The 66400-nt window shown below is 47.6% G+C and overlaps 3 protein-coding genes across 3 annotated transcripts; 2 read left to right on the top strand and 1 right to left on the bottom strand.

Moving 5' to 3' along the window:
- Positions 1 to 7357: 7357 nt before the first annotated feature.
- On the top strand, positions 7358 to 8848 carry LOC136471046 (UDP-glycosyltransferase 72B1-like). The gene has a single exon (XM_066468787.1). The coding sequence runs from the start codon at positions 7358 to 7360 to the stop codon at positions 8846 to 8848; it is 1491 nt and encodes a 496-aa protein (XP_066324884.1).
- Positions 8849 to 32655: 23807 nt separating this feature from the next.
- On the top strand, positions 32656 to 33891 carry LOC136468518 (scarecrow-like protein 3). The gene has a single exon (XM_066467064.1). The coding sequence runs from the start codon at positions 32671 to 32673 to the stop codon at positions 33889 to 33891; it is 1221 nt and encodes a 406-aa protein (XP_066323161.1). The 5' UTR covers positions 32656 to 32670.
- Positions 33892 to 43745: 9854 nt separating this feature from the next.
- LOC136475630 (eukaryotic initiation factor 4A) lies at positions 43746 to 47164 on the bottom strand. The gene is made up of 5 exons (XM_066473161.1): positions 46980 to 47164; positions 45990 to 46062; positions 45784 to 45878; positions 45254 to 45684; positions 43746 to 44641 (listed from the first exon to the last, which is right to left on the bottom strand). The coding sequence occupies exons 2-5, from the start codon at positions 46058 to 46060 to the stop codon at positions 44006 to 44008; spliced, it is 1233 nt and encodes a 410-aa protein (XP_066329258.1). The 5' UTR covers positions 46061 to 46062; positions 46980 to 47164; the 3' UTR covers positions 43746 to 44005.
- Positions 47165 to 66400: the final 19236 nt, after the last annotated feature.

Raw genomic sequence — 66400 nt, 5'->3', positions numbered from 1 at the left:
CTTGGTCCAAGTCTCTCGAAAGCGGACTTCCTTTGATTTTGATCTTCTTGCACATGAGATGTTGATCTGGCAGGTAGTTTTGAATAGGTTCTTCTATCGTGCGTCCTTAGGGCTACTGACCGGAGATAGTCCCGGAGTTGTTCCTGCTTTTCACTGGGATGTGAGATTGCTCTGAGTTCTTCTAGTGCTTCTCGGATCCTGTCATAGGGTGTATTTGCCGTGCGTCTTTCTTCGACTTCTTGTTCTGATTTTCTTCTATCGTACTCAGCTAGATCTGACTCATATCTGATCCATGCTTCCTTGCGTTGTCTAGCACGGTGTTGGCGTCCTTGTTTCAATTTGTTTTTTCTTTCTCTGGCTTGCTTTTGATTTTCGGTCTCACCATCGTGCCTTTGGATAAAGGGTGATATGTTGGACTCAGATTCATCCGATGACCTAATGTCGGGTGCTTCTGGGGGGCCAATGGCGATCGAGGACGGCGAATCATGAATACTTCTCGTGCATGAGTTGTTTTGTCATCGGCGTTGGTTTTTGTACTATTAGAGTTGTTGATAACTTCAGTAGGGGCTTCAAGGTTGTAGATCGAGTCTCCTTCTTGGTAGGGTAGAGCTGTTGTCATCGTTGTGTCAACTAGCCGAGTACTGCTATCTTTAGGAGTAGAACCTGGCCAGTGGATGATGCAGTCTTGAGAGGTTACGGTTAGTACGAGACCTTCCTAAGCTCCTGTCAGTGGTATTCCAAGCACTGGATTAAGAGATCTTTTGAGCTATGCCTGATAAGACATTGCCATGTTGCTGAGACCAAACGGAAAAGGACCCGTCTTCTTTAAAGTACTCTAAGTGTACTCTGAGTTGTAGTCTTGATAGGTTGATTTCCTGTTCCGGAGCCTTGTCGGAAAAGAATTCGATTTTCCAAAAGAACTCAGATAAGACTCCGTCTCGAAAGCGGAGCCTGAGTTTGAATCGGATGCGCAAGGTCATGAAATCTGAGCTGGATCGGACATCATGAGCTGCGTGAATCTTCCGGCAAGTTGCTCTATCGTAGTTGCCGAAATAGAATGGTCTTCATGATGATCCGAATCTTCAAGGAGACGGCCTCAGAGCTTGCCATCATCGCCTGCCTCATAGATCCACGAACCGAAGATGAAGGTTGATCCCTTCGAAAAAAATCATGTTGTCGAGGTCCGTCGAGCTCTCGGATGCAAAGTCACCGAAAGCCCCTACCTGGCGCGCCAGCTATCGATGTTTAACCACCGATAGCCTACCACGAGGGTCCCTGGGGCAGTATGTTTGGGCTTCGGTGTATGCTGAACTCAACGGTAAACGCAAGAGACAATCGATTTATCCTAGTTCGGACCCTCGATCATAGATCGAGTAATAGCCCTACGTCCAGTCGGCCTTAGCCTTTTGCGTTGGATTGATCGTAAAGTGTTGTTCCAAGTCGTCGTGAAAAGTCCCGTCTCTAGGAACCCTGCCCTCCCTTATATAGTCAGGAGGTCAGAATCCTAGTCAGTTTACAATGAGAGTTTCTAGTAGGATTACAGAATAATACTGCTACTAAGATTACATGAAAAGAATCCTAGTTAGACTAGATCTTCTCCCTTCCTTGCGGGGTATCCCGTGGGTCCCGCACCAATAGATAGTTTCTACAGAACAATTTTTTATCCAACCACATACATTCTCTCTCCATTCTTTACCAATCACATCCCTTCATGCCTTGGTTCTCGTGTAGACATGTCCCAAGAATCTGATATGTGTCATGATTTCAGAATTACATGCTACTCCCAGGGCTGGATGATGAGCAGATGGTTTCTTTGTGCCCAAACTACTTGCACGGAGCAGTGAGATCCTGGGATCATGCAACGGGGAGGTTGTATAGTTTGGAGAGGGTGGTTTAGAAGCAGAGCTTGTTGAAATCGAGCATGGAATGATCTTACATGGTGTTGAAAACTTTAGACATTTAGAGGTTGGCTGGAACTAGATGGTGCTTGGGAGGTAGTAAAACTGACAGCCATCGCGCCTCAATGAAGAGTTGACGATTGACTTTGTGAAGCAAATTTAAAAACATTTGTGTTATAAGGGGGCAAAACTTGAATTTGTGGTTTATGAGCAGATAATTTCTCCTTGTGAAAGTGTTTCTAACTAATTCAGAGTGGACCAATGAATCTACGGAAAATTACTTTATCAATTCCAACTTATATGACGCTTTGGCTTTTCTAGATACATAACTTTTTTTATATGCTTAGATATACATAATTAAAACAATATATCTAGAAAAACCAAAATATCTTATAATTTTGAACTAAGAGAGAAAATTCCAATTATTATTTTATAGTGAACTAGCTTGTACCTAGACACAATGCATGAAAATGATATATTTTGAAGTTTACCTTGGACATCATCATCTTAAAAAACTAGAAAGAATCAAATGTAAAATTATGATAACCTCTAATTTACTTTTATTCGTCGCTTGCAATAATAATACCTATGATTTAACCATTTCTATATATTGCTGATGGTGAATCTTGCCATAGACACTCAAGTGGATACCTTATTCTACAGTATATGTCTGCGTGAAATAGTCCTAAAGCCACACATATTTATACGGTGAGTATAACATACTTAAGGTATTATAAGAGATTTTTCAAGACACACAGTATTACCCTTGTGACAGGAATTAATATTTATATATATTCGAACTTATGTACAGGATGGTATGAAGATGCGACAGAACTTATTCATGGATTTATTGGCGTATGAAAGAAATAGATATCGGAGATTTCTTTCTGCCGATATAAAACATTATCTTAGTCGCATCACGGAAAAGTCTATACAGTAGAGTTTGTGAGCTTGCGACGCCGCGCTCCGTGACTGTGTTAATTCCACGAACTTTGCCTTTTAGATTAAATATTACTTTAATGTCGGTATTTAATTTTATAGTATTGTTATCTTATCGTGCGGTCTATGTATTTTTAGTATAAAAGTTTAGCTGTCGCGTAGCAACGCATGGGCACGCTACCTTAATGCATATTTGTTAGTTTGGAAGGTTAACTTTCTTTGACATATTACCATTTGCAGGGCCTTGGAGCAGTAGCTATCAAACTCATACAGTTTGTTCAAACATACGGTGTATCCTGTGGCCATTTAAATAGACCATTTCGTCCAATACTGTTGATCAGCATGTTGTTTAATTTCAGACAAGCATGACCACTAGCGGCTCAGCAAAACTGCTTTAGTTTGTTTTAGTTCTTAAGACAATTTAATTTTCAATTCTGGATTTTTTATTATTATTTTCTAACTTGTTGGAGCTATGGACCTTGTGGATGTAATTTGTCTATTGCATATGAACCATGGTGGATGTAATTTGTAATCCATTTATTTAGGCATTGTTATGAGTAGGGGTGAAAACGGTACGGCTATTTTTCGACAGTATCCGAGACTGAATCCGTTTAGAGGGTTTAGATCTATCCATATCCGAGTCTAGATATTCAACATTGACAATTATTGGCGCACGAAAGAAATAGATATCGGGGATTTCTTCCGACCAATATAAAACATTATCTTAGCCACATCACGGAAAAGATCTATAAAGTAGAGTTTATGAGCCTACGACGCCGCGCTCTCCGTGACTTGTGTTAATTTCACACACTTTATTTTTTGGATTAAATGTCACTTTAACATTGATATTTAATTTTTATAGTATTGTTATCTTATCGTGCGATCTGTGTGTTTTTAGTATAAAATGTTAGCTATCCCGTAGCAACACACGGGCACGCTACCTAGTCAAATCTTAATGAAAAACAACGATAGGAATAATACATATCTATTCACTTTCTTAAAAAAATCAAACCTATAATTTATTTTACGATGAACGACATCTATGATATAAGTTAATGTTGGCAACCTTCAAAACTTGTTTCTCCTGTCGCAAAGCATGAAAATATTTAAATGTAAATATATAACAACTTTGATTTTCATACTATCCAATGTTTTATACTTAAATATCGAGTTCCCTTGCTTTCTTTAAGAACCCATAAAATATGTAATTCTAATCTAGATTAAAACCGACAAGAAGTGTCAGGTATCGATATTAGGGATACCCAAAGCAAGGGAGTTAGCGCTCACACTGACTTTCCCAGACAGAGCAAGACGTATTAACATGTCTCACCCGACACCTTGGGTACGGACTTCGTCTCGCCTGACCCCAAGGACGCAGTTTCCGTCTCGCCCGACCCCGAGGCCGTAGGCTCCGTCTTGCCCGACCCTTGGGTGCGTGCTCCGTCTCGTCCGACCCCCAAGGGTCATGGGCTCTATCTCTCCCGACCCCGAGGCCACGGGGGTCTCACCCAAGGCCGCGGGCTTCGTCTCGCCCGACCCTTGGGTGCATGCTCTGTCACGTCCGACCCCAACGGTTGCGGGCTCCGTCTCGCCCCACCCCGAGGCCGCGGGCTCCGTCTCGCCTAACCCTAAGCCATGGGCTCCATCTCGCCCGACCCTTGGGTGCGTGCTCCGTATCATCCAACCCCCAAGGGTCGCGGGCTCTGTCTCGCCCGACCCCGAGGCCGCGTGGGTCTCGCCCAAGGCCACAGGCTCCATCTCGCCCGACCCCGAGCCACGGGCTCTGTCTCGCCCGACCCTTGGGTGCGTGCTCCGTCTTGTTCGACCCCCAAGGGTCACGGGCTCCGTCTGGTCCGCCTCGAAGGGTCGCGGGCTCTGTCTCACCCGACGGGGACCCATATCGCCGCCAACCACTCCAAGTGCAGGCGTATGGGCCTAGGTCAAAACTCTGACACCAGGGAAGAGACGGGCATGACTCGATGTAACCCGAGGCTATGACGGGCCATACCTGAGGATTCACATCAAGAACAGCGTCGGGCGTACCGGTGCTGTTCTGCCTAACCCTCGTCCGAACGCTGACAGGCGCCTCGGTTCACCACGACGTCCGTCGGGACGGGATGGAACGCCATGACCGACAGATGACGCCTGCGCATGGCGCCAGTGACGGACAGGGCCGCAGCGTGGAGCCATCCCTATTGACATCTATAGAATCGGCAAGACCCGCATGAAGGAAAAAGAAGGACCCAGCGATCCTAGAAGCCTTCCTCTCTCTCATTCTTCTCATTTTCCTCCGCTGTAACCTGCGCTTTCCATTGGCCTATAAAAGGGAAAGCAGGACGCCCCATGAAGGAGATGGAGGTAGACCCGCACGAGATCGAACCACGAGATAAAAACATAAAGCATGACACGAACACACGGCTGAACATCGATCGAGCTCTAAGCACCCGTTCACCTTATCCACCAGAGACTTGGGGTCCTCTCCCTCTCTCGCCCGTTTGTAACCCCTACTATAAACCAAGTGCCGGTAACACGAGCAACAGCAAACTAGCCGTAGGGACGTTCCTCCCTAACCAGTATAAACCCTTGTGTCCTCCGAGCACACCATCCGAGCCAGACGCGCAAATACAAATTTACTCGTCGGTGGTCCGAAAACACCGACAATTAGTTGTTTACGTGTAAAGGATTGATTTGTTCGCCGATGATTATGACGAGAGACATCTCTCAATTTTTTACATAGCAACCCTCGTCCATAGTTATATAGATAGATTTATTTAGATTGGATTATTCAATAAACTTCTTAAAATTTTAATTCACGGTTTGAATAGTTTGAACATTATCTGATTTTAATAAGAATAAGTTTGTTTATAATCAAAACCATATCAATAAATTGATTGTAGAAATCATTATTTCTTAGAAAAAGATCAATAGCTCAAAGACCCATAATATCGTATTTATATTTATATTTTATTTTTATAAGGAAATAAAAACCACCGCCCTAAAGGAAAAGGACAGGAAAAACTGTGCTAAAAATAGAAAAAGAAAAACCACGTGGAGGTGGACATGGAAAAGGAGAACAAAAAAACCATTAAATGTTAGGGGCTACAGAAAAAAAGTGAGCGCAACAAAACGGAACAATAGAAAAAAAAACGAAACAAAAAGGATAGTGCACATGGAGGTGGACATGGAAAAGGAGAAAAAAAAACCAGAATCGTGGACAGGTAGGACAACGGATGCACCAAAATAGAAAGAAGCAGTAACACGGACACAAAGTCAAAACAAAAGGAAACGGACTGGAAGCCAGGGAAGGGAGAGGCAGAACAAAGGGAAACTGATACGGCTAGGAGAGACAAACAAAAAAAAAAATACATGGCAACGGATACGCCTAGGAGAGAGAGGCAGAAATTTTGCCTAGGTCTTTTTAGATCACCTCTAAATTTCAAGTTTTTTCACTCTCTTTTCATTACATCAATTTTTAGCCGCTTGTATGGAGTATTAAATGTAGGTAAAAAAAATAATTAATTACACAGTTTAGTTGGAAATCACGAGATGAATCTTTTGAGCCTAGTTGGTCCATGATTGGACAATATTTGTCAAATAAGACGAAAGTGGTACTATTCATCAAGTTCAAAAAACTTTCAATCTAAACCAGGCCCTAGTAGCGAACACAAAAGGAATATGTAGGTACACCTTCTATTTAATTAGGATTCCTAGTTATATTCTGATTCTTTCAAGATAATGTCATGTATATATAAGACTTGAGAGCTATACAGACAGACGTGAAGAGAGATATTTTTCATATTCACGAAATTAGTTAGGGGACGATGGACGGAAAAAATAACTTGAAATTTTATCTCTTTATTATTAAGTATATATATAGATATAGATTAGTTGAATAAGATACAGTCTGTTCGCTTGCTCGTATACGATCGTAGATTATAAGCTGGAACAATATTTTTCTCTCACACCAAACCAACCAGCAGTAAATAATCCACTATCGTTTACGGCCTGCCGAACAGGCTGATAATCTATTGTACTTAGGGGGTGTTTGTACCTAGTGACTAAAGTTTATGAGGTGTCACATAGGGGTATCGTATGGGGTGTTCGAATACTAATAAAAAACAAATTACATAATCCGTCAGTAATCCGCGAGACGAATTTATTAAGCCTGATTAATCTATCATTAGCACATGTTTATGGTAGCACCATATTGTCAAATCATAGACTAATTCGGCTTAAAAGATTCGTCTCGTAAATTAATCGTAAACTGTGCATTTAGTTTCGTAAATAGTCTATATTTAATACTCTATGTATGTGTTAAACATTCGATGGGAGCGACAAACACCCCCTAGGATAGTTGTGCATTATTACATTATGACTAGTTAGTTTTTTTTCCAGCTTGACGCGTTATATATAGGTGGCGCCAACGATCTCTCTTCCACCTCCAGACGCCTCCGATCCATCCCACTCCACGAAAACTAACCACCTGGTCACCTCATCTAGCTACTACTCCCTCTGCGGCGATGTGCGACGGCGGCGAGACCAACGCCGCGACGGCCGAGGCGCCGCCCCACGTGGCGCTGCTCTCGTCGCCGGGCATGGGCCACGTGGCGCCGCTGGCCGAGCTGGCGCGCCGGCTGCACGAGGCGCACGGCTTCACAGCCACCGTGCTCACCTACGCCAGCTCTGACTCCGCCGCGCAGCGCGCCCTCCTGGCGTCCCTGCCGCCGGCCATGGGCGCTGCGTCGCTCCCGACCGTTCCGCTCGACGACCTCCCCGCGGGCTCCGCCATCGAGACTCTCCTCTCCGTCGAGGCGCAGCGGTCCGTCCCGGCGCTCACGATGGTGCTTAAGGATCTCAAATCCCGGACGGGCAACCTCGTCGCGTTCGTCGCCGACCTCTTCAGCGCCGACACGCTGCGCGCGGCGCGCGACGCCGGGGTGCCGGGGTACCTCTTCTTCCCGTCCAACCTCCTCATGCTCTCGCTGATGCTCCACCTCCCGCGCCTCGACGCGGAACTCGCCGCCGTTGAAGGCGGAGGCGAGTTCCGCGACATGACGGAGCCCGTCAGGCTCCCCGGCTGCGTGTCGGTCCCTGGCGCCGACATCCTACAGCCGCTCCAGGACCGGGCCAGCGACGCGTGCCGGTGGATGGTGCACCACGGCGAGCGGTACCGCGACGCGGACGGCATACTGGTGAACACGTTCGACGCCGCCGAGCCCGGCGCCGCGGCCGTGCTCCGCCGGCCCGAGCCGTGGCGCCCGCCGGTGTACCCGGTCGGGCCCATCACACGGCGGGCGACGACCGCTGACGACGGCGACGACACCGGTTGCGTGGAGTGGCTGGACGCGCAGCCGGAGCGGTCGGTGCTGTTTGTGTCGTTCGGCAGCGGCAGCGCGCTGTCCGCGGCGCAGACACGCGAGCTGGCGCGCGGGCTGGAGCTGTCCGGGGCGCGGTTCCTGTGGGTGGTGAGGAGCCCCATCGACGCCGACGCCTACGCTGCCGGCGCCGGCGCTAACCCCGGGGAGAGCTACTACGACGGGTTGAAAAGCAGGGACGACCCGCTGAGCCACCTACCCGGCGGGTTCGTGGAGAGGACCAAGGCGACGGGCCTCGTGGTGCCGTCGTGGGCGCCGCAGGCGAGGGTCCTCGCGCATCGCGCCACCATGGCAATGCTGACGCACTGCGGCTGGAACTCGGTGCTGGAGAGCGTGGTGAGCGGGGTGCCCATGGTGGCATGGCCGCTGTACGCCGAGCAGAGGCAGAACGCCGTGCTGCTGTGCGAGGAGACCCGGGCGGCACTCAGGCCTCGGGCCCGCGGCGCCGACGGGATGATCCTCGCAGAAGACATCGCCGAGGTTGTCAAGGAGATGATGCACGGCGAGAAGGGAGCGGCGGCGCGCGCCAAGGTGGAGGAGCTCCGGGAGGCAGCGGCGAGCGTGCTCCGGCCCGGCGGCGTGTCCTACGCGACACTTGCTGAAGTCGTGAGCAAATGGAAGGGGGCTACCCACTGAAGCTCGTTTGAACTGAATATTTGTCGTCGTTAAAATTTAAAAACTGTGAAGTTTGATATGAAGTACAGTGTCTTGCATTCATACAAATCCCTTTGAATTACTCTTGAGAAAAAGATTGTGCAGCAAGTTGTACAGTGTTATTCATGTCTACTATGTGTACCCGTTGTGATTCCTGGTGATCTGTTTCCAGTTTTTTTTGTTTTATTTGTGAACTCAAAACACATTGGTCCTGTTCAGCTGATGGTTTCTGCGGCTGATAAGCTGGTTGATGTTGTTTTGATGTGAGAAAAATATCGTACCATGGCTGTGAACAAGGTCAATTACCAGATAAAATTTAGAAATGAGAAGCTAGTAGTGACTAGTGACATGGGCAATACAAATAAGACTCCTGATTCCCATCGATAATCCACAAGTCATATTGTTGAGTGAGTTTTATGTTACGGCTGCCGAGGTCAACAGAGGAAGGGTTTCCTTGGGGCATCACTTAGGCCCGGTTCGCTGGGAGGAATTTGGAGGAATCTGAAGGAATTTGTGAGAGTATAAACAGTGCTTTTCAGCCACAAACAATGAACTCCGGCTAAAAAACCAACCAGCCTAGTGTGAGGCCAATCCGACCATAGTTCCTTTGACACACTTTCGGGTGGCTCTGACTTTGGTTTCTCTGTGCACTACAATGAGAAGCTGTTTTTTTTTCACTTTTCAAATCGAAGTAGGAGTCAATGAAGCTAGCATTTTTTTTGCTTCGTTAGCTCCGGCTCCTCTGTGCACTGCAGCAAGTAGCTAGAGCCTCAAACTTGAGGAGATATGAGACTGAGAACAACCGCAATATGGGTTCCGTTCTGTCGGTGTTTCGGAGATATGAGACTGAGAACAACCGCAATATGGGTTCCGTTCTGTCGGTGTTTCGGACCAGGGGTCCTCAACCAACCAGTGAATTTATTCTGCGTGCTCCCGATTCCGGATGGTGATGCAAAGAGACACAAGGTTTATACTGGTTCAGGCAATCGAGGCCCTACGTCCAGTCTGAGAGATCGATCTTGTATTCCTTGCACCGGGGTGCTCGTAGTATGGGGTTACAAGCTAAAGGAGAGAGGGAGCTGGTCCCAGGTCTCGGCAGGGTGTCGTGCGAGCCGCTTGAGACGTTGCTCTCAGGCGGCAGGGATGTGCGTGTGTGTGTTACCAGGTGTTCTCCCCCCCTAAAACAGCCCAAGTCCTCTCCTTTTATAGCATGAAGGGAGGACCAGGACGGTACATGAGCTAACTATACGGCGTCGTGTGAACAGAGACGACGTGTCCGAGCCCTGTAGCCTGTTCCTGTGGCGGCGTAGTCGTCGGAGTGGTCCGTCCTTGGAGCACTGGGGCGGCGTGGCCGTCCCATCATATCCTGTGCGTCGTGGGAGCCCCGGGACTGCCTCGGAGTGGGTGTGGCGGTGGGCGTGCAAGCCACTGTGGACGGACTGTGCGCGAGGCCGAGACTTGGTCGGTGCCGAGGCTGCACCGTGGTGGAGGGGTCTCGGCAGGCACGAACCCCAAGATAGCCGAGACCTTGGTGTACAGTGCCGAGGCCTCGAGTGGGCGGCTGATCGTGGGTACAGTGTTAGGACACAGTGGCCAGTAATTCCCGCCGTACCCTGTCCCAGCCGGTATGGCGCCGATCGTGGACACAGCGTTAGGACACAGTGGCCGGTAATCCCCGCCGTACCCTGTCCCAGCCGGTATGGCGCTGATCGTGGACACAGCGTTAGGACACAGTGGCCGGTAATCCCCGCCGTGCCCTGTCCTGGCCGGTATGGCGCTGATGCGACCTCGGGTCGCGTCGGCCATTCTGTGGCGTTGAGCCATCGTCCGGCTGAGATTGCGGGAGTGGTTGAAGCATTAATGGGACGTGACACGTTGTCTGGAGGGTCGGTCGAGGCGGGGGGTGACGGGCTGCGGGTGACCCGGCCTCGAGCGACACGGAGACTGAGGCCTCGCGCGAGACGGAGATCGGGCTCCTTGCCGAGGCCTTGCGCGAGACGCCTCACGCGATACGGAGAATGTACCCCCTGCCGAGGCCTTCCCTGGAGAGCCTCGGGCAAGACGGAGATGGCGCCCCCTGCCGAGGCCTTCCCTGGGGAGCCTCGCCCGAGGTGGAGTTTGTTCCAGGATGCCGAGACCTCCTGCTCGAGGCTCGAGGCGAGGTGGAGGAGGACCCAGTGGGCTCGGTCGTGGCAGGTGAGGAGCCCACGGCTTACCTTCTAGCTTTATTTTTTAGATGGGCTTTTAGCGACCCATTTGATGTTTGCTTGGGGTACCCCGTTCTAAGGTACCCGACAGTAGCCCTCGAGCCTCGGGGTGAGTGCGTGCACTCTCCCTAAGGGTTTGTCGAGGCTGGGTTTATGCCTGCTCCGTAGGAATTGGTTTGTTTTTTTGAGGTTCCGGTGGGTGCGCGCGAGCGCACCCGTCGGGTGTAGCCCCCGAGCCCCTGGAGGAGTGAAGTTACTCCTCCAGGGGCTTTCTCCATTTTCGCGTTTGAGCGATTAGTTCTTATTGCATTTGCCGAGCCCGTAAGCGCAGGTTCGGGTTGCGGGGGTCTCGGTGAGGCTGCAGAAAACAAAGAAGCCCTCTAGCCTCCACACGGAGCGAGAGGTTCATCAGGGGTCCCCCTGACTTTAGGTATGTCCCTCACGCTTCCTTTCGCTCGGAAGGAGGGGTGGAATGTGCCAGGCTACCCTCGATGGGTGCGAGCGTGGACACTTTCGGTGAGCTGTTATCGGGTAGTCCGAGTGTAGGCCCGAGCCCCGTTCGCTAGGGGACGGCTAGCGGTCCAGAGACGCACTCCAAAAGTATCGGAGGATTTCTCTAGTGGGTGCCGAGGCCGTTCGCTGGGCCTCGGTGGCTCGGTGCCTCCCTACGGTGGGATCCCATTCGGATACTTTCCTGCCGGTCTCGGACACGACTTAGGACGCCTCGAGCGACTGTTCGCTCGGGCCTGGGCCATTCGTAGGCTCGCCCCAAAGTCGTCCCTGACTCTGTTGCCCTGGGGCAGCTGTCGAAACCTCTTGGAGGCCTAGCCTTCGAACCCCTGGACCGTAACGGGCTCGGTGCCCTTTATCGTGTTTTGTAATGAAACCTCTAGCATGGCTTTGAACCGTTTGTCTTGGTCTTTGGGTGCAAGAGGAGCCCCCGAGCCTCTGCCTAGAGCAAGAGGACGGTCGGGGGTCCCCTGACTTTTTCATTCGCCCCTCACATATCCTTTTCGTTCGGACGGAGGGTTTGTTTGCCGAGCCCATTCTGGTCTCGGCAAGGTTGCAGGAAGAGCCCCTAGCCTCTGCGTAGAGCGAGAAGGCCATCGAGAGTTCCCCTGACTTTTTATACGCCCCTCGCGCGTGAGGGTTTGTTTGCCGAGGCCCCTTTTGGGCATGGGCCCGAGTTGTGGGGTCTCGGCATATTTGCAGGAAGAGCCCCCTAGCCTCTACATAGGGTGAGAGGGCCGTCGGGGGTTCCCCTGACTTTTTGTGCGACCCTCGTGCTTCCTTTTCGCTCGGAAGGAGGGGTGGAATGTGCCTCGCTACCCTCGATGGGCACGAGCGGTGGCACTTCCGGTGAGCTGTTATCGGGTAGTCCGAGTGGAGGCCCATACCCCGTTCGCTAGGGGACGGCTAGCGATCCAGAGACACACTCCAAGAGTACCAGAGGATGTCTCTAGTGGGTGCCAAGGCCGTTCGCTAGGCCTCGGTGGCTCGGTGCCTCCCTATGGTGGGATCCCATTCAGAGACTTTCCTCCGGTCTCGGACACAACTTTGGGCGTCCCAAGCGTTTCGCTTGCTTGGGCCTCGGCCCCGTATGGGCTCGCCCGCGGTCGTCCCTGACTCTGTTATCCTGGGGTGGCTATCGAAACCCTTTGGGGCCTAGCCTTCGAACCCCTAGATCATAATAGGTTCAGAGCCCGGTTCCTTCATACGAAAGGAATAGGCCACAGGGAATATCTTCCCTATTGGCTCGGTACGGGCGGCGCGCCTTTTGAGGTAGTTTCATTGGGAGTCGAAACGACACCTGCTGCCGTAGTGGCCGAGCATGGCGTGGTGGATGGGACGTAACTGTCCTCGCATTTAATGCGGGAGACGTGGGCGCGTGGGCCGGCGAAATCGGCTCATGGTTAACCGCGCCGGATTGGGGGGAAACTTCCCCGATTTCATCGCCCTCTCATTTCGCCTCCTCCCTGCATAAATACCTGGGGAGTCTCGCCCCTCCTCGTCTTACCTTGCCTGCATTAGCGCTACCTTCGTCGAGCCGTCGCTAGAGCAGTGGGTGCCAGGAAGAAGAGGAGAGAGGAGCGAGCCTAGGGGGAAAGCGAGGAAAAAAGCGAGAGCGTGGGAGGGAGAGAAGAAACTCACCGCCGCACCTGATTTCTCCATCGCACCCATGGCCGGCGACATCGTCGTTGTCGAGGCGGACCCTTGGGATCCGTCGGACGTCACCGAGGAGATGCTCCAGTCGCTTGTCGACGGTGGTCTCCTCCGCCCGGTGACAGATCCCACTAGGCCGGAGTGGATTGCTCCGTACGGCGAGCCAGAGCCGAGGCCTCGCAACGGCTACGTCGTAAGCTTTGTCTCCTTCCACGAGCGCGACCTCGGCGTCCCGGCGGACCGGTTCATGCGGGCGCTCCTGCACTACTACGGCGTGGAGCTCCATAATTTTAACCCTAACTCCATCGCTCAGGCGGCTATCTTTGTTGCCGTCTGCGAGGGGCATTTAGGGATCGCTCCCCATTGGGAGTTGTGGCTCCATCTGTTCTAGGCGGGGCACACTACAAAGCCGACGGGCACGTCGGGTAAGAGGAAGGCGGCGAGGGCCGGAGGCTGCACTCTCCAAGTGTGTCAGGACCGCCTGCACCTCTACATCCCGGCCCAACTCACATCCTCCAACCGTCGGTGGTACACGATTTGGTTTTACCTCCGTAACGACGATGGAGGGCTTCCCCCCTACACCGGGCGGATTGTGGGGAGTTGCCCGGAGAAGTGGAAGTGGGGTGTCCCGAAGGTCAACCAGCCCAAGCTGGAGCCGCTCCTGGAGGGGCTGGCGAGGCTGTGAGGCCATGGCCTCACCGTGGCTGTGGTTGTGGCCGCGTTCCACCGCCGGAGGGTGCTGCCACTGATGGCTCGGCGGCGGCGGCTGTTCGAGATGAAGCTGGGTGAGCCCATTGAGGGCACTCGGATGTCCTCCTCTGCCCTTTCCAAGGAGGAGATCCTTCGTCGGGTAGGGGAGACGGTAGAGGCGAAGCTGAGGGGCGGCAACTTGACCCCTATCGCGATGTGGCCGTCGCGGGGGTTCCTTTCGCTGGTAAGTCGTGCGCCGCTGTAGCCTTTGAACCTCCTCAGTCTCCCCTTACCCCTTGTTCCCTCATGCGTGTTTGTCGTTCCTTCAGGGGATGAGGGACGTGCGCTCCTCTCCACCGCCCATTCCTGAGGACGTGGGGCGGCGGGCGGTCAACCGCGCTCACGCCGATGCGTAGAAGAGGCGAAAGGATGCCAAGGCGGCAAAGTGCACGAAGCACATCCTCGCGCGCGAGGAGCTGGATAAGCGCCGCCGTCAACAACAGAAGGATGGTCTTCCGCTGGAGGAATCCCCGTCGATGTCGTTGTCGATGGAGGCCTCAGACGGGGACGACAAGGTCGAGGGAGGGCGAGGTCCCCTGGACCACCTTCCTGATGTCGTGGAGGTGGTGCCCGGGGTGTCGGTAAGCGGCCCGGCCCCCCGGGAAGGGGAGGAGAAGTGGACCCGAGGCCGGCGGTTGCCCGCTCCGGGGCCGAGGCCGACACGCCCAAGGCGTGGGCGTTAGGCCAACGCGCCGTCAGCCCGGTAGGCTCGGCGGTCATGGTGGAGCAGGTGGCGGCAGAGGCGACGCCACCACCCCTGCAGAGGACCGAAGGGGCACCGGGGTCCACTGAAGACCGACCGGCGTCGATGGATACGGAGGCGACGCCTCTACCGCCGCCTCCGCCACTACGGATGAGGTTTGCCGTGGCGAAGCGGGGGCCGCCCCGATCAAGGCAAGTGTATTCTTGGCAGGGTCGTGGTGTTTTTCAGTCGCTTTTTTAGTTTTGCGCTGACCCTGTAGGTTAATTTTCCTTAGTCGGAAGCGGCCTGCGGACGACCTCCCCTTGGCGCCCCTTAAGGCGCTTAAGGTGAGCCCCGGCTCCTCCGCACACTAGGTGGCGGAGGCACAAGCCGCTATCCAACGCGGCATAGCGTCAGCGAGGGTCGACCCAAAGGGGCCGGCCGCCCAAGGAGGGGCTGCTGAGGCGGCCCCTACATAGACGAGGGAGGTGGCGCTTCCACCTCGTGGGGGCGAGGCTCACAAGTCGGATGGGGCCGGCGTGCCCTTTGTTGCCGAGGCTCCCGAGGTCTCCGAGGCTGAGGCGACGGAGGCTATGGTGTCCACGACCGCTGAGACCGCGGTGGCCATGGTTGGTGTCTCTGCGTCTGCTGAGGCCACGATGGCGGAGGCCAGAGCCCCCGAGACCGTCGAGGCCGTAATTGCAGAGGTCGGAGCCCCCGAGGTCGCCGAGGCCATCGTGATGGCGGCGAGGCCGTCTGTGCAGGAGGCGGAGATGCAGGCGGCAGAGGCCTCTGTGGTGCCCTTGGTTCAGGGCCTACCGCTGTTGCGAGAGAGCGCCCGGGAGGCGGCGGTCTATCCGATCTCCTCCGACGATACTTCCCGGGCGCGGGAGGTGGTCGGCGCTGAGGAGACCGATGCCGTGGAGTAGCCGACGCCGCTCTTGGGCGAGGAAAGCTCGGCCCTCGTGCGGGTCCGACCTGAGCCTTGCGGGTGGGATCACCCGCGGGTACTGTGGCGGACCGGGACAACCCTGAGGGGGAGCCTCTGTTCGCCCTTGAGGACGCGGCCGAGGGCGAGCGCTGGAACACCTTCGAGTAGTACCGCCAGCTGGCGGAGCGGTCGCTACGGACGGCGCTGTCCGTGGTGGCCGACGAACTGCCCGGAGTCGCCTAGGTTTGTGTTTTCCTTTCTCGCGCGACGTTTCCTTTCCTGATTTTGTTGCGACCAATGACCCTCGTTCTGCTTCCCCAGGAGCTCAAGACCCGGTCGCTTAGGAAGTCGGTCTTTCTCCAGCGGGAGAGGGGCGTCTGGGACCAGCTTCAGCGGCAGAGGGGCCTTCTTGCCGACGCTAACGAGCTTCTGTCGGCGCGAAGTGCGGAGGCAGAGGACCTCTGCCTTCGCTGTGCCGACGCAAAGGTCAAGGCGGCCACAGCCTAGACGCAGCTCGCCCCCTTGGCGGCACGGGTCAAGGAGCTGGAGGAGGAGCTTACCCGCGCGGTCAGCGATCGGGATGCCTTCAGGTCCCAGGCCAAAGAAGCGACGGCCTCGGGCAAGGCCCTCGCCGGGCAGCTGGGGGCAGAGGAGAGTGCGCACCGGCTAACCAAAGGCGCTCTGAACGAGGCCCTTGCTGCGGTTGAGGCCTCGCAAATCGAGGCTGTGGTTTTGAAGGGGACGGTCGAGGGTGAGTTCCAGTCCCCTTGTTTTGTTTCCTTTTCCTTATGTTTGCTCCCTGACTTCCTTGTATGGCGTAGAGCTAGGCAGTGAAGCTTCCAGGGCAGCCGAGGCCTCTAGGTTCGAGGCCCAGCAGTTGAAGGAGAAGGCCAAGGCCTGTCAAGCCGAGACCCGTCGCTAGGAGCAAAAGGCCAAGGGTGAGTTCTGTGGGCTTCCATCCTCAGCTTAGGTTGTCCTTTCTCTCGCTCGACCTCATTCCATCTTCCGCAGTGCAGAGTCAGAGGCAGAGATCATTCGGGCCGCCGAGGCTTCCAGCGCGGTGTAGACGGTGCTCGAGACTGAGATTGGGGAGCACGAGGCGCTGAAGCGTGCTGCCCTTTCCGCCTATGAGGCCTTGGAGGTCGAAGGGGTTCAGTCAGGCAGCTCCCTTGGGAGCCGCTTGATTGCGTTGAGTAGCCAGATGCGCGAGCGGCTCTGAGGGGCACTGCACACGGGTGTCAAGCGGGCGCTGGCCGTCATCTCCTCTCACTACCTTGGCGTCGACCTCCCGACCATCAGTGATGGCTATGTTCTGCCTGATGATGACGAGGAGGCCGATGCGGCGGTTGTGAAGCTGATGGAGGCGGCGGAAGGCCCTGGCACGGCGCTGGCGATGCTCTTCGAAGAGGAGGTGGTTCCTCCCTTACCATCTGCCGGTGCTGAAGGCCCTGAGCCTTGATCTGGGCCCCGGGGGCTATGTAAAAATAGAATAGGGGTTATTTTTTGTATCGTAACGCTTGTGGCCGTCGAGGCCTTTACTTTTGAAGTACTTGTGTTTCCTAGTTGTTTTTCTTGTGTTTTCGAGCCTCTGCCCTCTGTCGCTCCTGATCGAATTTTGTTTGCAAAACACCCCCTTGGGGCCTAAGCCGTCCCTTGAGCGAGAGGTAGCGAGGGAGTGCCGTAGCCCGGAGGCGTAGGCTATCTCACGACTCTACCGGCCTCTTGCTTAGGAAACAGACCTTGGTCCAAGGGGTTTTTACAACTGATTCGTCAGAGCCTGCTAGGGACTTGGCGTAGGATTTTTTGCGAAAAACAACTAAAGAATGGTGCATGGGACCTAGGGGACACCTAGGGAGGGGTCCCCTATCTAGCCCCCAAGGGAGGCTTGGTTCTACCGAGGCAGAACCGAGTCTCCCTTGCCATGTTACTGTATTGCCGAGGCCTATGATGGGCTCGGGGGGTTTCTCGAAAAGTTAGACGAACTAAAGAACGCTTTTTAATTGTACTTCGAGAAACGATATATACAATGCTTGGAAATTTAGGGATAAAAGCGACGTAGCTGTTCTATGTTCCAAGTGTTGGTGAAGACTTCGCCCTTCTCATTGGCCAGCTTGTCGGTCCCGGGCTTCAGCACTTGGGCAATGATGTACGGTCCCTCCCATGGCGGGGTCAGCTTGTGGCGACCCTTGTTGCTTTGCGCTAATCTCAACACCAGGCCGCCTACCTTCAAGTCTTGGCCTCGGACGCGTCGGGCTTGATAGCACCGCAGGCTCTGCTGGTATTTGGCCGAGTGTAGTAGCGCGACATCTCGGGCTTCCTCTAGTTGATCAAGGGCGTCCTCTCGGGTGGTGCGGTTACTTTGTTCGTTGTAGGCTTGCAGCCTCGGAGAACCATATTCCAAGTCGGTGGGAAGGACGGCCTCGACCCCATAGACTAGGAAGAAAGGCGTGAATCCCGTGGCTTGGCTTGGAGTGTTCCTTAGGCTCCAGATGACCGACGGGAGCTCAGCGAGCCATTTCTTGCCAAACTTTTTCAACCGGTTGTGAATCCTTGGCTTGAGGCCTTGTAGGATCATGCCGTTGGCACGCTCTACTTGGCCGTTGGTCCTTGGGTGTCCTACGGCCGACCAGGCCACACGGATGTGGTGGTCATCGCAAAACGTCAGGAACTTTTTGCCGGTGAACTGCGTCCCGTTGTCGGTGATGATGGTGTTGGGGACCCCAAACCTGTGGATGATGTTAGTGAAGAACAGCACCGCCTGCTCGGATTTGATTCGATTGATCGGACGAGCCTCGATCCATTTGGAGAACTTGTCGATTGATACCAATAGATGGGTGAAGCCCCCGGGGGCCTTTTGCAGAGGCCCGACCATGTCGAGCCCCCACACGGCGAATGGCCACGTGATGGGGATGGTTTGTAGGGCCAGGGCCGAGAGATGTGTTTGCCGGGCATAGTACTGGCATCCTTCGCAGGAGCATACTAGCTTGGTAGCGTCGGCGACTACCGTCGGCCAGTAGAACCCTTGGCGAAAAGCGTTCCCTACGAGCGTCCGAGGCGCCGCATGGTGCCCGCAGGCACCTGCGTGTAGGTCCCAAAGCAGGGCTTGGCCCGCTTCGGAACCGATACACCGTTGGAGGACACCTGAGGGACTTCGCCTGTATAGTTCGCCGTTGTAGAGGGTGTAGGTCTTGGCTCGCCGCGCAAGCCGTCGTACTTCGGTTCTGTCGTCAGGAAGCTCCCCCCGATCGAGCCAATCGAGGAATGGGACTCGCCAATCCGCGTCCTGATCAGTCTGTGGAGGCTCGGTGTTGACTTCCATGACCTCGGGCTTGGTTGAGGGGGTCTCGGCAGTAGAGGGGGTGTCGAGCTTCGCCGCGGGTTCCACAGGTGGGCCCTCTTCTATTGCCGAGGTGTATCCAATGGAAGGTTTGTGGAGGTCTTTGGTGAAGACGTTCGGGGGGACCGGGACCCGTGCTGAGGCCATCTTTGCCAGCTCGTTGGCGGCCTCGTTGTACTTCCTCGCGACGTGATTTAGCTCGAGACCGTCGAACTTGTCTTCTAGGCGTCGTACCAGCTTGTAGTAAGCCTCTATTTTGGGGTCGAGGCAGTTTGACTCCTTCATCACTTGATCTATGACGAGCCGCGAGTCGCCTCGGACGTCGAGGCGTCGCACCCCAAGTTCGATGGCGACTTGCAAGCCGTTGATAAGGGCCTCGTATTCGGCCACGTTGTTGGAGGAGGCGAAGTGGAGCCACACCATGTAGCGCATGTGTACTCCGAGGGGCGAAATGAAGAGCAGACCCGCGCCTGCCCTGGTCTTCATCAGAGATCCGTCGAAGTACAGGGTCCAGCACTCCATCTGAATTTGAGCGGGTGACAGTTGGGTATCTGTCCATTCAGCCACGAAATCGGCCAAGACCTGAGACTTGATCGGTTTTCGAGGCGCAAAGGTCAAGGTTTCCCCCATAATCTCGACAGCCCATTTGGCTATCCTGCCCGAGGCCTCCCGGTTATGAACTATTTCGCCTAGGGGGAAGGAGGATACCACAGTCACTGGGTGCGACTCGAAGTAGTGATGCAGTTTGCGCTGGGCCAGGACCACGGCGTAGACCAGCTTCTGGATGTGGGGGTATCGTGCTTTGGTCTCGGAGAGCACCGCGCTGATGAAATAAACAGGTCGTTGGGTGGGCAGAGTGCCCCTCTTCCTGCCTCTCTACCACTACGGCGGCGCTGACCACTTGGGTCATTGCGGCGACGTAGAGCAAGAGGGTCTCGTTCATGGCTGGGGGTATCAGGACGGGAGGATTCGTGAGCAGTGCTTTGAGTCTGTTGAGGGCTTCTTCGGCCTCGGGAGTCCAAGAAAAACGCTCGAATTTTCTCAAGAGTCGGTACAGAGGCAAACCTTTTTTGCCGAGGCGCGAGATGAAGCGGCTCAGGGCCGCAAGGCATCCCATGACCCTCTGTACTCCCTTGAGGTCCCTGATTGGTCCCATGCCGGTTATAGCTGAGACCTTCTCTGGGTTAGCTTCGATGCCACGTTCTGAGACTATGAACCCCAAGAGCATGCCTCGGGGAACCCCGAACACACACTTCTTGGGATTGAGCTTGATGCCCTTCTCTCTAAGGCATTTGAAGGTTATTGTCAAGTCGTCGACGAGACCCTTGGCCTTTTTGGTCTTGACCACGATGTTGTCTACGTAGGCCTCGACGGTCCGCCCAATGTTGTCGCCAAAGACCTGGGTCATGCACCGCTGGTACGTGGCACCTGCGTTTCTGAGGCCGAAGGGCATCGTCACGTAGCAGTACATGCCGAATGGTGTGATGAAAGAAGTCGCGAGCTGGTCGGACTCTTTCATCTTGATTTGATGGTAACCAGAATACGCATCAAGGAAAGACAGGGTTTCGCATCCCGCAGTGGAGTCAACGATCTGATCGATTTGGGGTAATGGGAAGGGGACTTTTGGACAGGCTTTGTTCAAACTGGTATAGTCTACACACATCCTCCATTTCCCACTTTTCTTCCTAACTAACATGGGGTTAGCCAACCACTCTGGGTGGGATACTTCCTTGATGAACCCGGGCGCCAGTAGTTTCTGCACCTCCTCACCGATGGTCCTACGCTTTTCCTCGTCGAAGCGGCGCAGGCGTTGCCTCACCGGTCTAGAGCCGGCTCGGACATCCAAGGCATGCTCGGCGACTTCCCTCGGTATGCCTGGCATGTCCGAGGGACTCCATGCAAATATGTCGGCATTCACACGGAGGAAGTCGACGAGCACGGCTTCCTATTTGATGTCGAGGGTGGCGCTGATCCTCAGCGCTCGGTCGTCGGGGCAGGCGGGGTCGACCGGGATGAGTTTAATGGTTTCTACGGGCTCGAATGCCCCCGTGCGACGCTTGGAGTTAGGCACCTCGCCACAGAGTTGGTCGAGGTGGGCGATGAGGGTCTCGGCCTCCGCAAGAGCCTCGGCGTACTCGATGCATTCAACGTCGCAGTCGTATGCATGTTCGTACGTGGACTCAATCGTGATGACATCGCTAGGGCCTAGCATCTTGAGCTTGAGGTAGGTATAGTTGGGCACTGCCATGAACTTGGCGTAGCACGGCTGCCCTAGAATGGCATGGTAGGCTCCCCCAAACCCGACTACCTCGAAGGTGAGGACTTCCTTGCGGTAGTTGGAGGGGGTGCCGAAGCAGACAGGAAGGTCGATGCGCCCGAGGGGTCGCGTGCGCTTCCCCGGCACGATGCCGTGGAAGGGTGCGACGTCGCCTTGGAGCCTCGACCGGTCGATCTCCAAGAGCTCCAGGGTGTTGGCGTAGAGGATGTTGAGGCCGCTGCCTCCGTCCATCAACACCTTGGAGAGTCGGGTGTTGCCGATGATCGGGTCGACAACCAGTGGGTACTGCCCGGGATTCGGAACATGGTCAGGGTGGTCATCTCAATTGAAGGTGATCGCCTCTCGAGACCAGTCGAGGTACTGGGGGGTGGCCACCTTGACCGAGAAGACTTCTCGGCGTTCCCCCTTGCGCTGCCGCGCCGTAAGGCATGCCGAGGGCCCACCGAAGATCATGAAGACGTTGCATACCTCGGGGAACCCGTCGCCCTTGTCCTCATCTCGGTCGCCAGCGCCCTTCTGCTTGGCGTCGTCGTCGGGGAGCCCGAGCCTGGCGTAGTAACATCACAGCATGGAGCAATCCTCGAGGGTGTGCTTGACCGGGCCTTGGTGATAAGGGCATGGTTTCTTGAGCATGTCGTCGAAAGGCCTAGGGCCTTTGGGGCCTCGGGGATTCTTGCGTTCTACGGCCTCGACCAGATCAGCCTCCATGACCTCCTGCTTCCCTAGGCGCCCCTTTTTCTTTCTCTTGGGGAGGTGGGGGGCTGAGGCCTCGGGTGCCTCGTCCCTCCGCTTACCCTTGGTGTCGGTGTCGGGGAAGATGGCTCCAACAGCCTCTTCACCCGAGGCGAAGCTGGTGGCGATGTCGAGGAGCGCAGCAGCGGTGCGTGGCATGTTCCGACCTAACTCCCGAACCAGGTCTCGGTAGGTGGTGCCGGAGAGGAAAGCCTGGACGATCTCCGAGTCGCCGACGCTGGGCAACTCGGTGCACTACTTGGAGAAGCGCCGGATGAAATCTCAGAGAGACTCGCCTGGTTTCTGGCGGCAACTCTTAAGGTCCCAGGAGTTTCTGGGACGTACGTATGTGCCCTGGAAATTCCCAACGAAGACCCTAACCAAGTCGCGCCAGTCGTGGATTTGTGAGGGAGTGAGGTGCTCGAGCCAGGCTCGCGCCGAGTCTGACAAGAGCAAGGGGAGGTTGCGGATGATGAGCAAGTCATCATCCGTGCCACCTAGCTGGCAGGCTAGGCGGTAGTCGGTAAGCCAGAGTTCGGGGTTGGTCTCACCGCTGTATTTTGCGAGGTTGGCTGGTTGCCGAAAATGGGCCGGGAACTGGGCGACACGGATAGCTCTGCTAAAGACTCGAGGGCCAGGTGGCTTAGGAGAAGGACTACGGTCTTCCTTGTTGTCGTAGCGGCCACCTCGGTGCACATGGTAGCCTCGGGCGGGCCCCTCACCGTCGTGGCATCGTCGTCGGCCGACCAGCTCATGGTCTCCCTGCACCTCATGTCGATTGTCGAGGTGGTCAAGAAGCACGGGGACCCTGTGGGCTATCGGTGTTCGAGCAGGTTCGGGGTGAGCTGAGGCTTCCCTGTCCTGCCGAGGCGGTGCCGCAGGCAGGTTCAAGATGCCCCCGTGCCGTCGGGAGGCGGAACTCTCGGCCTGCTGAACCGCGGCGGTCTCTAGGAGATCTCGGAGCTCGCCGTGGACCCGCCGCCCCTCCATGGTAGAAGGCTCGGGCATTGCGCGAACCAGCATTGCCACAGCCGCGATGTTCTGGCTAGCGCGATTGAAGACCGGGGGTTGCTCATTCCCTTCGTCGTTATGGATGCGGTGATGCACGTCGAGGGCCCTCCGTCGGGCTCCCCCGCCTTCGCCGTGACCTCGCTGTTCCTGTTCGAGAGAGTCTCGAAGCTGCTGCAGAAGGAGTTGGTCTTGCTCGACCTTGGCCTAGAGCTCATGGAGCTATTCTAGGTCTGGGCGCTGAGGTCGCGCAAGAGCGACGTTCTCATTTCGTGCGGCCGGCAGGACGGCGCGTGGAGGTGTGACGGCGCCCGCGCCTGGGCGAAGCGGGGAACGGCTACCTGCCCCCTTGTCCTCCTCGCCCGCCCTCGGCATCCCGAGCCTGACGTGAAAACACTCGCGAGTGGGGTCGTAGGTGCCTTCGTCGTCGGAGTCGGAGTAGCCGAAGCAGTAGTCGCTTGCGGCCAGGAACTGGCGCAGAGCCGCAGGGTTGTTGAGTCCAGAGAAATCCACTCCGGGCCATGCCTCGTTCTCATCCGAGGAGTCGGCGTGGGTGCTTAGGTCGAGGGCGAAGCGCTGGCTATGTTCTGAGGGGTGCTCGTGAGCGGCAGTGTAAGCGTAGGCGTAAGAGGCGGCGGCATTTCTCAACCCAAAGGGGTATGGGGACGGTGCCGTCGCTAGATTCTGCCCCACCGGGGTTGGCTCTTTAGGGAGTGGTGGAGCGGAGCTTGATGACTGGGTATCGCCACGTGCCACAGGCAACTTCCTTTGTCCAAGCTCAGGCTAGACAGGTCCCCAGCCAGGGACCCTGTGCCAACAGCTAGTCATAGGATATCGGCGGGGGGTGGCGTGTCGCCCCGGATTCACGTAGCGTCGGGGTGGCCTTGTTCGTGCCGTGCTTGGCGAGCGCGGTGAGAGCGGCCGCCCGGACGCTGCCTGCGCCTAGGCTGCCGGGGCGTAACTTCATCGTCAGATGGTGGGGCTCGAGGAGTGAGGAGTACCATGTCATACTCATGCCCTAGAGACATGAACTCAAGGCTCCCGAACCAAACCACGGTGCCGAGACGCAATGGTCGTACGGGGTCTGCCATCCGGAACCTGCTGGGATGATGAAACCGACACGCAGCAGCCCCTACCTGGTGCGCCAACTGTCGGTGTTTCGGACCGGGGGGTCCTCAACCAACCAGTGAATTTGTTCTGCGTGCTCCCGATTCTGGATGGTGATGCAAAGAGACACAAGGTTTATACTGGTTCAGGCAATCAAGGCCCTATGTCCAGTCTGAGAGATCGATCTTGTATTCCTTGCACCGGGGTGCTCGTAGTAGGGGGTTACAAGCTAAAGGAGAGAGGGAGCTGGTCCCAGGTCTCGGTAGGGTGTCGTGCGAGCCACTTGAGACGTTGCTCTCAGGCGGCAGGGATGTGCGTGTGTGTGTGTTACCAGGTGTTCTCCCCCCCCTAAAACAGCCCCAAGTCCTCTCCTTTTATAGCATGAAGGGAGGACCAGGACGGTACATGAGCTAACTATACGGCATCGTGTGAACAGAGGCGGCGTGTCCAGGCCCTGTAGCCTGTTCCTGTGGCGACGTAGTCGTCGGAGTGGTCCGTCCTTGGAGCACTGGGGCGGTGTGGCCGTCCCATCAGATCCTGTGCGTCGTGGGAGCCCCGGGACTGCCTCGGAGTGGGTGCGGTGGTGGGCGTGCAAGCCACTGTGGACGGACTGTGCGCGAGGCCGAGACTTGGTCGGTGCCGAGGCTGCACCGTGGTGGAGGTATCTCGGCAGGCACGAACCCCAAGATAGCCGAGACCTTGGTGTACAGTGCCGAGGCCTCGAGTGGGCGGCTGATCGTGGGTACAGTGTTAGGACACAGTGGCTAGTAATTCCCGCCGTACCCTGTCCCAGCCGGTATGGCGCCGATCGTGGACACAGCGTTAGGACACAGTGGCCGGTAATCCCCGCCGTACCCTGTCCCAGCCGGTATGGCACTGATCGTGGACACAGCGTTAGGACACAGTGGCCGGTAATCCCCACCATGCCCTGTCCCGGCCGGTATGGCGCTGATGCGACCTCGGGTCGCGTCGGCCATTCTGTGGCGTTGAGCCGTCGTCCGGCTGAGATTGCGGGAGTGGTTGAAGCATTAATGGGACATGACACGTTGTCTGGAGGGTCGGTCGAGGTGGGGGGGTGACGGGCTGCGGGCGACCCGGCCTCGAGCGACACGGAGACTGAGGCCTCGCGTGAGATGGAGATCGGGCTCCTTGCCAAGGCCTTGCGCGAGACGCCTCACGCGATACGGAGAATGTACCCCCTACCGAGGCCTTCCCTGGAGAGCCTCGGGCGAGACGGAGATGGCGCCCCCCGCCGTGGCCTTCCCTGGGGAGCCTCGCGCGAGGCGGAGTTTGTTCCAGGATGCCGAGACCTCCTGCTTGAGGCTCGAGGCGAGGTGGAGGAGGACCCAGTGGGCTCGGTCGTGGCAGGTGAGGAGCCCACGGCTTACCTTCTAGCTTTATTTTTTAGATGGGTTTTTAGCGACCCATTTGATGTTTGCTTGGGGTACCCCGTTCTAAGGTACCCGACACGTTCTAACATACAAGAATCTCTTGATGCCTCTCACCCTCTTTGCTCAATGCTATGTTCCCCACACTCTGTAGATTCCCTTTTTTTCATTCACTGATGTTGAGCCTCAGAGATTCGGTGATAAGAACAACTCCATGAGTCTCTTTATATATTTCTATATTGATAGGAAGCTCTTCAGTAGTTTCTTCTGTTAAACCTAAAACAGGATCTCTAGGCATAGAACTAGCATGTCTACTTGCTTTTGAATAAAATGGTGAGTCCTAGAACATCTACTAGTGCAGTAGCAGTATATATAACGAGAGAAAGAGAGGGGTGAAGGGTGCAAACCTTCGGTCGCCTTGGATGAAGATGGGCTCACCATCGCAGTGCTTGGCGATAACCTAGTGGCGGTGTCGAGTCGAAGGGCGGTGGCGCAGTAGCGGTTGCAGGGCAGCCCAGCGACGTAGCAGCCCCTCGGTGTAGATGCAGAGGCGGTGGCAGCGCGGCTGGTGGCTTCCCGTCACTGGCTGTGCCCCTCTAGATCGGATTAGGGATTTCGGTGGGGAACTGTAGCTCGACGAACCTCGTACTCAGAGCCGTCGACCTCCACCTCTATTTATTGCACAGTGTGACAGGGGCCCTCCAGCCATAGTGGGCTGGGCGCCCCCGATCAGGGCACGGATCAAAGGCCTAACTGGGCCGTTGGGCCCAGTTTGGGATTAGATATCAATCTAACAATCTCCCCCTTGATCTCATACCATCTTTCAATTTCATATCATTTACTTTTGTTCATTCCATTACAGATTGACGCATAGAGCATGTTTAATCGTCACGGTCAATTGCCGATAGATTTAAGAACTACAACGCACCACTCTGTTCTGAAATAGATACTTAACTTTGAGCCTTCTTTTGTCCAGGAATTATAGGCTTTCCCTTAAACCCATGCTGGCTACATGTTGTCTGAACATATTGGGTGGTAAGCCTTTTGTAAGCGGATCCATGAGTATCTTTTCGGTACTTATATGCTCAAGACTTATGACATGATCCCGGACTTTATCTTTCACAACATAATACTTTATGTCAATGTGTTTGGCAGCACCACTTGACTTATTGTTGTGAGCATACTATACTACCGAATTATTATTGTAGTATAACTTAAGTGGTCTATAGATATCGTCAACCACCTTCAAACCGGGTATGAACTTCTTTAGCCAATTCACCTACCCCGTTGCCTCATAACACGCTACAAACTCGGCATACATTGTGGATGATATAGTGACGGTTTGCTTTGAACTTTTCCATGAAATAGCCCCCCCCTGCGAGAGTGAATACATATCCAGACGTGGATTTTCTATCATCTCCCGCATAATCAGAATTTGAATATCCCACTATATGGAGTGAATCAGATCTTCTATATGTCATCATGAGGCTTTTCGTTCCTTGCAAATAACGCAAGACTTTCTTTACTAATTTCTAGTGTTCTATTCCAGGATTGCTCTAGAATCTGCCAAGTAAACCGGTAACAAATGCCAAGTCAGGGCGCGTACATACTTGAGCATATTGCAAGCTTCCGACAGCTGAAGCATATGGAACCGCTTTTATTTGATCGATCTCATACTGATTCATGTGGCATTGAAAATCTCCATATCTGTCGCCCTTGACTATAGGAGTAGGTGAGGGACTACATTTGTGCATACTGAATTTCTTTAAGATCTTTTCTATGTATGCCTTTTGTGACAATCCTAATACCCTTTACTTCTATCTCGGTGAATCTCGATCCCTAAAACGAACGAAGCTTCACCAAGATCTTTCATATCAATTTTTTAGGACAAAAACTTTTTTGTCTCTACTAGTAGACTGACATCACTACTAGCAAGTAAGATACCATCCACATATAGGACAAGGAAGATAAACTTTCCATTCTTAAACTTTGCATAGACACAATTGTCCTCTACATTCTCTTTAAACCCAAAATTCCTTATTGTCTGATCAAACTTCAAGTACCACTGTCTTGAAGCTTGTTTTAATCCATAAATGGATTTCTTTAGGCGGCATCCCATTCGTTCTTTTCCTTCCATGATAAAACCTTTCGGTTGTGCCATGTAAATATTTTCCTCCAAGTCCCCGTTGAGAAATATCATCTTTACATCTATCTGATGTAATTTTAAATCGTAATATGCCACTAATACCATTATGATTCTGAAGGAATCCTTACATGAGACTGGAGAAAAGGTCTCATTGTAATCAATCCATTCTCTTTGCGTAAAGCCTTTTGCCACAAGTCTCGCTTTATATCTCTCTATATTCCCTTGAGAGTCAAGTTTTGTTTTGTAGACCCATTTACAGCCAACTATTTTGGCTTCTTTAGGAATTATTTCCAAGTCCCAAACTTTATTGGCATTAATAGATTTCATTTCATCTTCCATGGCCTCAAGCCACTTCGATGAATGATCACTTCTCATGGCTTCTTCAAATGAGGTGGGATCATCCTCCATTTGAAATTCCTCAGTGTTGTATACTTAATAGTCAGCAGGAATAGCTGATTTTCTAACTCTTTGAGACCTTCTAGGGGCCTCCACATTTGACACATTTTCTGTTTGAGAATGTTGTTGCTCCCCCTCATGTGTGGTAATATGTTCTACAAGATCCTGAAGAACAGGTTCCTCATCGTCATTCATTGTTGCCACAGGCGAAATAACAACAGGTGCTGGCACCATAGTATCTTGCACTGTCGGTGCAGCGACAGCAGGTAGTGAGAAAAATAGCTCATGAATCATCAGAGTGGGCGCATACACCTGCTTCTCTTGAAGGTCAATGTCTCGAGTTACCATGCTCTCCCTCATCATTTCATCATCTAGGAAGACAGTGTGTCTCGTTTCCACAAACTTTGTATGTCTATCTGGACAGTAGAAACGAAAACCTTTTGACTTTTTTGGGTAGCCAATGAATGACAACTTACTATTTTGGGATCTAGCTTCCCAATGTTTGGGTTAAATACTTTAGCCTCAGCAGGACTCCCCCACACACGTAACTGGTTTAGTGAGGGTACTCTTCCAGTCCGCAACTTATACGGTGTTTTGGGCACCAACTTACTTGGTACTCTATTGAGAATATGAATGGTAGTTTTTAACGCCTCCATCCACAGGCTCAATGGTAAGGTGGAGTAACTTATCATACTGCGCACCATATCCATCAGGGTATGATTGCGTCTTTTAGTTACTCCATTCTGCTGAGGTTCGCTCGGTGTAGAATACTGGACTACTATGCTATTCTCCTGTAAGAACCTTGCAAAACGTCCAGGAACTTGGCCATATGGGGTATGCCGACCGTAGTACTCCCCCCACGGTCGGACCTGACTATCTTAATCTTTAAATTGTGTTGGTTTTCAATTTCTGCCTTAAATATCTTAAATTTATCCAATACTTCTGTTCTTTCTTTGATTAGATAAATATAGCCATAATGGGAGTAATCAGTTGTGAATGTTATGAATGAATCATAACCATCCACACTCTTTACGGGAAACGGACCACAAATGTCTGTGTGAATAATCTATAAAATTCTTGCGCTTCGTTTAGCATCTTTCTTAATTTTCTTTATATACTTTCCTTTTATGCATTCTCTGTATTGTTCTAAATCTGAGAACTCTAATGGAGGAAGAATATCATTCTTAACTAGTCTTTCTATTCTCCCCCTCGAAATATGGCCTAAACGACAGTGCCATAATTTCGACGACGCATCGTGAGCTCTCTTTCATTTTCTGTTTACATCCGCAGACGAGGATACATTCTCATTGTCGCACGCAATGTTCCCATCATCACATATAACATTCACATCATCACGTAGTGATAACAAATAAAACTTATTTTGTAAAATAGCAAGACCAACACATGCATTATTAAATGTTATCTTACATTTGCCATTTCTAAAATGGCAATCATATCCATCATTATCCAAGTATGAAACACTAATCAAGTTTCTCTGTAAAGAGGGAACATAAAGTACATCTCTAAATAAAAGTGTGAAACCATCAGCAAGCTCTAGAGAAAGATCGCCAACGGCTTCAACATCTGCTCGGACTCCATTTGTAACTTTAACGTGTCTTTCTCTTCTTTGCGTAGTCCTCGTCGAACAGAATCCATGTATGGAATTAGTAACATGAACAGTTGCACCTGAGTCAATCCACCAAGTAGATTTCGAATACTGTACATACAGGGATTCATTTATGAACGTAATAATATTCTCATCTTTCTTTGCCATGATCATCTTTAAGTAATTGGAACAATCTTTCTTATAATATCTCGTCTTCTTGCAATAGAGACACTGGTGTTTCTCTACTGTGAACTTATTCTGCTGAGGCTGATGTAGCATGGGACCCTTTCCCTTTGAATTTGAGGAGTTAGCATTATTATTCTTTTTCTTGTTGTCTTTCACATAATTGATAGTGCCACCATTGGCAGCTTTCATTCTCTCCTCCTCTTGCACACACATAGCCATGAGCCTCTCTAAGTCTCACTTCTCGGGCTAAATAACATCATAATATTGCCATTAATCAACGTTGGTCAGAATAATAACAATATTATAATAAACTAAAAACACATCTATTTTTCAAAATTAAATTCTCCCGTTGGTTCGAATTTAATAATGAAAATAACAACTTTAAATACGCAGTGGAAAAAAATTCAATTTAATGAATTTTACCCATAGAAAAATTCTCTTTTCTATTTACGTTAAGCCATTTATCCATTTCCTAGGAAATAAATATTTACTAGAAAAAGAAAAAGAAAAAATTGATTCAAAATGAACACTGTTCTTTAGCCCAGCCGGCAAAACGGCCTAGCCCACTCTGCTTGCGCGGGCGCTGTGCCTCCCAGGCCGCAACCTGCACCTGGGACGCCAAAGCCGCGTGGCCGCGCGCGCCCGCCTGGGCCGATCGTTGGCCCGATCGATCTGCACCGTCCATCTTAATCCGACGGCCATGCGCGCGTTTCGCTCAAAATAAAAGCAGACGCCGCGGCGCCCTCGGGGAAAACCCTAATCCATTCTCTACTGCTCTCTCTCTCTCTCTTCGCCTCGCTCCACTCTCTCCTCAGCGCAGCAGCCGCGAGCACTAGAGTGAAAGCAAGCGCGAAGATGGCGCCGTCGCCAGTCCCCTCTCCGGCGTGCGCGCTCCTCAGCGGGTAAGAACGCCGCCATCGAGCGGTCTGGGCGGCGGTGCCCTGATCCCATCCAAAACCCTAGATCTGACCCGTCCACTTCTCCTCCTCCTCTGTCTCGGTCCCACGACGGCACGGAGATGATGATGGTGCCATCGCCGGCCCTTTCACCGGCATGCGTGCTCCCTAGCGGGTGAGCGTGCCACCGTCAAGTGGCCTGGCCACGGCGCCCTTTGCCCGAGCACCCGCTCACACGGTGCGGCGGCGAGGTAGGCCTCTTCCCCTTCCCCTTTTCTTTTCTTTGATTTTTCCTTTCTTCTCTTCTCGGATCTATCCGATTTAGGGTTGGGGATGGGGTTAGGATCGAGATTAGGGTTTGGTTAGGGTTAGGGTTTTGTTCACTATTCTTCTTCCCCAAGTTTGATTCGCGGGTTAGGGTTCGGCTTCGCGTGCCGAGAGCCCTTTCTTTTCTCTATTCTTCACCCGATTAGGGTTAGGGTTCGATGACCCTCTTCTTTTCCAAGATCTGGACGGATCTGATCTCTTTCTTTCCCCTGACATGATCTACATCTAGACAGAGGGTTCCGATAGGCTAGATCTACACCTAGTTAGGCTCTGGTACCATTGTTAAACCTAAAGCAGGACCTATAGACATAGAACTAGCATGTCTACTTGCTTTTGAATAAAACGGTGAGTCCTAGAACATCTACTAGTGCAGTAGCAGTAGATATAACGAGAGAAAAGAGAGGGGTGGAGGGTGCAAACCTTCAGCCACCTTGGATGAAGATGGGCTCACCATCGTAGTGCTTGGCGATAACCCAGTGGCGGTGTTGGGTCGAAGGGCAGCGGTGCAGTAGCGGTTGCAGGGCAGCTCGGCGACGCAACAGCCCCTCGGTGTAGATGCAGAGGCGGTGGTGGCGCGGCTGGTGGCTTCTCGTCATTGGCTGCGCCCCTCTAGATCGGATTAGGGATTTCGATGGAGAATTGTAGCTCGGCGAATCTCGTACTCAGAGCCACCGGCCCCCACCTCTTTTTATTGCGTAGTGTGACAGGGGCCCTCCAGCCATAGTGGGTTGGACGCCCCCGATTAGGGCGCGGATCAAAGGCCCAACTGGACCGTTGGGCCTAGTTTGGGATTAGAGATCAATATAACATCTTCAATTAGATCTTCAAATATTATAATCTTCTATTCCGGATTTCTCGCTGACCAAAGATGTAGAGCATAAACGACTCTATAGAGTGCACGCAAAATATTAAAAAATCATTGGAGGGTGGAAAAGGTATACTGAACGACTTTGAGTTAAATGCATTAGTGACCCTTAAACTTGTCTAATGATGTCATTTAGGTTCACGAACTTTGAAAACTCTTTTCTCGGTCCCTGAACTTGTTAAGTGATGCACCACAGTGGTCGATACGGGTCCACAAAGGAACTCATGATGCACCATTTTATAGGTTTAGAGATATATAGTGCATCAATTAATATAGGGAAATTGGCTGGCGGACATCCACAGTGTGGTGGTCGTTTGCTGGCGGACACCCAAAGTGGAGCTGTATGCTAGAAGACACTCTAGTTTGTTGTAATTATGCCAGAGGACACCGTGGGCCGGTTTCCACCGGTTGAGGAGAGAGAAAAATTCAATTTGGACATCCGGTGCCCCTGAGCCACGTTTGGGTCTGGTTGGACCAGCTAATAACCGACCCAAGCCTGGTCTGGTTAACCGGTTCATCTCCATCTGTCTAAGTCCTTGCCGCACATGCATCCAATTTCTGCCTCGTCGGCTTCTGCAACCCATGACAAGGTCACCACCTAGGAACATATGAACTGGAGACCCTGCAGTAGGCTTTCATTGCAACATTTGTCGCTATACCAAGATCCAAGCCCAACAATGGCGTGCTCGATCGCCTTCATATCCAGCACAGCGATCCATTGACCAGAAGCCCCGTCCGTCTGTCCGTCCATCCAAAGCTGAAAGCTTGATGAGGATTTTGACCGCTCAGCGGTCTAGACATGGAGATGTTCCAGGAGGACACGCTGTCGTCGGCGACGTCGTCGCCGGCATCGTCGCTGTACACGCCGTCGCTGCACCTGCATGGTGGGCTCGGGTCGTCGTGGGTGCAGGAGCTAAGCCACGACCAGCAGGGCCCGCGCCTCATCAACCTGCTGTACCAGTGCGCAGCGGAGGTGGTGGCGGGCGCTTTCGACCGCGCCAACTTCTACCTGGAGCAGATCACGCAGCTGGCGTCCCTGGACGCGCCGCACACGCTGCAGCGGCTCGCCGCTGTCTTCGCCGACGTGCTGGCGCAAAAACTGCTGAACCTGGTCCTCGGCCTATCACGGGCGCTGCTGTCCACGGGGGGCAACTCCGTGGAGGCGCACCTGGTGCCCGCCGTGCGGCGGCACCTCTTCGACGGGCTACCGTTCATGAAGCTGGCGTACCTGACCACCAACCACGCCATCCTGGAGGTGATGGAGGGCGAGAGGTTCGTGCACGTCGTCGACCTCTCCGGCCCCGCCGCCAACCCGGTGCAGTGGATCGCGCTGTTCCACGCCTCCCGCGGCCACCGTGGGGGGCCACCGCACCTCCGCGTCACGGCCGTGCACGACGGCAGGGAGTTCTTGGCCAACATGGCCGCCGTGCTCGCCAAGGAGGCGGAGGCGTTCGACATCCCGTTCCAGTTCAGCGGCGTGGAGGCGAGGCTGGAGGAGCTGGACATCGACGCGCTCCGGCACGTCCTCCGCGTGCGGTCCAGCGAGGTGCTGGCCATCAGCGTGGTCGGGCAGCTGCACCGCCTCCTAGCGGTCGATGACGCCGGTGGTAGGAGCAGGCATGTCCCGGGCAGCAGCTGCCTGACCCCTGTGCAGATCATCGCGCGGTCCAGCCCAAGCAGCTTCGGCGAGCTGCTGGAGCAGGAGATCAACACGCGGTTGCAGCTGAGCCCGGACTCATCGGCGGTGCTCTCCATGTCGCCGCAGTCGTCGTCACTGTCGCCAGCTCAGCAGCAACAGCAGAGGGAAAAGGCAAAGCAGGGCAGCTTCCTGCACGCTGTGCGGGCGCTGTCGCCGAAGATCATGGTGGTGGCGGAGCCGGAGGCAAACCACAACGCGGTGACGTTCCTGGAGCGGTTCGAGGAGGCGCTCAACTACTACGCGTCGCTGTTCGACTGCCTGGAGCGCGTGTCGGCGGCGCAGGCGTACCGGTGCGCGGGGGAGCGGGCTCGAGCCGGTTAACCAGACCAGGCTTGGGTCGGTTATTAGCTGGTTCAACCAGACCCAAACGTGGCTTAGGGGCACCGGATGTCCAAACTGAATTTTTCTCTCTCCTCAACCGGTGGAAACCGGCCCGCGGTGTCCTCTGGCATAATTACAACAAACCAGAATGTCTTAGCATATAGCTCCACTTTGGGTGTCCGCCAGCAAACGACCACCACTGTGGGTGTCCGCCAATCAATTTCCCCATTAATATAAGTTTAAGGATCTAGAAATGCGTTTTAAAGGGTTGTGAACCTCTTTAAAAAAAATTAGAGAGTTTTTAAAAAAAAAAACTATTGGGGATATTTTAAGCTGGTTGGGCTAATGACTTTAGGACCAGCTGCTACTGCTATCAGAAATAAAGTTGGCCTTATTATGCCCTTAAGATCCAATCTACTTCAGCCTCCAGATGTCTCTTGTCCTCAGCAACAATCCGTACAATACATGACAACGGTGTCGGAGCAGGGTTTCTTTTTTGTGTGGTTCTGTTGGTGGCTATTGTACGTTTTGGTCGCTGCCGTTGCGGTGGTTATTTCGTATGGTTGTATGAAAAAGGTATTCAACTAGCCAACGACAACGACAATAGTGGAGCCATCAAGCTCTCTATCGCCGGCCTCAAGAGTCTCAATCCTTTGCCTTCAACACAATGCTCCATTTCTGCATTAGAATGAGTGAGCGGTGCACTGCAACTATAGGAGAAGCCACGGCTAAATTTCTGAACACGAGGTCTTTTTTTGGAACGTACATGCGCCTTTGTAAAATTTCTGTGTAATTCTTGTGTTTCAAAGAGGATCAAAGCGTTTGTAATAAGCCAGACTCTCCAGCCAATGCAGCCTTAAGGAAAGATTTTTTTGTTCATGCGAATTTGAAAGATCAAAATCACGATTTGTACAAATAATGATGCATGCTGGAATGCCATCATCGGAAACACGAGAGGCTACACTCTGCATGCGCAAGAAAGGGTCATGGTCTTAAACTTCTGTGTGTATTTCCGTTTCCGTTACATGATTAAATGGTGTTGACCTTCTACTCCTAAAAAGAGCAAATTGGACCCGTTCACCACTCCATGGCTCAGGCTTCACACTTCGATTTTTTGCGCCGACATGTGGACCCACCACCCCGCTCCCCGTCCCCCGCACACCTCCCCAATCCGGAAAAAAAACAGAGCCCCCGCCCCTGCTCCCGACGGTGCCCGGACCCTCCCCAGCCGCCGCCTGCCGCCGTCCCGCCCCTGCCAATGCCGGCGGCCTGACACTGCCCTGTCATGTCGCCGCCTCTCCCTCCCCAGCCGCCCCCTCCCCGCCGCGTCCCTGCTCTGCCCGGTCGGCACCACGCCCCGCCCAGAGCCGCTGCCGAGGAGGCGGTCCGGCCAGGGTGGAGGCGCTCTCCCTCGGCGGATCCGGTTATGTAACACCCGTAACCAACGGCGATCACCGATGACGTGAGCGCACAAGGATGGATCGCCGGAGTTGATACAGAGCCGAGAGGAACCTCTCTGCTTCACGTTTTCTATTTCCGAATATTCGATAAAAATGTCTTACAAGCCACAGTACAGTATATAACGGAAACGCTACTGGGCCGCAGGACCCACGTGTCATAGAGTCTCTATTACATAATATGGCCGATTACGCCTTCAAGTAGATAAGACGACTTCTCCTCTTTACGCCATCACCCCGTAGCTGTCACTGTGACAGGTTAGGAGGCCGCTCGGCCGGGTGGAGGCGCTTGGCAAGGCCGAGGCCGCCTGCCCGCCCGTTCGCACATGCCTAGCTGCCATCGTTGCCGTCTTCTGCAGACGCGGCCTCAGCACGCTCGTCTGCGACTACTTCCACCACTCCCTCAAGGTCCATACAAAACCCTCTCCTCCCCGATCCACCCCCTCGGTTGTTATTATGTATTCCGGTGGAGATTTGGGCGGTGATAGTCGCATGGTGTGAAGGTTCGCGTCTGTTGCATGCTACGTGTCTGAGAATTATTGCCTACACCAAATGGCAGGGAGACATGCGAGGATGGAATCGAGATCCTGTCCCGAGCTCGGGTGTGTATGAAAATGATGCCCAAGTGAAATCTCAGTGCTGGAGTGTACAGTGTAGGATTTAGAGTTGCGGCACTCAACTTTATCTTTCAAACAGGTAAGAATCACTGAATGCTGAAGCAAATGGGAAATGCCCTAAAGTTGAGAAGTTAACAGTAAACTAATTTGAGATTGAAATTTTATTTTTCAAGGATCAGCCAAGGTTGATTGAGTTTCGGTATCCTGGATCCTAAGTCAATGAAGTAGGAAGCTGGAAATTTGGGATCAATGCAGGTGGCTACAATGTAAGGCAGGACGATGGTGTCACAGCTGGTGAAGCATGACCCATTGAGACTTCTGCGAAAAAGGTACTCTCACATACTGTTGTTTCTTCGAGTGGGTGCTTGTGGTGGGTGGCTAGGATTTGTGTTTCAGGATTTCTATCGTTGAATTCCCTACCTTTGTCGTGGTTCGTTTCAGGAAATGGAGATGCGGAGGAATACGGATCAGATTGCACAGCTAGGGAAGGAGGTAATCAGAATACCTTTCCCCTGGTGCTAATTAATTTCCATCCTGAAATATTGTGGTATTGCATAGTACTCACGAACCTGTGCAAAGCAGTGGGTGTAAAGCAACCTCGCAATCAATTTGTGAACTATGCACATAGGTTAGAAATAATTGCAAGAAAGGAATCACTTAGTTTGGTATTCCCATGTTTTATTGCTTCTCTATCACCGGTACAATTTAGATTTGGGGATCTCACTTCACTAGACCTGTATGCATTGTTGCCAAAAACTGGAGTTGGACAATATCAACCAATGGTTAGACTTTAGGTGTCCTGTCTGTTGTTTGACATTCTACTTCAGTGAGATCTCAAAGATATGTTCACATGTAGTTTCTTTTCTACCTCCTTTTAAACAAATCAAATGTTAAAGAGTCTCTCATCAGATAACCGATCAATAAGCATATCACTATTCACTAAAGCCTAATTTTTTTCTAGCATAGAACATAGCCTTCGTTTAACAAATCTATTTTCAGTAGTATAGGATACAATATCCCTATCCTTAGATATGCATTAACCTTTCCTTGTGGGCACCAGAGTCCCTGCCTCCCTGGTGTGTTATTCTTTTGGCAGAACAAAAAAAGTTTTTGCCCCTTGCAAGTTAGATAGGCGACAGGATCGTTTAGAAGCAAATATCAGAGTGCTCTACTTGCTATCATTCACATACGTCGGTTTCTATTTTTCTCTACCATTTTTTTTTAATTTGAAATAGATATTCTTTTGGTGCTTTCATCCCTTACAAATATTGTACCGAGTTACTTGATAGTTAGTCTTCTAAATCATGGACGGGTGCTAAATGGGGAAGGGTGTTGCTGGAAGTGCGTACTGCGGACCGGCGTACAGCCACAGAAGTGACAACCAGCTACCTCCGACCATCGGCTGGGAGGCGTGGCGGTGCGTCACGCATGGCTGGCTGGTCGCCTCTTCAGTTTGCCAGTGCAGATGCAAGAGTGGTTGGCGGATGTGTCTACGGCAACTGGGCAGAGCCTATCACTGAATCGTGCATGACGTAATGGAAGGTAATGCTTGCAAATTACTAGACTATTTATTAAAATTTGCAATTCAATGGATTCCTTAAATAGGTGAGCAATTTATTTGCTTCAATTACTGATGGTTCTACCTGATTATTGGTGATATATGGATTAAATGCTTACATACAATTTATTTCTGAAAGGGGGAAAGGGAGTACGGACTTACATTAGTTTCTAAAATTACTAATGATAAATGCTTGACATAGCTCAATTCAATAAAATAATAAATGTACCATGTTGTTATGTCGGCGCACCCTCTGGAGCAGACTTTGCATTTTGGTAAGATTGCACAATCAAGTGCGACGCACAGCACAAGTTCAGGTTTATGCAGTGTGCTCAAATCCTGCACAGCTACTAAGCTACATGGAGCAAACCTCACCGAGGCTTCTTGACGACGCTTTCGTGGGATTGCTGATTGTCAGAAGAATATGGAGCGGATTACTGTTGCTCACTCTACCTGCTGTGTTTTTAGCGAATTGAATTGCCATAGAATGCAATACAGTTCACCGTGATCTGCAACATATGTCTCTGGAGTTTCCTGATCCAGCTTCCTAGCAGTCATGATTTTGTTTTGTTCTTCTAGGTTATTGCCTACAGGTTAATTTTTTGTACTGCAGAGATATTCATCGAACAAAAACAAGGACTCATGAAGGATATCGCTGCTTTCAAGTACATCAAGGGCCACCATACTCTTACAATCAAGTTTGCATCTGCTATCAAATTGATGAACCTTTTTTCTAGGAAAACTTAACTACTTAGGATGTTTGCTTTGCCTTCTAGGGAAGAAATTGATATCTCTTCCAATAACTATTTGGACAAAATCAATTATTTCTTTCTATAGTAGTTTGAAATTGCAACACTTCGCCAAAGCCCTGATGCATGACTATTTGAACCATTTGATAGGGCTGGTTATTTTGAACTAGAAGATCCCTGTTATATGAGTGCTGTTGCTAACTCCTCTTTTTCTCATTTTACTCACCAGGCGGTATGAAGTGCGTATTCAACAGCAACATGATACCGTGTGCATGAGCCTGCTCACATGTGCGTACCCAAAGTAGCAGGTATAAGATTAAATGTTTGCATCTTTATTCTGTAGTACCGATAACATGTCAGGATGGTATCAAGTTTGTAGTAGAGGTCAGGATGGTATCATGTTTGTAGTAGAGGTCAGGATGGTACCCACATTTGTGGAGTGATACATTCTTTTAGTGACAAAGATAATACATGTGCATATCAGTATACAATGTTGAATGTTGTTACCATATCAATATAGAGTGATGTTAGTTGGGAATATGCTCTTAGAGCGATCTTGCATGTCATGCATTTTATTGTTACCTTCCATCCTTTTTTTTCTCAATATACCTGCTTATGTACCATCGAATTAGCATGATCAATGCAAGTATGACGTCAACTTCTTAATGGGGATTTTTTTGGGGTCCTTCTTTAAGAAAAGGGAAATTTTAAGAGCTGGTCTTAGTATATTGCAGAAGGATGAATTGGCAAGAAGTACATAGCTACGGAGGATCAATCGTTGCAATGGTAATGCAGAACATCAATGCTATAGCAAATTCCACGAGATAATACATGGGCTATGCTCTCAACCATTTACAACTCATGTATAAGTGAATAAAGATGTAATATCATGTATTGTTGAGGAATCAGCTAAGAATAAAGTTGAGAAGTCCAGCGACGCATAGATTATTTGCAATTTCAGTGAGGAAGCGGCTTAGTAGCATCGTCAGGTTAGCGAGGTGGGGGCTGAACTGAAGGTCTTAAATTCCTGGTGTTGGAAACACAACTGAAGGGCTAGGCGAAGGAGAGTACCATGGACTAGGAAATAGAGAAAGTTATTAAATTGTGTGCCAAGACAAATTTAAATTGTTATAAAGGGTAGATATGAGGGAATATATATGATGATTGATATTTTTTATTGGAAATTGATGCTTATTTATTTGAATGTGATTCGGAATAGTATGTTATTAAGATAAATTTAAATTTATTTGTCTATTCATCTTGACACAGTATATATTTTTTATATTATTATTGCATTGAAATTTTGCTCTACTAGCAACGCACGGGCATGTGCTAGTAGTTAAAAAAAAGAAAGAAAAAAGGAAAGAAAGGGCCATGTTCATCATCCCTGCTCGCCGTCTGTTCTGAAGTTGTCAGTTTCTTTCTTTCTTTTTTTTTGCGAAACAAGTTGTTACTTGTCAGATTCGTAACTAGCAAGTCGCAGAATAAGCTATGCGTGAAATTTGATTCATTCGTGCATATCTGAACTGATCTGATTGGTGAAGTTTATACCACGAGGAATATAGTACTCCCTTTCATCTAAAAAAAATCATAATTCTGAAGTCAAATATTCTCAAATTTGATTAGTTTTATAAAAATAGTAGGGTTGTCAACATTTATCTTGAGATAGGTTCATTATAAAAATATAGTCCATTATTAATTTAAGTTACATATTATAACTATTAGAGAAGCAAGATTTACATTTTGTTTAACAGAGGGATTATCACACTGGTTGCGCGTGTATTGAAATTGCATTCCTCAAATCCACACTATCAATAAGTAATCATCAAGTTCCTCTCTTAGCTTAAACAATATATAGTACTAGTTTTTATGCTGATTATTTTACAGAAGAAGTCCACTCTTCCAACGACAGAATATATATCGGTTTGAATATGTATATATAACGGCAAGGTTTGCATGTTCGGACTTATGATTTTTTAATCTTTTTTTTTCAGGGTTGTGAAGTTTGATATGTGTATATATACCTATCAGCAGGATCCGTTTTGTTTATAATGATGAAGTATACTTCAATCAAATCATGGGGGAAAATAGTTAGCCATCCATATCTCTTCCGTAGTTTAATAAGGAGCCGTCTTTATAAGAGAGAATGCCATTTATTCTTACTTTACTTACTTTAATATAAGGCCTTTATTTAGTCTATAGTGATACCATACTATACGATAGGATATACTCGTGTCCTTACCAAGTACCAAGCGGCGAAGATACTGGTGCTTATTGACTTTCCAGCCAGCTGGCCAAAATCAAGATGCATATCACAGTGGCATGCATGCTTTATTCGCCAAAAAAAAAAATTGACATGCATGCTTGACCAAGAATAATTTCAATTGCAACGACCAATTATAATAGGCAATGCACAATTGTGGAGTTAGCGGGTGATTAGTTGTTGAAAACTAGAAAAACACTCACGTTACCGTGGAAATTTCTTAGAAATAAAGCAGCTGTATCATTGCATATAAGACATATGTTGTCAAAACTAGGTAAGTAAACTTTCAATATAAGACCGAATTATAGAATGGCCAAACAAATAGTACAATGCGGATGCCTCGTATCATTGTATGTTGATAGACCAGAAATAGTAATTGCATTTACTGAACGATGTTGTAGCACTTATTGGGAGGGGTGATGTGGCCGGCCAGTGGCCCTTAGTGGGGTATGACGCAGCTTGCATGTGAAAATTGAAAGATAGTGAGGTTTGCTTTTATAAGAAATTTAGACATGGATATAGATATTGATATACATTTATTTTTAAACTTCTCCTATATTTCAGATGTTTGATTTTTTTTCAGACAATATGCAACTTTGTCATTGTTTGACTATATATAGAAAAAAAAATGTGAGTTACCTCTTGCGAATGGTTACCTAAAATTATTATATAGAATTTCAGGCATCTAAAATTTAGCAACTGACTTATTTAAAGTCATACTTCTTATTTAAAGTCATACTTCTCATGATGTTTTTTTACCAAGACAAGCACAAGAAGAACCTCACTGTTGCACAGAAGCCTAGCCCAGCCCGATCACTTCTGCACGCTCTGAAGCCCATGGGCCCTGTGCTACAACTGGACCTCCACTTGTGGATCCATGGACCAGGGAGAGAAAGATGATAGGAAAAAAAAGCAGTCGGTTTGGCACAGACTCTACCCTAATGCCACTGTTGGATATGTAGTTGTAGTTTAAATTAAAATAATTAAAATATTTATCTGGCTCCAACTATAATAAACAATGAAATGAACCATTAAAATATACTCAACGTATCTCTTGGTCTCTCTATCTTTTTTTTTTTTGGAGTTTACGTATACACCCAGCTTTGGGAGCTGGCGCCGGCCAAGAAAATGCCTCTAATACACTCCAATATGTTGTAGTTGTTAAAAGTCCATCTTTAAATTTGTTTTCTTATAGTCAATTTTCATGGGTTGAGTTTAGATATTCGAAATGCCACAAGAACATACTTTTTGCTTTATAAGCTTTTCATTACAAAAAGGGGTACTGATTAAAGTCGTATCTTAGAGACCATATCTATGTCCAAAGTAGTTCACAATTTCGCATCTCAAAAGCTAGCCACATACACACGAGATTATTCAGAAAAAGTGTACTCCAAAATCTTCACATGAAATTTCACTATTAAAAAGGCCCCGCGCATTGATCAATATCCCTTTCAGAGGTAGCAAGTGGCAGAACAAGAAGATCCCAAGCTTATCACATTCATGGGAGACTGAGGAAAAAGGCAGCTAATGTTAGATGACGCTGACGAGGCTCTGAACCGGACGATAGCCACAGGTCAACATCAATCACCATGGCTTTTAGCAGCCCATAATATTCCCGATGAAATGCATTATTGTGATGACTAGGTACCTCCCGAAAAGATACTTCATTGGTCCCAAAATAACTAGGTACCTCCATTCTTGAAGAGTCAAACTTCTAAAAATACTTTCAGTCTTTGAATGAATCAATTATTAGACCAGCCTCAGTGCAGTTTCATCTGAGTTTTATTTCCATTTAACAATACTATAATACATCAATCGATTTGATGACGTGGCAGATTAATTATGAAAAGAGAGATAGAGAGAGTTTCATAGAGTTTTATTTGAATGAAACTCGTAGTCATGGTAACCAATACAAAAGCTGACGTGACAGCCTTGGTAACTGTGTTATGAAACTCTCTACTAAGACTGACCTTAGAGTTATTCTTAAGTTAAACCTTTTTATATTCAACTAAAATAAAAAAAACACAAAAATTTATAACATCAAGTAAACACATTATGGAAATATATTTTATAGCATATCTAATAATTGGGTGTCATGAATCTTATCGCTCTTTTCTATTAATCCAGTTAAACATAAAAAAAGTTTTATGCGATACAACTCGATTTATTCAAGGATGGAAGGAGGAGTATCAACATTTATCTCTCAACATAAGTTTATTTTAAACGTATATTCCATGATTGGTCTAATGATATTTATTGCATATCATAAATATCAATACCTTTTCTATATATTATTAAGTCTTTCCGCAAACAAAAGTTAAAAAGAGTTGCCGTCTTGAGAAACATGATGTACAATTCTAAGATAGTATTAAGTCAAACGATGTTAAATTTAACAAGTTTATATTAAAATATTAATATTTATCATGTTCTATATATACTAGCATAAATAAATACTAATAGATTCGTCATGAAATATATTTTATAGCATTATCCGTCATGACCTTTTAACTTTGGTCTTGAACACAGGAGTTAAGGAGTGAAAAAGTTATAGTGCAGAGAAAACTACAAGGAGAGAGATAGTGTATTGGAAAAAGATAAAGGTGGATTAAAATTTGAGAATGACAAATAATTTGGAAAGTAGAAGGCTACAAGACAAGCCCTACGGGACAGAAAGAATACCTGCATTGAGTAATAATTTCTATCAACTTCAAACCTAAAACAATGACTTTAATTGAAGTTAGAATAGAATTGCATCTTTTTTTCAAGAATGTATGTACTATCCTACCCTCTTGTCCCAACAAAAAAAAACAGTATACTACTCTCTCCGTTCTACATTATAAGTTATTTCATAAGTTGTTATAAAAAATCAGCATGACTTAAAGTTTGAAGTGGAGGGAGTATCACATAGCAGGGTGCTTAAGATATATATATATAATATATATTTTTCATACAAAATTATTATCATTAGAATGATGATCAAATATATCTACCTATTTTTGAGTCGTTTAAACGGTTTCTATAAATCTGCCAAAATTAAGACATTGTGATCTAGACCGAATCTCTAGAATTGCATACTTTCTGCGTCTACGCAGGTTCTGCTTGATACGCCCATCCCCATCTTCAGCAGACAAAAGCTTGCCTGTTCATACGATGCACCCATGCAGACATGGCTCCGAAGCCCGGAAAGAACACACACAGCGACACGAACCATAGCCCAACAGTGAAAATAAAAATACTCCAGTAGTGTCTCAGCACCCAGCTAGCCCAGGAGCGGCACATAGCCTACTCAGATACAAAAATTCCGAAATGTTGCATACGAGAAAATTAACTTAGAAACCATCCTTCGCCACAATTTGAATAGACCCCGACCTTACCACTCCTCCAAAGCAGAGAAAAGTGGGCGTATTTTAACAAAAACAGACTTCTTTATCCAGAAACCTTAGCAGCCAATATTATCTAGAGAACATCATCTAGAGAAGGTCAGCGACGTTGGCCGGCAGCTCCTCGATGGTCACGTTGTAGAACCTCTGGATGTCAAACAGCATCCTCTCGTCGTCGCGGGTGACGAAGTTGATGGCAACACCCTTCCTTCCAAACCGACCACTACGACCGATGCGGTGAAGGTAGTTCTCAGGCTGGGTCGGCAGGTCGTAGTTGATGACAAGTGAGACCTGCTGGACATCAATACCACGGGCGAGCAGGTCGGTGGTGATGAGCACACGGGAGGAGCCGGACCTGAACTCCCTCATGATGATGTCCCTGGTGTTCTGGTCCATATCACCGTGCGTGGCTGAGACGGTGTGGTCCCTGCTCCTCATCTTGTCTGTAAGCCAGTCCACCTTGCGGCGGGTGTTCACAAAGATGACACTCTGGGTGATTGCCAGGGTCTCATAGAGGTCACATAGAGTGTCAAGCTTCCAATCTTCCTTATCCACATTGACATAGAATTGCTTGATACCCTCAAGGGTGAGCTCATCCCTCTTGACAAGAATCCTCACAGGCTTGTTCATGAACTTGCGAGTGATCTCAAGGGCCTCAGGGGGCATGGTAGCTGAGAAGACACCGACCTGAATCTTCGATGGAAGAAGCTGGAAGATATCATAGATCTGCAAAAGGCACATGTCAGTTGAAGCCAAACAGCTATAAGCTATCAAAAGATATCTTCCATAATAGTAGTAGATAAGAACAGATCAAAGCTAGTTTAGGAACATTAGATGACCATATAAGCAGGTTGGGTCTCAGAAATTAAATTAGCCTATATGCATATCCCAATACTAAATTTGACTTATCCATATCACTATCCTACTAACCAACGGGTGTGCCATGCATAAATATGGATTAGTTGATAGAAAATTACAGCCTGCAGGACAGCAATTCAAAATTGGCTGTAACAGCAATTTAAGAATCAGATATGTTTTAATAAGGGCAGAGCCAGTGCCGGAGGCTCCCACATGAGTGGGGTCTGGGGAAGGGAAAGATATGTTTTAATCCAAATTTTTATTTTTATCAATTGAAATTTGTAATAAATCAGGATGCATCAGGTTTAGGCCTTCATTGGTAACACCTAAAATATAATACCATAACACAAACTTAAAAACACACACCAATTGAACAGTTACAGTACCTAAAATTGCAGCATGACAAGAACAAACAAAAACACATGTATGGTTTGACAATAGCACTGGAAGTTGTAGCATAACAAGGAGTGAGAAGTAAACCTGATCCTTGAATCCACGGGAGAGCATCTCATCAGCTTCATCCAACACAAACATCTTAATGTTGTCGGGGCGGAGGGACTGCCTACGCAACATATCAAACACACGCCCTGGTGTGCCCACAACAACATGCACACCACTGGCAAGAATCCTTTGGTCCTCACGGACAGATGTTCCACCAACACAGGCATGCACTTTGACACCCAAATAGTCCCCAAGAGCACGCATAACCTTCTCAATTTGCTGCGCAAGCTCACGGGTTGGAGCAAGAACCAATGCCTGGCACTCAACCAATCCATAATCAAGCTGCTGTAAGATTCCAGAACAGAAGGTAGCTGTTTTTCCAGTTCCAGATTGGGCTTGCTGAATCACATCAAGCCCCTTGCAGAAGGGAACAATCCCCCTTTGCTGAATAGCTGATGGCTTCTCAAAACCTGAAGAATGCAAATGCGAATCAAGTAATGTAATTGTAGGATGGATCAAAACTTCACTGAATGAAGGAATATCAGGAAGTAATTGAGATTATTATATACCATAGGCATAGATGCCTCTCAGAAGGTTCTCTTGTAGCCCCATGTTGTCAAAACTTTCACAAACTTCATCATACGAAGTGAAGAAGTCCTCAGTTCTGTACATTGCAAGCACGGTACGAAAGTTAAGTAAATCAAAAGCTACAGGACAAGTGAACAACTAAACATAGCATCCAAATGACTTAACAAATTTATGCAAGAGGACTTACAGTAGCTCCTGCATTTTCTTGTCATACTGCTTGTCGTCAAACTGGGACCCTTCTGGTGCCAATCCTGCCATGGCTGCAATGGAGAAGGTAACCAATAAATGACAGTCAACACACTAGTAATGATGGCCACAAAGGAACACACGGTAAACATAACACCAATAGCAAACTGGACCACAGAACAAACTTTGAAGACATTTAGTGCTCATGCACAAAATAATATATCACACCACAAGTGACCATGTTATATTCAAGATAGAAAAATAAAGAATGACAGCAATTTCGAGTAACCATTCGCTTTAGGAATGGACTTCACACTGGATCTGTAAAATTTCCAGCTCAGCACTACAGCAAAAAGTGGCATAACTGACCTAGAAGTTAAGATCAAGCCCAATTCTCTAATGGACTAGTGCATACTGTTAGATATAGGGGTCCCAAAAATGCACGAGTAGTACTAATACAGTGGTACAAACTAAAAGACAGAGCCCAGAGCAAGTAGAAGCCGCAAAAAGGCAAGGTGGAAACATATACAACTCCCATTACATATGGATGGAAAGTCATGACGGACCAACCAACCAAACAGTGTGACCTCAAGAAAGGACCAATGTTTTCCTCCACGACTTAATGGACAAGATTGACAATCGCAGAACAGAGACGACGCCGCGCGCAGCCAAGTACACAATAAGCAATATGCCTTTCTTATTTTATGCCCGGGCCTATCAATCAAACCGCTCACAGAGACCTTCCTCGCGCCTCCACGCCGACAACACCGGCTCCTCGCCCGAACCGGCCCGGCCCAGATCCGGCCGCGACGCCGGCGGGCAGATCCGAGCGCCCACGAAACAAACCCCACCCCGAGGCCAGATCGAGCAGCGGGGGGCGGGAGACTGGACCAGACGAAACGCGGCGGCTCAAGCCTCAAGGGCAGCGACGAGACGAGACGAGCGAGAGACAGATCTGGGGTGGGGCGCGAGGGGCACGATGGGGCGTTACCTGACGAGACGAGCGGCGGGAGCGGCGACGACGACGAAGGAGAGCGCGGCTACGGCGACGGCGACGGAAGCGAATCCGAGATCGGCGTCTCGGATTCGATTCGGCGGTGGCGTTTGCGGGGTGAAGGGCAGGGAGGGGGTGGCTAGCTAGGGGAAGAAGGGAAGGGAGGGTTTGGGGGCGGCGGCTTATAAGGGGTTCCGACGGAGGCGGGGCGCGGCTCGACCCGTTCCTCGCTTCCTCTCCGGCTCTTGGCGTCTCGCGTCGTGGGGACGGACGTGCCCGTGCGGGTGGTAGGGTTTCGTTCGTCTCGTTCTCGCGCGTGCGATCGTCTCTGCTCTCTCTTGCGGTGCACGGTGGTGGGCTCGGCTCGTTTTTAGATGGGCCGGCGCGCGTCGCGCGCTGGGCCTTTTGTTTTGTCTCTTTTCCTCTCGTCTACTAGCCGTCTCTGTTAAGACAATTAGGATATCTAGCAGTAGATTAGGAGGAAAAACCTTTGGATCCGTAATAACACATGCATATCTAAACCTAGAACACTACATCGAGAGGGAGATAGGGTAAGAGTGCTGGTGTTGAACCTGAGCCCTCGGAGGGAGTCGCGGTTGAGCTGGCCATCTCAGCTTTGGTGATGGAGGCAGCACACGGGCAGCGACGGGTGGAGTAGAGGTTGCACGGACGTTGATGCAGTGCAGACGGACGGCGTAGCAGTGACGACGGCGAAGTCAGCGGAGCTTCCCGTCGCTGGCTGCGCGCCCTCTTAGATCGGTCTAGGGTTTGTCGGTGGGGTTTGCGGCTCACGGCGAACCTCGTACCTCGAGCCGCCGGCCCCCACCTCTATATATAGCGCAGTGCGACGGAGGCCCACCAATCATGTAGGGTTGGGCGCCCCCGATCAGGGCGCGTGACCAAGGCCCAATAGGCCGTTGGGCTTATTGGTTGGAAGATCACTCTAACATTCTCCCCCTTGATCTCACTATTACTTTTATCTTTAAACTTTAAACTTCAATCCTTTTATCCTTACTCATTTCTTCACAGATGATGCATAGAGCATGTCTTATCGTCACGGTCAATCGCCGATAGATTTAACAGCTACAATGTACGTCTCTGATCTAAAATAGTTACTTTAACTTTTGGGCCCTTTATAGTCCAGGAATCATAGGCTTTCCCTTAAACCCATGCCGGCTACATGTTCTCTGAACACGTTGGGTGGTAAGCCTTTTGTAAGTGGATCCGCGAGCATCTTTTCGGTACTTATATGCTCAAGACTTATCATTTGATCTCGGACTTTATCCTTCACAACATAATACTTTATGTCAATGTGTTTGGCAGCACCACTTGACCTATTGTTGTGAGCATACTATACTGCTGGATTATTATCGCAGTATAACTTTAGTGGTCTATTGATGTCGTCAACCACCTTCAAACCGGGTATGAACTTCTTTAGCCAGTTCACCTACCTCGTTGCCTCATAACATGCTACAAACTCGACATACATTGTGGACGATGTAGTGATGGTTTGCTTTGAGCTTTTCCATGAAATAACTTCCCCTACGAGAGTAAACACATATCCAGACGTGGATTTTCTATTATCTCTCGCATAATCAGAATCTGAATATCCCACTATATGGAGTGAATCAGATCTTCTATACGTCATCATGAGGCCTTTCGTTCCTTACAAATAACGCAAGACTTTCTTTACCAATTTCCAGTGTTCTATTCTAGGATTGCTCTGGAATCTGCCAAGTAACCCGGTAACAAATGCCAAGTCAGGGCGCGTGCATACTTGAGCATATTGCAAGCTTCCGACAGCTGAAGCATATGGAACCACTTTCATTTTATCGATCTCATATTGGTTCCTAGGGCATTAAAAATCCTCATATCTGTCGCCCTTGACTATAGGAGCAGGTGAGGGACTACATTTGTGCATACTGAATTTCTTTAAGATTTTTTCTATGTATGCCTTTTGTGACAGTCCTAATACCCCTTTTCTTCTATCTCGGTGAATCTCGATCCCTAGAACGAACGAAGCTTCACCAAGATCTTTCATATCAAATTTTGAGGACAAAAACTTCTTTGTCTCCAGTAGTAGACTGACATCACTACTAGCAAGTAAGATATCATCCACATACAGGACAAGGAAGATAAACTTCCCATTCTTAAACTTTGCGTAGACACAATTATCCTCAACATTATCTTTAAACCCAAAATTCTTTATTGTCTGATCAAACTTCAAGTACCATTGTCTTGAAGCTTCTTTTAATCCATAAATGGATTTCTTTAGGCGGCATCCCAAACGTTCTTTTTCTTCCATGACAAAACCTTTCGGTTGTGCCATGTAAATATTTTCTTCTAAGTCTCCGTTGAGAAATGCCATCTTTACATCCATCTGATGTAATTCTAAATCGTAATGTGCTACTAATGCCATTATGATTCTGAAGGAATCCTTACATGAGACTGGAGAAAAGGTCTCATTGTAATCAATCCCTTCTCTTTGTGTAAAGCCTTTTGCCACAAGTCAGGCTTTATATCTCTCTATATTTCCTTGAGAGTCAAGTTTTATTTTGTAGACCCATTTACAGCCTACTGTTTTGACTCCTTTAGGAATTATCTCCAAATCCCAAACTTTATTTGCATTCATTGATCTCATTTCATCTTCCATGGCCTCAAGCCACTTTGATGAATGACCACTTTTTATGGCTTCTTCAAATGAGGTGGGATCATCCTTCATTTGAAATTCTTCAGTGTTGTACACTTCATAATCAGCAGAAATAACTGATTTTCTAATTCTTTGAGACCTTCTAGGGGCCTTCTCATTTGGCATATTTTCTGTTTGAGGCTGTTGTTGCTCCCCCTCATGTGTGGCAATAGGTTCTATAGGATCCTGAGGCATAGGTTCCTCATCATCATTCATTGTTGCCATAGGTAGGATAACAACAGGTGCTGGCACCACAGTGTCTTGTACTGTTGGTGCAGCAACAGCAGGTAGTGAGAAAAATGGCTCATGAATGATCGGAGTGGGTGCATACACCCGCTTCTCTTCAAGGTCAATTTCTCAAGCTACCATGCTCCCCCTAATCATTTCATCCTCTAGGAAGACAGCGTGTCTCGTTTCCACAAACTTTATATATCTGTTAGGACAGTAGAAATGAAAACCTTTTGACTTTTCTGGGTAGCCAATGAAATGGCAACTCACTGTTTTGGGATCTAGCTTCCCAATGTTTGGGTTAAAAACTTTAGCCTCAGTAGGGCTCCCCCACACACGCAAGTGGTTAAGTGAGGGTACTCTTCCTATCCACAACTCATATGGTGTTTTGGGCACCGACTTACTTGGTACTCTATTTAGAATATGAATGACGGTTTTTAACGCCTCCATCCACAGACTCATCGGTAAAGTGGAGTAACTTATCATACTACACACCATATCCATCAGGGTATGGTTACGCCTTTCAGCTACTCCATTCTGCTGAGGTTCGCCCGGTGTTGAATACTGGGCGACTGTGCCATTCTCCTGTAAGAACCTTACAAAAGGTCCAGGAACTTGTCCATATGGGGTATGCCGACCGTAGTACTCTCCCCCACGGTCAGACCTGACTATCTTAATCTTTAAATCATGCTGATTTTCAACTTCTGCTTTAAATATTTTGAATTTATCCAACGCTTCTGTTCTTTCTTTAATTGGATAAATATAGCCAAAGCGAGAGTAATCGTCTATGAATGTTATGAATGAATCATAACCATCCACACTTTTCACAGGAAAAGGACCACATATGTCTGTGTAAATAATCTGTAGAATTCCTGCGCTTCGTTTGGCATCTTTCTTAATTTTCTTTACATACTTTCCTTTTATGCAATCTCTACATTGTTCTAAATCTAAGAGCTCTAATGGAGGAAGAATATCATTCTTAACTAGTCTTTCTATTCTCCCCCTCGAAATATGGCCTAAACGACAGTGCCATAATTTCAATAACGCATCGTGAGCTCTCTTTCGTTTTCTGTTTGCATTGTTCGATGAGGATACATTTTCATTCACATCACATACGGAATTCACATTTTCACGAAGTGATAACAAATAAAGTTCGTCTTGTCAGAAGGCAAGACCAATACATCTATTATTAAACAATATCTGACATTTGCCATTTCTAAAATGGCAATCATAACCATCATGGTCCAACTTTGATACACTAATCAAGTTTCTTTGCAAAGAAGGTACATAAAGAACATCTCTAAGAATAAGTATGAAGCCATCAGCAAGCTCTAGCGGAAGATCACCAACGGCCTCAACATCTGCTTGTACTCCATTTGCAACTTTAATGAAACTTTCGCTTCTTTGCAAAGTTCTCATCGAACGGAATCCCTGTAATGAATTAGCAACATGAATAGTTGCACCTGAATCAATCCACCAAGTAGATTTTGAAAACTTTACATATAAGGATTCATTTACAAATGTAATGATGTTCTCACCTTTATTTTTCATAATCATCTTTAAGAAATTGGGACAATTCTTTTTATAATGTCCCGTCTTCTTATAGTAGTGACACTGGTCTTTATTCACTGAGAATTGCTTGTTCTGAGACTGTTGTATGGGACCCTTTCCAGATGACTTAGAGGAAGAACTGTTATTATAGTTCTTTTTCTTATCTTTTAGGTAGTTGACAGTACCACCTTATGAAACTTTTATTCTTTCCTCCTCCTGCACACACATGGCTATGAGCTTTTCTAAATCCCATTTTTCAGGCTGTGTGTTGTAATTAACAACAAAGGTGTCAAATTCTTTGGGCAAAGAAGAAAAAATCAAATAAATAAGAAACTCATCCTTGAGTGCCAAATCTATTGGTTTGAGCTTAGATGCTAGATTGCTCATTCTCAATATGTGCTCTCTAATGCCACTGCCGCCACCAGAGTACCTTTCTGTTACCAGCTGCTTGATCAGCTAGGTTACATGTCTTTGAAGAGCCAGTGAACTGACTCTTTATTCTTTCTAGGTACTCTATGACCGTGTCACAATCTGGAATTGAGCCCACTATTGCAGGCTCAATTGTATTCTTTATCACAGCCAAGCATTTTTTATTGGCTGTGACCCACTTTCTGTTTTCAAGGTCAAAAGACATCTTTACGAGAGCAAAGTCCCGCTCTCTGTTCTACCATGCAGCATCAGTCTCATCTGTTTCCCTCACCGGTGCCACAGGTTCTCTAGGGCATGGTGTGGTGACAACCTAGTCCACCTCAGCGAGGATGAAAGCCAGGTCTATCTTTTTCTTCCACTCAATATAGTTATCACCTTTTAGAGTGAGGATCTCTTTGATACAACTCATCAAGTTGTATCCTCCTGAAAACACAATTCAAATAGTGTGAGAACACAAATAATAACAACAACAATTGCATGCCTTAGTTTAACGTTGGTCAAAATTAAAACATACAATTGTTTTCTACACTAATTCTACATCACCGTTGGGCAGAAATAAAATTAATGTATGACAAAAATATTATAATATTGCCATTAATCAACATTGGTCAGAATAACAACAATATTATAATCAATTTAAAATATATCCATTATCAAAATTAAATTCTCCAGTTGGTTCGAATTTAATAATGAAAATTACATCTTTAAATATGCAGCGGAAACATTAACATTCAATGATCATTTTTCTATTTTCTAGAAGCAACTTTACTATTTACTGAACAAAAAATATCGTTGGATAAATTTTGTACAGAAAATTATCATAAATAATTCAATTCAAATTGATCAAACTGTTTTCTGGAAAATAAGAAAATAAAAAAAAACTGTGACTTTACTATTTGTTTGGCCATTTCGGCCCGATCCAGCAGCAATGCGCGCGGCCCAGAGCAGCGCAACCGGCCCACGGCCCACGGCTGCAGCGGCTATCAGCGCGCTCCCTCGCGCCCAGGCCGTAACCTGGGCCTGGGCCAAGATTTCGGCCGAGCAGCATCGCCTGCCTGGGCCAAAAGAGGCCCGAGCTCTCCTGGCCGTTGATCTCAGGGCAACGAGATCTGACGGCACAACACATATTTCGAAGGAATAAAACCGGCAGCAGCGGCGATCCCCTGAAACCCTAACCTCCATTTCTCTTTTGCTTTTCCTCAGCGCAGCCGTGGTGGCCAGAGGATGGCGGCGCCGCTGCCCGGCCACCTCACCGGTGAGGTGATGCCCCGCCGCAGCAGAACCGCATCCCCTCCCTCATTTCTTTCTCCCGTTCCTCTCTCCACCCAGCACCGCTCGTAGAACAGCCGCAACAGCAGCCGTCCACGGTGGCCAAGGAAGAAGAAAAGGAGGGGCTCCGCCCAGCGCCCACTCGCCGGCGTGTGTGCTCACCCTAGGCTAAGCACGCCGCCGTCGAGGGGCCGCATGGTGGTGCCTTGTTGCCATGACCACGGCGGATCTCGGCTCTGTCCCGTGCATAGAGGCGGCGCGGTCCCATTCCCGCACCATGGCGGTGACGACGACAGGAGAGAGGACCCGGGTAGGATCCCTTCCCCTCCATCCTTTCTCTGTTCATGCTAGAGTTAGGGTTTTGATTGGATTTTGGATGCTTTTCCGATTTGAAATCGGTTCTTTTTCTTTCTCAGTCAGTCACCGAGTGGGCGCCGGATCTCGGCGAGCTGTGCCCCCGGCCGGCCTATCTTTTCCCCATGCGCCGGCGTGACTGCAGTGCCACGCAACTACGAGGTGGGCCACCCTCTTCCCTTTCTTCCCCTTCCTAGGTTAGGGTTAGGGTTTGGATGGCCACTATTTTCTTTTCCCCAATTTGATTTCTTCTCGGGTAACTGTTCTTTTCTTTTCCCGAACCCGATCTATGACTAGGCAGGCGTCTGATACCATTGTTAAGACAATTAGGATCTCTAGCAGTAGATCTAGGAGGGAAAACCCTTGGATCCATAATAGCACATGCATATCTAAACCTAGAACACTACACCGAGAGGGAGATAGGGTAAGGGTGCTGGTGTTGAACCTGAGCCCTCAGAGGGAGTCGCGGTTGAGCTGGCCATCTCAGCTTCGGTGATGGAGGCAGCACACGGGCAGCGACGGGTGGAGTAGAGGTTGCACGGATGTTGATGCAGTGTAGACGGACGGCGTAGCAGTGATGACGGCGAAGTCAGCGGAGCTTCCCGTCGCTGGCTACGTGCCCTCTTAGATCGGTCTAGGGTTTGTCGGTGGGGTTTGCGGCTCACAACGAACCTCATACCTCGAGCCGCTGGCCCCTACCTCTATATATAGCGCAGTGCAACAGGGGCCCACCAACCATGTAGGGTTGGGCACCCCAAATTAGGGCGCGTGACCAAGGCCCAATAGGCCGTTGGGCTTATTGGTTGGGAGATCACTCTAACAGTCTCCTCTTCCGGTGACCCTCTGTTCTCAGTGAAGTCAGCATATAAAGTGGCGGTTCAAAGAAGACAATATGAGCTTGGCAGAAACGCAGCAAGTTCTGAGTCAGTACCAGTGGGAGACTCTGTGCTCAGGTGGGATAAATACCCTGTTCGCTTATGCTGAAATTTGGTTTATACTGATGCTTATGCTGATTTGTTGGGAGAGAAAAACACTGTTCATTGGTTGAAAAGTAGTTCAAGCGAACAGGGTGAAAATCTAGGGTATGGAGGTTCCTAACAAGGTTAAAATGTTTATGTGGTGTTTAGTTCATAATAGCCTGGCGGTCCAACGGAATTTGATTTGCAGAGGGATGAAGGAGGGTACCCTGTGCCCCATGTGTTGTTGGCTAGATGAAGATGCTGGTCATCTCTTTTTCAAATGCAAAGAAGTGAAGGAGTGCTGGAGGGGTCTAAATCTAGAGGGGCACCGTTAGATCTTAGTAGCCTGCCATTCAGGTCGGGACATGATGCAAAAGATATGGTCCTTCTCAACACAGATCCAGCTACAAATCGTTGTTTTGTTGTGGAGATGGTGGTCGGCGAGGAACAAGGTGAATGCTGGGGGGAAAAGGATCACAGGCTCTGAGGTATGCTCTCTGGTGACTTTTTATATGGCACAATTTGAAAAGGGAAGGAAAACAAACAAAGGCCAGCAGCAGGCCAGGCAAAACAAATGGGATCCCCCCTCGGAAGATATGTATAAGATCAATATTGATGGCGCTTTCAGAGCTGCTACAAGTCAGGGAGGATGGGGATTTGTTGCAAGGAACAATGTCGGTGAGTTTTTGGAGGGTGGGTGTGGCAATCTTTGTAGAGTGGCCACCTCTTTTCAAGCTGAAGCTCTTGCTGCCCAACACAGTCTAGAGAGAGTAGCGCAGTTGGGTATGTCAAGAATTATCCTTGAGACTGATGCAACAGATTTGGTGCAGGGTTTGACTTCTGTGGACCTTGATCAAAGTGTGGATGGTAGCATCCTCAAGCAAATCAGAGATTTCATTGGTTTATCATTCGATTACTGTGATATTCGGCACTGTCCGAGGAATTGCAACAAAGTGGCAGATTGCCTTGCAATGTATGGGGCGAGCGTGGTTATGATGAGGACATCACTCCGTCACACACAAGCCAAAGAGAGGAAGAGGTTCAGCATGGGCATCCAATTCATCTTTCTCATGGTGGAGACCCAGTCCAACTGAAGTTGGGGCCCGTCTCGGGTTCTATGACTAGTCCATCATAAAACTGGTCACACGGGCGTGTCTAGACTCCGTTTTCGACGATCCACATATGGATGAAAAGCTAATTAGATAAGGAAGCTAATGCAAGTGGTCTCACGTCAAAAGCCCTTCGGAATCAACGGGAATCGTAGAAACAAGTCAGCATTCAGAATCTACCAGGGTGATGCGACACCGTCTTTTGGTCCGTTGAACCGTGTATCGTGTTTGGGCCCATTAGGGGCGCGTCTAGGGGGTGATGCCCAAAACTCTATATTATACCGTCGTCACTCTCGTTAGGGTTTTGGGGTTTTGTTTAGTTCTTGATTTTCTCAAGAAACAGACGTCGTTTTGCTACAACTGTGCTGCCAAGGCCACTTGTTGTGAACCAGGGCCCCGGTTCTTGATCTTGTTCACCTGTGGCGATTAGTCCTTTCGAATAAAGACCTGAACTCCTTCTTGTTATCATAAGCCTCATATTTATTTGCAATTTCATATTGCGTTCATCTCATTCTTACTTGTGTTCTAAATTCGCTTGTAGGAAAGCCTTCTCGGCAAGGTCATTCGCGTTCGCGTGGTTGATAACCAATGGAGCAGTGGTGTCACGGTTGCGAGGGTCCAAATCAGTCTTGGTTCGAAGCCTAGATCGTGAACGTCGAGTCTCCACCAATCGACGCTATCGTACCTATCGGAAGATCGGACCTTGTTTACATCAGGTTAGCTCTGGTTCGACTATATTCATGAACCAAGTCCCCACTTTTGTCTCTAACTAGGTAGCATGCCCGTGCGTTGCTACGGGACAACTAAATCTTTTATACTAAAAACACACGGATCGCACAATAAGATAACAGTACTGTTAAATTAAATACCGATGTTAAAGTGACATTTAATTCAAAAAGTAAAGTTCGTGAAATTAACACAGTCACGGAGAGCGTGGCATTGCAGGCTCACAAACTCTACTATATAGATTTTTTCGTGATATGGCTAAGATAATATTTTATATCGGTAGAAAGAATTCTCCGATATCTATTTCTTTCATGCATCAATAAATCCATGAATAAGTTCCGCTGTATCTCCATATAATCCTATACACACAGGGTCGAGTATATATATAAATATTAGTGCCTGTCACATGGATAATACTGCGTGTCTTAAAAAAATCTATCATAAAATTTTAAAACAAAGTATGTTATACTCACCGTATAAATATGTGTGGCTTTAGGACTATTCTACATAGACATATTGTAGAATAAGGTATCCACTTAAGTGTTTGTTCCAAGATGTTGAATTGGGTGTTGTAATTCTTAATTTCGACACATTTTTCAGGTCAAGGCAACCAATGGTGACACTTTTTTAGTAGTGCATAATTTTATGGTGCACCTCTTGACTATCTGAGTAAGGACAAGTTAGCACTGCAAAGGCTCAGAAAAGCTGCTGAGAAGGCCAAGGTTGAGTTTTCCTCCACTATGCATACTAAAATCTATGTCCCCGTTTATCATTGTCGATGCTTTTGATGCAAAGCAATTCAATATTACCATGATCAGATATAAGTTTGAGTCTCTTGTGAGCAATCTCATAGAGGGACTCTCATTCTTTATGTGATCTGCCTCAAAGATATTGGAAGGACGATGGACCCATGTTGGAATGTCGCACTAAAAAGTATCCACGTTTTGTCCATGATTTATTTCCCATGAATACATGCGGGTACTATGATAACACTAACTATACCAAATAAAAGATTAGAGAGAATTTGCATTGCCTCCAGAAGGATTTATTTATTAAGTTCTTTGGACTCTACGGGTAGTTTTGAAATATCTGTTTTACATGTCTTACCTCATATCCTAATTCAAAATTTTGTAGTTTAATTAGAATATTTAGGTGATTGTATATATATAATATTCAATACAAGAATAATCTATGCATGATCGTCTTGAAAGATTTCTACAGTGTAAAGACATCTTCGTTTTTCATGCATGCCCATGCTAACGCTACGGTAAAAACAAAAGGACAATATATCAATTAAAAAATAAAAACAAAACTCATGCTCAAAGTCAAAGAGATAAATTATGGATGCTTGAATTTTGTCATCCATTATCTACCGGCGTGCCTATAAAATAGACTGAATAAACAATTAAACATAGATAGAAAACTAAATTAATGAAAGGATCATTGCAAGACATCAATCATCTCATAGCTTCGGACAATATCACAAAGCTACTAAAAACTGTAACCATGCCCTCACCTCAAACATTGTCCAGATAAATGGATTACAATGAAAGAAATGGATATCGAAGATTTTTTCCTCCCAATATAAAATATTATCTTAGCCGCATCACGGAAAGATCTATAAAGTAGAGTTTATGAGCCTACGACGCCGCGCACTCCGTGACTGTGTTAAATTCATAAACTTTGCTTTTTGGATTACTAGGTAGCGTGCCCGTGCGTTGCAACGGGATAGCTAATATTTTATACTAAAAACACACGGATCGCACGATAAGATAACAATACTATAAAAATTAAATATCAATGTTAAAGTGGTATTTAATCTAAAAAAACAAAATGTGTGAAATTAACACAAGTCACGGAGAGCGCGGCGTCGTAGGCTCACAAACTCTACTTTATAGATCTTTTCCGTGATGTGGCTAAGATAATGTTTTATATTAGTCGGAAGAAATCTCCGATCTTCATTTCTTTCGTGCGCCAATAATTACCAATGTTGAATATCTGGACTCGGATACGGATAGATCTAAACCCTCTAAACGGATTCGGTCTCGGATACAGTCGAAAAATATCAGTATCGTTTTCACCCCACTCATAACAATGCCTAAATAAATGGATTACAAATTACATCTATCAAGGTTCATATGCAATAGACAAATTACATCCGCAAGGTCCATAGCTCCAACAAGTTAGAAAATAAAAAAAATCTAGAATTGAAAAATGAATTGTCTTAAGAACTAAAACAAACTAAAGCAGATTTGCTGAGCCGCTAGTGGTCGTGCTTGTCTAAAATTAAACTACATGCTGATCAATAGTATTGGACGAAATGGTCTATTTAAATGGCCACATGATACACCGTATGTTTGAACAAACTGTATGAGTTTGATAGCTACTGCTTCAAGGCCCTGCAAATGGTAATATGTCAAAGAAAGTTAACCTTCCAAACTAACAAATATGCATTAAGGTAGCGTGTCCATGCGTTGCTATGTGATAGCTAAACTTTTATACTAAAAATACATGGATCGCACGATAAGATAATAATACTATAAAATTAAATACCGACATTAAAGTGATATTTAATATAAAAGGCAAAGTTCGTGAAACTAACACAGTCACGGAGCACGGCGTCGCAAGCTCACAAACTCTACTGTATAGATTTTTCCGTTATGCGACTAAGATAATGTTTTATATCGGCAGAAAGAAATCTTCGATATCTATTTCTTTCGTACGCCAATAAATCCACGAATAAGTTCTGCCGCATCTTCATACCATCCTGTATACAAGTTCGAGTATATATATAAATATTAATTCCTGTCACATGGGTAATACTGTGTGTCTTGAAAAATCTCTTATAATACCTTAAGTATGTTATACTCACCGTATAAATATGTGTGGCTTTAGGACTATTTCACGTAGACATATACTGTAGAATAAGGTATCCACTTAAGTGTCTATGGCAAGATTCACCATCAGCAATATATAGAAATGGTTAAATCATAGGTATTATTATTGCAAGCGATGGATAAAAGTAAATTAGAGGTTATCATAATTGTACATTTGATTCTTCCTAGTTTTTTAAGATGATGATGGCCAAGGTAAACTTCAAAATATATCATTTTCATGCATTGTGTCTCGATACAAAGCTAATTCACTATAAAATAATAATTGGAATTTTCTCTCTTAGTTCAAAATTATAAGATATTTTTGTTTTTCTAGATATATTGTTTTAATTATGTATATCTAAGCATATAAAAAAAGTTATGTATCTAAAAAAGCCAAAGCGTCATATAAGTTTGAATTGAGAAAGTAATTTTCCATAGATTCATTGATCCACTCTAAATTAGTTAGAAACACTTTCACAAGGAGAAATTATCTGCTCAGAAACCACAAATTCAAGTTTTGCCCCCTTATAACATAAAGGTTTTTAAATTTGCTTCACAAAGTTAATCGTCAACTCTTCATTGAGGCGCAATGGCTATCAGTTTTACTACCTCCCAAGCACCATCCAGTTCCAGCCAACCTCTAAATGTCTAAAGTTTTCAACACCATGTTGAAAGCTCTAGTTTGGTTTTGGTGAATTGATGAAACCCTAAGTGCTAACCTAGTTTATCAAGTGATCATGAGATAGGTAGTACACTTCAAGTGGAGAAGCTAATGAAGATCATAACATGACAATGGTGATGGCATGGCGATGATCAAGGGCTTAAACTTAAAAAAAAAGAAAGAGAAAAACAAAAAGCTCAAGGCAAAGGTATTATTTGTAGGAGCTATTTTGTTTTGGTGATCAAGACACTTAGACAGTGTGATCACATTTAGGTTTGATAGCCATACTATTAAGAGGGGTAAAACTCATATCGGAATGCGGTTATCAAAGTGCCACTAGATGCTCTAACTCATTGCATATGCATTTAGGATCTAGTGGAGTGCTAACACCCTTGAAAATGTTTGTGAAAATATGCTAACATATGTGCACAAGGTGATACACTTGGTGGCTAGCACACTTAAGCAAGGGTGAAGAAAACAGAGGTGATGCCAGCGTCGGTCAAGTGACCGGACGCTGGATCCAAAAGCACCGGACGCTGACTGCCTACGTCCGGTCGTGCTGACTGGCAGTACAGTGGCTAGGGTTTACCACCGGACGCTGGGCTGTGTTCGGTCGAGGTGGACCGGACACGTCCGGTCGAGGAAAACTGGTTTTGGACCCTTACTGTACTAGACCGGACGCTGAGGCTCCAGCGTCCGGTCAGTTTTGCCGGAGCGTCCGGTCAGCTTCATAGCCGTTGAAATCTGACGAACAGTGTTTGAAGCTGGTGACACGTGGCATCCATCAGTGGACTGGACGCTGAGGGCTGGCGTCTGATCAAATGGACCAGAGCGTCCGATCAGAGCGCAGTGTGTCCAGTGAAGGGGTACAATGGCTCTATTTCATAGGGGCTTCTATTTAAGCCCCATGGCCGGCTATGGCTCATATCTTTGGCCATTTTCATTGACATAGCAATCTTGTGAGCCTAGCCAAAGTCCTCCCACTCATCTCCATCATTGATTCATCATCATAGTGAGTTTGGGAGTGATCCAAGTGCATTGCTTGAGTGATTGCATCTGGAGGCACTTGGTGTTCGTGTTTCGCTGCAGATTTTGCTTGTTACTCTTGGTGGTTGCCGCCACTTAGATGGCTTGGAGCAGCGAGGATTGTTGAGCGGAGGGTGATGATTGTCTCCGGCTCTGATCATAGTGATTGTAAGGGGTTCTTGACCTTTCCTCGGTGGAGCGCCAAAAGGTACTCTAGTGGATTGCTCGTGGCTTGTGTGATCCTCATCTTATATTGGTTGTGCGGCACCCTATTGAGGGTTTGGCATGTGAAGCCAATTAGCGCGTGAACCTCCAAGTGAGTGAATTGCCACAACGAGGAGTAGCTTGCCGGCAAGCAAGTGAACCTCGGTAAAAATCATTGTGTTCATCCTTTGATTCTGAGGTGATTGGTCTTCATTGTTATTCATCCTTGTGATTAATTGGTTCACTCCTCTACATGACGGTATAACTATCTTGATCACTCTCTTTACATTATCGCAAACTAGTTGACAAGCTCTTTAGTGTAACTAGTTGTGAGAGCTTGCTTGCTTGGTTGGTGTGGCTCTTTAGTTAGCCTTTGAGAGTACACTAACATAGGGTAGTGTCATACCTCTTGTGTGAATCGACACTATCTAAACTAGAATTGTGATAGGTGGCTTGCATTTTGAGTAGGCTAGCGCAATACTTGCTTCGCCTCATAATTGTCTAACCTTTTGTTAAGTGTTGTTGTAGAAATTTTTATTAGGCTATTCACCCCCTCTAGCCATTAGGACCTTTCAAGTGGTATCAGAGCCGAGGTCACCGTTATTTGAGGCTTAACAACCTTCGGTGTTAAAATGGCTCAAATCAACAACACCAAGAAGCCACCCCAATTTGATGGCACAAATTATCCTTATTGAAAGTCAAAGATGACAACACACATGAAGTCAATCAATAGAAAGGTGTGGAAGGTGGTAGAAACCAAAATTGAGATTGGTGATCCGGAGAATCCCATCGCCGCTGAAGAAGTGCTTCTCCAAAACAATGACATTGCTCTAAGTGCCATTCATGATGCAACTGATGAAAGAACATTTGAGCAAATCAAGAATATTGAGATGGCACATGAAGCTTGGAAGAAGTTGGAAGAATCATTTGAGGACACTCAAGCCGTGAAGGGTGCAAAGACATATATCCTCAAAGAAAAGTTTGCAAGCTTCAAGATGAAGGAGGATGAGAGTGTGTCGGAGATGTTTCATAGGCTTAAAGTGCTTATCAATGATCTCAAAGCACTTGGAGAAGAGGTGAAGGACAAGGACTTCTCCCACAAGTTCTTGAGATGCTTACCCTCAAGATTTGGTACATTGGTTACTATTCTAGTGAGGAGTGGTTTGGACACCATGACACCAAACCAAGTGTTGGGAGATATAATGACCGATGATACTTATAGAGATGATGATGAGAAGGAAGAAAAGAAGGAGAAGAAGGATGAGAAGAAGAAAAGCGTGGCATTCAAAGCCACATCATCCAAGGGCAAAGCAAAGAAAGAAACTTCAAGTGAAGAAGATGAATCTTGGGATGATGATGATGATATGAAGATGGCTCTATTTGTCAAGAGATTTGTCAAGTTCATGGTGAAGAAGGGCTACCGTGCTAGAAGAAAGAAGTCTTCATCTAAGAACAAAGAAGAGTCAAGAAGGTGCTTCAAGTGTGGAAGCAAAGATGATCTTATTGCTCAATGCCCAAACAATAGTGACAATGATGATGACAACAAGAAGAACAAGAAGAAGGACAAGAAGAAAAAGAAAGAGAAGAAGGACAAGATTGCCTTCAAGAAGAAGAAAGGTGGTTCATATGTAGTCACTTGGGATAGTGATGACTCCTCAAGTGGTGATGACGATGATATTGATGATCACAAGACCACTAAGAAGAATGTTCTTGCAAGCATTGCCATCAATGAAAAGCCTTCTCTCTTCGAATCTTCATCATGCTTCATGGCTAAGGCCACTAAGGTACAATCTTGTGATGATGAAAGTGATGAAGAACATGTTGATGATAATGAACATAAAATGAAAATGATAGTGATAGTGATGATGATGAACCTACTAAAGATGAATTAATTGACATGCTAGAAGATGCTAGAGAACACTTTGATATCAAGAGAAGGAAATGCAAAAGCTTGCGTAAGGAACTAAAAGCCCTTAAGCAAGCCTTTGATGAGCTCAATGCATCTCATAAGAGGCTAGAGGAAGCCAATGAGAAGCTTGGCAAAGCTCACAAAAAGCTTGAAAAGGCTCATTCCACTTTGCTTGATGAGCAAAATAAAAGGAAGCATGTTGAAACTTGCAATGTAGGTTTAACTTGTGATATAATAGATGAATCACTATCTATGCCTATCATTGTTGCTCCTACTAACCCTTCTTGTAGCACTTCCACTTCTACCTCATCTAGTAGTGATGGTCTCACTTGTGACACCTCACTAGTGGTTGAGAATGAGAACCTCAAGAAGGAGGTCACTAAGCTCACTCACACCTTAGCTAAGGCTTATGGTGGTGAGGACCACTTGCTTATATGCTTGGGTAGCCAAAGAGCTTCTCTCTACAAAGAGGGATTGGGCTATACCCCCAAGAAAGGTAAGGCGGCCTTTGCTCCTCACAAGACTAGTTTTGTGAAGAACAATGGTCGGTTTTGCACTAGTTGCAAGCAAGTTGGTCACAAAGAGCAAGAATGCAAAAACAAGAGTAAAAATACTAATGTATCCTTCATTAAGCTTGATTTATGCTATATGCTTACTAAGGGTACAAATAGTGTAAAGGCTAAGTTCATTGGCAAACCATGGATGGGCTCAAAGAAGAAAGCCATTTGAGTTCCAAAGAGCTTAGTAACTAACCTTTAAGGACCCAAGCAAGTTTGGGTACCTAAAAAGAATTGATCTTCTTTTGTAGGTCAATTACAAAGCCGGAGGAAGGCATTGGGTTCTTGATAGTGGGTGCACTCAACACATGACCGGTGATGCAAGAATGTTCAACTCAATCAACACCAATGGTAATGATGGTTATAATAGTATCACATTTGGTGATAATGGCAAAGGCAAGGTCAAAGGACTTGGTAAGATTGCAATATCCAATGACTTGAGCATATCCAATGTGTTGCTAGTAGAAAGCTTGAACTTCAATTTGCTATCTGTGGCACAATTGTGTGATCTTGGATTCAAATGCATATTTGGAATAGATGATGTAGAAATCATAAGTGTAGATGGCTCTAATTTAATCTTCAAAGGTTTTAGATATGAGAATCTATACTTGGTTGATTTCAATGCTAGTGAAGCTAGATTATCTACATGCTTGTTCACTAAGTCTAGCATGGGTTGGTTATGGCATAGAAGGCTTGGTCATGTTGGAATGAAACAATTGAATAGATTGGTTAAGCATGACTTAGTTAAAGGCTTGAAAGATGTTGTGTTTGAAAAGGATAAGCTTTGTAGCTCTTATCAAGCCGGCAAACAAGTTGGAAACACCCATCCTAAGAAAAGCATGATGAGCACTAGTAAAGCATTTGAGTTATTGCACATGGATTTGTTTGGGCCAACACAATATACTAGTATCGATGGAAACAAATATGGATTTATGGTAGTGGATGACTACATACACATGGGTATTCTTTCTAGTGGAAAAAAGTAATGTATTTGCAACATTCAAATCATTTGTCAAAGGCATTCACAATGAGTTCGAAACAACCATCAAGAGAGTTATAAGTGACAATGGTAGTGAGTTCAAGAACACTAGAATTGATGAGTTATGTGATAAATTTGGAATTAGACATCAATTCTCAGCCAAGTACACACCCCAATCAAATGGCCTTGTTGAGAGGAAAAATAGAACACTTATTGATATGGCAAGGTCTATGCTTAATGAGTACAATGTGAGTCAATCCTTTTGGGCCGAAGCTATCAACATGACTTGCTATTGTAGCAACTGCCTCTATTGTCACCAATTGAAAGAGAAGACACCATATGAGCTCTTGAATGGTAGAAAGCCCAACATTGCATATTTTCGAGTCTTTGGTTGCAAATGTTATATCTTGAAGAAAGGCACAAGATTGGGCAAGTTTGACAAGAAATATGATGAAGGATTCCTACTTGGCTATTCCACCACAAGCAAAGCATATAGAGTTTAGAATTTGGATAGTGGTACTCTTGAGGAAGTTCATGATGTTGAATTTGATGAAACCAATGGTTCACAAGAAGAGAATGAGAACTTGGAAGATGTTAGAGGCATTCAACTTTCAAATGCCATGAAGAACATGGATATTGGTGAGTTGAGGCCTAGGCAAGTGAATGATGATGAAAATGATCAAGTGCAAGTGCTCTCTAACTCAAATGTGCAAGATGATACAAATCAAGCTAGTGCAAGTGACTCTCATGATAATGAACAAGATCAAGTGGCTAGTACATCATATCAACCTAATGATCAAGCAAGTGCAAGCAATCAAGTTCTAATCCTCCAACCAACCAATGTTGCAAGAGATCATCCTTTGGATACAATCATTGGTGATATTTTAAGAGGTGTGCAAACAAGATCAAGATTAGCATCATTTTGTGAACACTTCTTATTTGTGTCATCCATTGAACCAAAGAAGATAGATGAAGCTTTGAAGGATGTTGATTGGGTCAATGCTATGCATGAAGAGCTTAACAACTTCACAATAAATCAAGTATGGGAGTTGGTAGAAAGACCAAAGAGACACAATATGATTGGAACCAAATGGGTCTTTAGAAACAAGCAAGATCAAGATGGGATAGTAGTAAGGAATAAAGCAAGATTGGTAGCACAAGGCTATACACAAGTTGAAGGTCTTGACTTTGGAGAAACATATGCCCCGGTTGCTAGATTGGAAGCAATTAGAATCTTGCTAGCCTATGCTTATGCCCACAACATCAAGCTCTATCAAATGAATGTTAAGAGTGCATTTCTCAATGGCTACATCAATGAAGAAGTATATGGTTAAGCAACCTCCCGGTTTTGAAGATGACAAGAAGCCCAACCATGTGTACAAGTTGAAGAAGGCATTGTATGGCTTGAAGCAAGCACCTAGAGCATGGTATGAGAGATTGAGGGACTTCCTCCTCTCTAAAGGGTTCACAATGGACAAGGTTGACACCACTCTTTTCATCAAGAAGATTAGAAAAGATCTATTTGTATTGCAAATCTATGTAGATGACATCATATTTGGATCAATAAATCAAGGTTTTTGTGATGAGTTTGGAAAGATGATGGCTAATGAGTTTGAGATGTCTATGATTAGAGAGTTGAGTTACTTCCTTGGTCTTTAAATCAAGCAATTAAAGAATGGTACATTTGTGAGTCAAGGCAAGTACATCAAGGACATGATCAAAAAGTTTGGAATGATTGATAGCAAAGTCATTAGCACACCAATGGGAACCAATGGCAACTTGGATAGTGATGCAAGTGGAAACATGGTGGATCAAAAGTTGTATCGGTCTATGATTGGAAGCCTACTCTATGTGACCGCATCAAGGCCAGATGTCATGTTTAGTGTATGCAT

The sequence above is a fragment of the Miscanthus floridulus genome, chromosome 8 (genome assembly GCF_019320115.1).
Source record: "Miscanthus floridulus cultivar M001 chromosome 8, ASM1932011v1, whole genome shotgun sequence".
Classification (NCBI taxonomy): domain Eukaryota; kingdom Viridiplantae; phylum Streptophyta; class Magnoliopsida; order Poales; family Poaceae; genus Miscanthus; species Miscanthus floridulus.
Note: the sequence above shows the minus strand (reverse complement) of the source record. Positions and strands in the feature narration are given on the sequence as shown.

Excerpts from the sequence above, each read along its gene's own strand:
- LOC136471046 (XM_066468787.1), top strand. The coding sequence starts at position 7,358 with ATGTGCGACGGCGGCGAGACCAACGCCGCGACGGCCGAGGCGCCGCCC.
- LOC136468518 (XM_066467064.1), top strand. The coding sequence starts at position 32,671 with ATGGAGATGTTCCAGGAGGACACGCTGTCGTCGGCGACGTCGTCGCCG.
- LOC136475630 (XM_066473161.1), bottom strand. The coding sequence starts at position 46,060 with ATGGCAGGATTGGCACCAGAAGGGTCCCAGTTTGACGACAAGCAGTAT. Across the intron at positions 45,685-45,783 it reads GAGAGGCATCTATGCCTATG|GTTTTGAGAAGCCATCAGCT; the intron begins GTATATAATAAT and ends TGCATTCTTCAG. Across the intron at positions 44,642-45,253 it reads CCCGTGGATTCAAGGATCAG|ATCTATGATATCTTCCAGCT; the intron begins GTTTACTTCTCA and ends TGCCTTTTGCAG.